A 72,089-nucleotide genomic window follows, 5' to 3' on the forward strand; every position below is an offset into this window, starting at 1 on the left:
CTCGACATTGGAGTCATCCTCTGGTACCATCGGGTTTAGGGATTTTCACCCAGGGACATCTATGGCGCCCGTATGCTAGAACCAAACATTTTCGGTATCCAACCCAGCCATCCACGATGTGTCTGTGGTGGCTATGGCCCTGATGTCGCTAGGGCATACAGTAACTACAATCACACAAATGCAAGTGCATGAGTCACACTATCAGTCATGCAATAATCCTGCGTGTACCATGAACTTATATGAGGCAACTCCGCCTATCAGGGAGCCCATAAGCAGTCCGCCCGAAGGCATATGATATGATCAGTCACTCCTCATATCAGGCATACATATGATGCGGATGATCATGAATCATGGATCTATACTAAACATGCATAAAGAGATGAGCTCTGTGTATAACAGAGATGGGCCTAGACGGCCTACTTACCACAAGTATGGGCCTATCAGTAGGCCTTAGGGAGAGTTATAATACGGACATTTAACCAACATTATCAATGTGGACGTCAAACCAGCATTGCTCCCAAGGCGTGGCCCATTATAAGTGTCAATACATATGCTATGGTGGAGTCACACTATAAGGGACATTATGTTCATCCTATTGGGCCTTGACCCGTGGGCCTCCAGTACATCAAATGGGCCTCATAATACGAGCCTAATACAAATCAAGGTAGGCCTTAACAAGGACCACTAATACATGAAGATGGGTCTCCACGATGGGCCTTAAATTATCTCCAACACAGTTGGACAGTTGGATGAAACACATACATCATGATGGAGCCCATACTAATAGAGGGTGTGATTTACAATACATACATAGGTGGGTCCTAAGTAGGACTCACCATAATGCTTACCCAGCCTAGGGCCCAATATAATGTTTACTTTCTACCAAACTTAGGGCCCATTATAATGTTTACTTTCCACCCAACTTAGGGCCCATTATAATGTTTATTTTCCAACCAACTGTTCATAGGGTCATGTGGACCAGGGTAGAGCCCACTGTAATATTTATTTATTATCCAATCTCTTCATAAGGTCACGTGGGCCTGGATAGGGCCCACTGTAATATTTATTTTCCATACAACCTGTTGATGGGGCCGTGTGGACCAAGGGCCCACTGAAATGTTTATCTTTCATACAACCTGTTCACAGGGCCACGTGGTGAAGGGGCCCACCGTAATGTTTATTTTTCATCTAATCTGTTGGGCCGGTCACGTGAGCAGGGAGCCCACTGTGACGTTTATTTTAACGTCCAACCTGTTTATAATGCCACCTGGATGGGGATGGATGTGGGGCCCATCGAAATGTGGTTCACGAATCCAGCCCATTCATTGTGTGAGTCCCACCTGACTGACCGTTCAGACCAAGTTTCAGCTTCATCCAAACTTCGGGTGGGCCCCACCAAGTGTTTTTATATGTTTAGATATGTTTTCACATAATTTTAGATGGTATGGCCACTTTGAGTTCTCGATTAAGCTTTTGGGGTGGGCTGTCCATGGGACCCTCCAAATACATGGTTTTGATGTCCGAAACGCATCACGTGGGGCCCATAGTCGGGCCGTGAGCCCCCGTCGCTCGTCCGTCACCCGGCGGCTGCTGCATGTCTTGGCGCAGCAGCTCGTAAGTGTTTTTTTTTTGAAAATCAATTTTTCCATGGTTTTTCCTGGGGTAGGGCCCTTATCAGATCGATCCGATCCCGCCACTGGTCCCTGTAGGTTGATTCAATCCCATAGAGTCCAATATTGGGATATTTTAGATATACAGGAGCATCAGGGAGGTATTTTAATGGTAATACCGCTATTTCCTTTGGTATGACCCGCTTGGTTATCAGATTAGTTCAAATTTTTGGTTCAACGGCTGAAATGAACTGGGTAACGGAATAGACGGCTTAGATTATATATATACGTCAAGGTGGGGCCTGCATGAATGGCCCACCATTTGGCTAGCTCGTTAGTACCTCCCATGCCATTTTACACTTCCCTGCTTGCCAACGTCCAGCGTTGCATGCATGAACACATTATCGTGGTGGGTCCCACGTGGACGTGGCCCACCATCATATATGTATATACATATACATAATATATATATATATATATATATATATATATATATATATACATAATATATATTATATAAAATAAAACATGTATATAAACAAAAAGAGATGCCTTGGGCCCATCCAAACAGTGGACGGTGTGGATCATCACCTGTAATAGAGCGGGCCACACCGTCTGATGTAGATGGACTGGGTAGATGTAACACATATTGGTGGGATCCACACCATTATAAAGAAAGAGAGAAAGAGAGAGATAGAGAGAGACATACGGTGAGATAGAGGAACCCCGCCACTATGGGCCCTCTTAATTAAATCACATACATCCAAATGGGTCCTACCAACAAGTGGGCCCTAAAATTTAAAATAATGACAAATCACCCACCTCGTTAGCCTCCTTCTTGATCCATTGGCTTCAAATGCACCTTGCCTATGCCTTGGATGGTGGATGATGGGAGATTAATGGTGTGGATGAGAGATGGGAGGGTGTAGATGGAAAATGGAAGGTGGGCCACACTTGAGAGGGAGAGGAAGCTTGGACGTTTGAGGCTTGGGGTTGCTTGGAGATTTTGAGAAATGAGGGAGAGAAAGAAGATATGGATGGGTGAGGTGAGGTGAGGAGTGATGGGTTGGGTTGAAAAATTGTAAAAGGTGTATGGTTGTTGTTGAAATTTGGAAAAGAGGAGTGGTGAGGTGGAAAGAAGGTGGACTTTTGAAAAAAAGAGGGAATGGGTTGATGTACTTGAGGTAAGGCTTAAATTAATGGTTGATTGATGGGACTAATTGTAGAGATTCCCTCGAAATCCGTAACGCGCGGTGTTTCTTCGGAATAAACGTAGATCGGCATTTTCTTGCCTGGGTATTGGTTCGGTGCGCAAGTCACGACGTTGGAACAGCGGCGACGACGCGGTCGCTATGATACAACTTTCGGATCAAGCTGACGTCGGTGTACGGGACCTGGCTTAGGATCGTGCGCAAACACCGAATACGGTGCGAAGGTTGCCGAAATTTGACCGGAAGAACCGCGGAAGCCAACGGAATAGTACGGACTAGGACACGGGTCTTACACATCGAGCTATGGATCAAAGAAAAATCATCATGATGGGGTCCATGGAGAATGACCCCATCATGGCTCATGCATGCTCAAAGATGGGCTGTGGGCCACACCCATGGAGTCAAGGAGGGCATCCACCATTGATTGGTGGGTCCTACAAGCTCCTAAGAATGAGAAACAAGATTACATGAAGGAAAAATTAGAAAACTAGTCCTAGGAGTACACCCACCTCTAAAATCTTCCTTCTTCTTCTAACCTTAGATTCTTTAGCTCCAATGGTGAAGTTTTAATGGTGGGAATGGGTTTTTGAGGGTTGGATTGGGGGAGATCTAGCTTGGAAGGGGCTGGAAGAATGAGTTCTTATGGACGTCCAAGGTCCCTCTCATGGTTTGCTAGAGGAGAGAAATGAGGGAAATGAGAGAGAAGGAAGGGAAGATGGAGTGTTGTAAGAGGGTAATGATAGCAATGTAAGGTAATCATGTCTTTTTAGGAAGAAAACTCATGATGGCTTGTAAGAGAGAATTGACTAAATGCTCTCATGGGAAATGATGAAACTAGGGTCATCTTAGAAAACGTGCACAAGGTGGGTCCTACATTATGATCAACGGTTCAAATGATGCGCAACCTACAACTTTTGATATACAACTCGGATCGACGCACGAGACGCGGCGTTGGAACCATGGCGACGATGCGGTCGCATTGGCATAGGTTTCGGGTCGAATCGGTTCAGGTTTACAGGATGAAACTTAGGGATGATCGCAAACGCTACCTACATGTCACGGGTCGCCGGAATTTGATCGGAAGGACCGCGGGACTTAATAGAATAGAACAGATACCAGGTTAAGGGTTTGACAGAGAGTGCTCATTGGAGGGTGAAAAAAGTTAGCTGAAAAGTTAAAATTTTTCTTGAATGGTTGTAGTGGATTCAAATAAAGGAGAGAAAACTAAGCCGAAGAGTCGTCGGAGAGTGTGTTGGTCCCACGTAAGTAGCTTCTAAGTGTCGAAAATAGTGGTCATCCCCATTCTGAAAAAAAAAATAAATGAAAATTGAAAAATGAGGTTCTCTCCTACAGCTTGGCCTTACAGAAGAGTACTCAAACAACTATTGTAGGGCCCATGCTAAATTGTGTGTGGAATTAGGTAGTCTATTTTATCGAGGTTTTCGTTTTAAGGCATGGGCTCAAGAATGAGGGAAATTAACAGTAAATGTGGACCACATAAGATGAAATAGAGAAAAATAAATGCCCACCATTATCGATATGTGTGAGTCGCAGCGAACTTGGATTCGACTGAAATCAATGCTTTATATGAGTCTAGAATTGAACAAACAAAATGAGTAAATTGGATTTTCCTAAAGTGGGTTTAATTATAGTTTCATGAGACCCATATCACCCACATATACGGGTCATCTTAACTTCTCCAGCACTCAAATATCCATCAAACTTGCAACATTGGTATTATCATTAATGTAAAATTTCAATAGTCATTGGAGGACAAAAAAAGACAAGGAGAAAAAAAAAAAAAAACAAAGAAATGGAAAGTGACGGCAAACACCAGCTTGGGCTAAACATCGGGCCATTTTGGTAAAAATCTCTTGCTGGATAGCCTCCATCTCGGCAGTGGAACAGTCCTCTCTCGTCGTCTTCGAAACGCAAACCCTAAAAACCCTTCCAAAAACCCTAGAAAGATGTCAGTCTCATCAGCTAAATCCAACCGTCCATGGGGAAATCTCCAACCCTCCTCTTCCTTTTCCTCCTCGCCATCTCTCTCCTCCTCATTTCCCTCGTTTCCAAAACTACCCCTCCTCGCCCCCCAAAAATTTCCCATTCCACCAACCTCCACAACCCCTTCCCTCCCCCACCCAAGATCGCCTACTTCATCTCCACGTCCGACGGCGACGGACCCAGGACTGTCCGTCTCCTCTCGGCCGTCTATCACCCCAGTTACCATTACCTACTCCACCTTGATCGCCGCGCGCCCCAGGCGAAGCGCGATGATCTCGCGGGTGTGGTCGGGGCCGTCGATGCTTTTACAGCTGCGGGGAATGTGAATGTCTTCGGGAAGGCGGATCCGTTGAATATCGAGGGCCCCACGGCGGTAGCGGCGGTGCTTCGTGGGGCCGCGGCTTTGATGAGGCGTTGGAAGGATTGGGACTGGTTTGATTACACAAGATGGTATCTTCTTCTTCTCCATGTACTAGATTTTAGGGGGAATACTCACATGCATTTGAAGGTAATGGTAATTGGCATCTGTTTGAACTGTGTGTAACCCACACACACAATGTGTATGTAGAATCGAAACTGTTCATCTGGTGAGTCTCCTCATAGGAACCATACATCCTAAGAATCATCACTAGAGAGAAATCAGGTGGGACACACCACGGGGAGCAATGTACTATCATGCCTGCAGATTGTGTATTCACTTGTGGGGCATCCCTTAAGTCTGGTGGGATGCACCTGATGACTTTGTTGGATGATGTATACACAACCCGGTGGATCCCATATTCCAGCTGGTATTTTCTATGGTGGACGTCACTCCCCAATCTTGCCATCTTTCCCTTTGGTGTGTCCCGCCTATGTTTCATGTTAGGATAGATTTTGGGATCTAAGTCTAACATTGGGGAGGGTACATCTAATGGACTAAGTTGGATGGCACACACATCATGGTGGGTCTCACACAGCTTGTACTTATGGTAATTCACTTGTATTCGCACTCATGTGATCACTCCCTAAACTTAGATGTGTTTTATTTAGAACCGAGTTCTCTATTAGCGTGGCGTATTGAGCATGTGGTGGAAGGGGGAGGAAGATATCACCGTCATCTTCCTCTAAAATAAACCTCGAATCCACAAGGTAAAAAGATCTCTAAAAGAGAAAATATTGTTGAGAAATATAAGTAAAGTTTGTTTTCAATGCCCTTCCATGTGACTTATATAAGCCCTAAGTTTAACTCTTTTGAAATAATGAACTTTCCTAAAATAGTGAACTTAGTCAAAATAGTAAACAACTTCTAAACTTAAACTCTTTCATTTGACTCAAGTAAGGATTTTAAGCATGACTGGACTTCTTCAAACCCTAAAACACCATCAAAATAACAAAAAATGTAACTTACTAAAATCGACAAATAGTTCAAAATTTAGCCCCTAAAATGACATTTTTTTTTAAAAACCATCGAGGGGCCAAATGCCTTTGGCATTGACCAAGACACAAAACTTGTTGATAGCTTTCGAATGACATATCATATGCATAAAATGGATAACTGGTCGTAAAGTTATGGCCGCTGGAATCTATAGTGCATGCTAGACCCTCATATCAAACTTTAAGCCCAATTTCTTTTGATCTTGATTGTGCAAGAAATTTCCCATGACTTTGTCCTACATCATACCCCTCCACTTGAAAAATTAAACTCACCCCAGAGTTTAGAATGGTAAGTCCATTGTTGTGATAAACCTTTGTAGTGCATTTTCTTTGACTTTGGCATCAACTAATGGTGAAGGCCTAGATCAGAATGTTATTCACTAGATGACACTCTATAAAACACCATCTCACCTTTCGTTTCTTTGCATTTTTCCGTGTCTGGTGCATTGATCTCCAACTCTTTTGCAACAAAGCATTTGCGATCATGGATTGCCATAACATTGACTATGGCTTCACTAGTCGCTCAATGTCCATTGACTACATTGTTATCATCTTCATAGTTGGACGTTGTTTGTTGTGGAGAAGTTATAAGGGTCCTGATCTTTGTAGTGCTTGATAGCCTGATCATGAAAGTGTCCATCTTCTTTGCCATATCAAGTCACCTGCATTCGTTGATTCATCGATCCCTTTGGTCGATCCATCTATTAACCAATGTTCCAATTTTCTACTTCATCTGTCAATCTATCAGTTGATCTGTTTGTGGATCCATCGACCAATCTGATGGTGGGTTCGTAAAGAGGCACTCCATCTACATAGGTCCACTATTCCTTCTTGGTGGATCCTCAAGTGGCACTTCTTGATCTGCATAGGTCTACTCTACTTCGTCAGTGGATCCTCAAGAGGCACTTCTTGATCTGCATAATCCACTCTACATCTGATTGGCTAAAAAGAATCTTATCATAAGCCGATTGATCACGAGTCCGTCGATGGTCGTGGGTCATCTGTTGCTGTGAATATATTTGTGCTTCATAGTCTCAGTCAATTGTTTAATCGATGCTATCATCTCCTGCATTGATTGTAAGTTTTTTTTTTTATATATATATATGTATGTATGTACGAAAACGCTCACCTGCGAACCAGTTAGTACGTACTACGTACGAACTTTTTTGAGAACCCATCATACGTGATGTGGATCGAAAATCTGAACCGTTCATGTGAAGCAGCACCTCCTGAAACCCCCCGGGCCCAAGTTTTACTTTGATCTAAAACTTTGATAGGCCATGAAAAATGAAAACAGTTTCCGCCCTTGATTTGCATTTCTCTTTGCTATGGCCCACTAGAATATTAGATCGGGGTGAAAATTTGTCACATGGGGTTTTATGGGATTTCGCATCACATGGACTGTTCAGATTAGACACCCATGGCACATGTGCAAAGGTGCGCACGTGCGTAGGTGCGCAGGGGAGCATGACTCACTCTCTCTCTCTCTCTCTCTCTCTCTCTATATATATATATATATATATATATATATATATAAGGAATAGAACATTGCATTAATCACTACCTAATTTGTTGGAGTAATATCCAAAGGATTTTTGCTGCCCAATTTGCTGTTGTCTGTTGTAAGCCATTGATCCAAGGAAAGACCTCGCTCTAATACCAATTGACATAGCATGTGTGTGGTGGAAGGGGGGAGGAAGAGATTGCCGTTTTCTTCATCTAAAATAAACCTTGAACGCATGAGGAACTTTGAATCCACAAGGTAAAATATCTTTAAAAGAGAAAATATTGTTGAAATATGAATAAAATCCATTTTCAAAGCCCTTTTGTTTGACTTATATAATCCCTAGTCCTAAATTTCAAAGCCCCTTTGCTTTGATACCAACCGACATAGTAGGCATGTGGTGGAAAGGGAGAGGAAGAGATCGCCATTTTCTTGATCTAAAATAAACCTTGAACCCATGAGGAACTTTGAATCCACAAGGTAAAAAATCTTTAAAAGAGAAAATATTATTGAAATATGAATAAAATCCATTTTCAAAGCCCTTTTGTTTGACTTATATAATCCCTAGCTCTAAATTTGTAACTTTTCCAAAATGGTAAACTTTTCTACAATACTAAACTTACTAAAAATAGTAAATGATTTCGAAACTGACTCAAAACTCTTTCTTATGACTTGAATAAGCACTTTAAGCATAAGTGGACTTCTTCAAACCCTAAAACACCTTTTAAAAAATAGCAAAAGCTGTAACTCACTAAAAATAGTAATTTTTGACTAAAAATTCAAAACCAACCCCTAAATTAACAATATTTTTAAAATCCGTTGGGGGCCAAATGCCTCTGCATTGGCTAAGACATTTAGGTCGTCGATAGCTTTCCAATGGCATCATATGCGTAAAATAGATAACCGGTGGTAAAGTCATGGTCGTCGAAAGCTATAGTGCACACTAGACCCTTGAATTGAACTTTCTAGCTTGATTTCATTTGATTGTGAATGGCCATGAGATTTCCCTTGATTGTACTACATTGTGATAGATGGCGAACTTCCTATTTCCCACATGTTCGTTCTCGTGAGGCCCGTGTTTGGGTTATCCAAGCCATTAGTTTAATGGCCTTCATCATGGATAGACCATGTCGGCTTGTCCCCAAAATGTCTCAATTGGAATCCTAGCCACCCAATGTTTGGCCTTTTTTCTAGTGAATGTGGATCGTTGGTGTGTATATATGCAATCATTAGAAGGTCCCTCCATGATGGAACCCAGAAGCTCAATGCTCTATGTCACAAAACCATGGCCCTGCCTTTTACAAACTCCAAGCATAGTAGGGAAGTTCCCTATTATTCATTAATAGAGAACTCGAGCTCTGTTTTTTATTTGTTGTCTTTAATTTACTTTTTTTGGGTCAAAGCGTTGCCATTGTGTTTGAGTGTGAGAACTAGAGTATGGTAGAGCTATCTCTTAGCAAAACCCATGGCAGGGTGATGTATCAATTGGGCCTGTCCATATACTAGGCTCAATGAAATCTATTAGATGAACTTATTGGCCATTGCCATTTATTTTTTGCATTTATTTATTATTTATATATATATATTTTTTAATAATTACCACTTTCCTTCAAATTTTCTAGTTGCACAATTGATTATTAACCAGTTTCATTATCTACTGTCATTTTAAGAGCCACCTATTGGATGGCTAGGGTCATGAAATCCATGTGTATTTCCTATAAAAATTCCATCCATGGAAGGTTAACTAGATGGACTGACCTGATTGATACACCATCTTGCCATGTCTGCTGGAGGAGGTTGTTTAGGTGCTATGATATCGTTTTCCATGTTTGGGTTGCCTCCAAAATCTAATTTGGGTAGACCTAATGCATTTCTAAATTAGAATTTGAGAAAAGAGGTTGTTCGGGGAGTGCATCCTTTTAGGGCTTGTTTGGTGGCCATTATTGATTTTTATTTTTTATTTTTTATTTTTTTAAATTATTTGAAGCAAAGTTCTATTTAAAGCAAAATTTGAAATTTTAGTTACAAAAATCTAATTTTATATTTAAAATTTCAAATGTTGTTTGGATGACGTTGTCCATTTTATGTTTTTTTTTTTTTTTAAATTTTTTTTTTTTAAATTAATTAATTTATTTACAATGTTGTTTGGATTTCATTGTTGGGAAAAATGATTTTATGAAATAATGCCATATAATGTATTATTAACATAAATTACAACATCATATCTCCGCTCTTTTCTCTTGATCATAAATATTAAAAATGACAATTAAATGTGAACTCACTTCATAGGCAATTTAAATCTATGACTTGGCATTTATTATAAATTTATAATCAATGTGTACATTTCATTTTTTTGCTATTGGTTGGTGCCAATATCACTCAATTAAGAGGGTGGAACAACCAAAGTTGGGCCTCACATGATGGACAATGTAGATGACTAATTTGGTTTCTATCATGATTAATATAGACCATTAATTTTCAAGTAATAATTAGAATGTTAGGATTTTCAGATCAAAGAAGCTTTCAAGAGGTATTGTTAATCAAAGGTGGGCTTCATATGATGGACAACTTGGATCATTAGTTTGACCTCTCTAATACAATGGATGTGGCTTTTCCATTTTCCTAGGCAATTGATATGATGGTTATGACCATAAGATGAAAGTGACTTCTGGAGGGATCGACAATCAAAAGTAGGGCCCACATGAGGGGCAATTCGGATCATTAATTGTACCTCCGTTCTAATCAATTCAGCCATCTATCATGTGGGTTGATCTTTGATGTGGTCTGTCCATCATGTGCAGCCTACCTTCGATGTGGATTGCCCATCATGGAGGGCCCACCTTCGAATTAGATTTTCCATGTGGGGCCCACCTTCATTATGGGCCGTCCATGATGTGGTGGTCATCCATCATGTGGGGCCTATTTTCAGTGTCCATTGCCTATCATGTGGGGCCCATTTTCAGTGTCCATTGCCTATCATGTGGGGCCCACCACCCACCTTCGATGTCCACTGTCTATCGTGTGTGGTCCACCTTGGATGTATACTGTCCATCATGTGTGGCCCACCTTGTATGTCAACCGTCCGTCATGCGGGGCCCAACTTAGATGTTTACAATCCATCATGCAAGGCCAAACTTTGATGTGGATCATCCATCATTTAGGGCCCAATTCAATTGGACTGTTTATCGTGTGTGCTTGCCTTAGATGTGGATCGTCCATCTTGTGAGGCCCACATGGACCACAACTTTGATTTGGGTCATCCATCATGCTGAGCCTACCTTCGATGTGGGTCATCCATCATGTGGGTGGCTCACCTTGATATTGACTATCCATCATGTAGGCCCAACTTTGATTTTTACCATCCCTCATATGGCTTCATTTTTTTTTTTCTTGATGAACAATCTTATCCTTTTTTCTTAATTGTATGTAAGGCTATTTTTAGGCTTTAAAAATGCATTCGGTAGAAAATTTTGATTTGCGAGAGCAATGCATTTGTGTAGAGTTGATTTTTAGGCATCTACGAAATAGGCGTTTGTTTTTTTTTTTTTTTAAGGGTTTCCTACCCAAAATATGTGGCATCTTGCTCAGTTGGAAAGCATTCATTTGGGATGTTGAAAGTGCAATTAGGGCTGTCGATACCTAAATGGGTCATGTTGGCCCAAAAGCCCGCCAAACATGGTGTGATGTGTCCCAAACTCCCAATTTAGGTTGTACATTAGGCATATGGGCCTACCTTGGGCTCTAAATTTAGGTCTATGTACAATATAGTTATAAAACTCGGTGATTTAATTGGAAACTTGGCCAGGTCAACTTGACTCGATGAGAAATGGAGCCGATTCACGAAGAAACTTGCTCATGAGCTTGACTCGGGTTCGTCTCAGCAAGATTCGTTGAGTTGTGTTGTTCATTTGGCTGACTCAAAATGAATTAGCATGACTCATACTGAGTCGCTAAGTGGTATGTTTTTCAAACCAAAAGGTGAATGTAGGTGGCATGATTCGAACACCTCAATTGCACAAAAGAGAGGCAACAACCTCCACCCGTAAGTCATGTGTCATTTTTTGTGACTCACTCAGGGCCTGTTTGGTAGATGCATATAAATGAGTTATAACAAAATGCGTTGCTCTTACGAACAAGCTATCGACATGGGCCATATTTAGTAGGCACTTTTCAATTGAAATGCGTTTTCCAAAGCTTAAAAATATCCTTAAATTCATTTGAGAAAAAAATATCATGAGGGTAATTTTTTAGGAAAAATTTCGAAAGCCTTATAATGGGCCATGGACATTAAATGTGGGCACTAAATGATGTATGGTGGACATCAGAGGTGGGCTTTGTATGGACTACCGCATGATGGACAACCAACATCAAGGTGGTTCCCACACGATGGACATTGGAATTGAAGTGGGCCCTGCATGATGGATAACCCATATCAAAGGTGTGGATTGCCTGATGGACGATCAACATCAAGGTGGGCCCCTCATGATGGAAGGTAGACATCAAAGTTAGGCCTTGCATGATGGACGACCCACATCAAAGCTGGGCCAATGTAGGCCTTGCATAACTGATCATCTAGATCGAACACTGTCCCACATGTTGGATGGTCCACAATTAAGGTGGGTCCCGCAAGATGGATGATCCAAATCCAAGATGGCCACACATGATAGATGGTCAACATTGAAGGTAAGTACCACATGATGGACGACCCACATTAAAGGTGAAACCATATGATGGACGGTTCACATTGAAGGTAGGCCTTGCATGATGGACGCCCTACATCAAATTTGGCCTCGCATGATGGACAATCCACATCCAAGAAGGGCACTACATGATGGATGATCTACATCGATGCCTGGCCCAGCATGATGGACGGTCAAGGTATTTAATAAGGGTAACAGTGGTCATTGCTTCGCATGATGGATGGTCCACATCTAAGGAGGGCTCCATGTGATGGATGATCTACATCGAAGGTGGTTCTAGCATGATGGACGGCCAGTGTATTCAATAATGGTAATGGTGGCCGTAATTGCCAATGTCATTACTGTTATGATATAGGCCATAAAGGCTGTTTAAAAAAGAATCGACCTGTAACGGGCCATTACGGCTCCATAATGTACAGCGGTGTCCATCATTATTGTTACGTAACAGCCTTGGCCATTATGTAACTATTTTTTGCACATCATGTGGAGAGTCCACATCTAAGGTGGGTCTTGTTGCTGCATGATGGGTGGTCCACTTCCAAGGTGAGCCCCAATCCTAGATGGTGGGCCTCTCATGATGGGCAATGTCGAAGGTGGGTCCCACATGGTCAGTGGACATCAAAGGTGGGTCCCACATGATGGATGACCCTCATCAAAGGTGGGCTTACATGATGGATGGTCCACAATAAAAGTGGGCCGGTGGATGATGGACATCAAATGGGGGCCCCATATGATGGATGGCTCACATAGAGGGTGGGCCTAATGGACGGTCCACATTAAAGGTGGACCACACACAATGGACTGTCCACATCGAAGGTGGGTCCTACATGATGCATGGCTGATATTGAATAGATTAAAGGAATGATTAGTGATCCGAACTGTCCATTTTGTGAGCCTGACTTCTGATTGCTAATCCCTCTAGAGATCACTTTGATTTGATGGTCATAACCATAGATTAATGCCTAAGAAAATGGATGTACTATATTTTATTACACTAGAGAGGTCTAGCTAATGATTTAGGTCGTCAATCATGCGGAGTCCATATTTGATTAATAAAACCTTTCGGAAGCCTCTTTGATCCAATGATCATAACATTCAAATCATTTATTGAAAATTGATGGTCCATGTTAATCATAAGAAGCTCGATTAGTGATCGAAATTGTCCATCATGTAGGCCCATATTTAGTTTTCCATCCCTCTTAATTGGATGATTTTACCAAGCCAATTAATGGTTAAAAAATGAATGATCCACATTGATTATAATAGTGGTCTAGTCATGATTTGGATAGTCTATGAAGTGGGTCCACCTTTGATTGCCATTTTTGAGACGAAGGGCCAAGAAGAAAGAGAGAATATTGTAAGAGTAATTTATGTGAATCAAGGTATTCTAAAACGGTTAGATAACGGCCGTAATGACCCCATAACGCATAAAGGTGACTACCGTTGTTGTTACGTAAATACCTTGATGTTAATAATGCATTATGTTGTATTATTTCATATAAGACTCTTTTTAATTTTTAATTTTTTAATTTTAAGTAAAGGGTCCACCTTTGATTGTCATTTTGGAGACGAGGGGTCAAGAGGAGAGATGTAATGTTGTAAGAGTAATTTATGTTAATAATGCATTATGTTGCATTATTTCATAAAATCATTTTTTTTGGTCCAATAATGACATCCAAACAACATTGTAAGCAAAATAATAAAATAGATGGTGTCATCTAAGCATTATTTGCATATAAAATTAGATTTCTGGAACTAAGTTCTTAAAATTTACTTTGCATGGAACTTTGCTTCAAATTTTCTTTTCAAAAGGTGGCTACCAAATAGGCCCTTAGCAAATTTGTTATTCATGACTCAATATCTATTATTAGGGACACGTTTTTCCTAGTTTAATATTTAAATATCGAGTTGAGTCGAATAAAGTTTCTGAGTCGATTTGATCGGCTAGATATTAGTTGAGTTGAGTTTTTGGGTTTTTAGATTATGATGTAGAATGTAGATAATTGGGCCTTGGTCTGAATTTGATACCTGTGGGCCGAGCTCAAGCATAATTTCGGTTCACTTAATAAGCAGGCCAGGATTAACTTATCTAGGTCCAGGGCATTGACAACTTTGTATGATAATGGATTTGAAGGAGGAGAGTGATTTGTTTCTCTTGAGATTTGGGTTTTATTGTTTCGGTAAAGAGAGATTTTTTGGGCCCACACATATGTGCAATAAAGGTCATGTACATGCCACACATGTTCCAGCATGGCATGATGAGTGATATGAGATCCAATCCACCCATCAGAATGGCACCACTATATTGATGTCCTAGTCCAACAATGAGGTTGATCTATTAGTCAAGTGGGGCTGGGCCATAGTTAGCAAATCAAATGTATAGTTTTGAAAAACGTGGTCGAAGTTTTCTATGTGCATGGTATGCTAGTACGTGTGGCATGTACATGAGCTTTATTGCAGGCCTGTGCGCTTAAAAAAGCTCTAGGAAAGAATTTCTCAAAAAAAAAAAAAAAAAACACTCAAGGAAAGAATAGGAACACTGTGCTTGTGAAACACACACATACACAAAATAATAATAAAAGTAAAAATAAATAGCCTTTAATTGTTTCATTCTCCACACATAAAAATGGCTGAAGATGATCTCATATATATATATATATATATATATATATATATATATATTGAATTTAGAAGATGTACTGAGTCAGTGATTTCTACAGATTTCATTTGAGAGAGGTCTTTTTCATCATTTTGAAAAGTTCATTGTGGTGTTTTGGAGCTCTCGAATTGGGTTGCAATTGCAAAAGATAAATTGAAAAGATCAAATGGTGAAGGGGCGTGGTATCAAAAAAACAGTACGTTATGGTTGTAATGGCTGTCACATAACGGTAATAGCGATGCCTGTTTTGCAATATGGGGCCGTAATGGGCCTTGATAAATGAGTTGAATCAATCGATGGAGTGTATGTTATTTTTCGTGATTCAACAAATGAGTTGAATAAATTGGAATGCAGATAACCTCAGACTTGATTATGCTGAATCAAATGAGTGCACTTGTTGGTTGATTACAAATCTAATTTCTTGCTAGGATGAGGTGCGAACCAATGTTTTAAATTTTGTGTGGTGCATGGCGTAGTGTTCACACTCTATAACATGTAGCGTAAGCTACATGATACTTTTAATTTTTAAAATAAATAATAGGAAAATATGATATATAGCAAAAATAAATATAAAAATAGCAAAAAGAAAAAAAAGGCCTTCATTTTTCAAGTAAAAGCATGTTCAAAACAAGTTTTCAAAAGCCAACCCACGTATGTACAAGCCAAATCAATCACATCAACAAGTTTCTAAGAAAATTTCCTTAGCTAGAATCACTCCTGCTTGTTAGATGAGCTGGTAGAGAGTGTAGTGTGTCAGTGAGCTAGGGTTCAATCCCTGGTGGTGTTACCTTTTAAAAACATAATGTCAAAATGAAAGTATCAAACACCAACAAAACAATAAAGACAGTCCCAAGTTCCCTAATTTGCCACCCACAAAAGAACAAAATTAAATAATACAATCTCACACGTACAAATCCCACAAGGCTATAAACCATGAAACCAAACTATAAATGAAAAATCTACTAGACTCTAGACTCTTAAACTCAAGAGGTCATCTTCCTCCCTTAATTGATCATCATCTTCATCCTCATCAAGCATTTCACCACCAAGCCTTTCATCGTCAGCATCTCCACCTGCATTCATTGACCTCATGTATAGTCATACTCGCATCTCTTTCCTTTCCTACAGGAGCAAGAATCATCCCGTAGGTGATATGACCACCTACACATTAAAGTACACGTAAAGCTTCTTGGAAGCAGAACTAAAAGTACTCATTTAAAGAAGTTGTAGCCTTTCTTTTACTAGAGGAAGAGGGAGGATTCAGAGGGTTAAGATTATAAGTTTATAACCATTAGTTGATGGTGTATTGCTACTAGCTGGATCATCAAACTTTGGAATTGTGGTAATGGAACTAATCTCAAATGCTATCTTGATCGTCGAGCCAAGATGTGTCACTAGGAAGAGCAGGTTCTTCTCCCTTAGCAATCCACTCATCATCAGAAGATATATGGTCAACCAATATAGGGTCCAATTTAGCTCTCCTCTTCATACTTCTCTCACTTAACTTCATATTGTATAGGAAATGAACTGGGGAATTTAACTTTTGTTGCTCCAGCGTATTCCTCATCTTCGTGTGGGTCCATATAATGATTCATGCAGAAATCTTGCTAATGTACTAACTTGCTAATATCAAAGTAGACAATATTACCTTTTAAAAAACAAACAAACAAAAAACAAAAGAAGAAAAGAAAAGAAAAGAAGGTGGAAAATACCTGCTCAAAAGTACTCCAGTTTCTCTCACAGTATGAAGCACTACATGTGGGACTTAAAACTCAGATCACGATCTCCTAAGCTATGATGTTCCGTCTCCAAAATGTTTCCACCAATCAGATACAAAAATTAATTAGAAATGAATCAAATGCTTTCATGTTATCAATCGTTAACTGCAAACCAAAATCATATCTTCTATATTCATATTCATCCAATTGGATATCGGCATCAAGTCGATCTTTCCTCGGAATCACCTTATCCATTTACTCCAATAACCTCCTTTTATCTTAGAGTGTGTAGAGAACTTGTTCGAATGCCGTAACTGAGTCTTTAAATACTACCAAATGCATGTAAAGGGTGATGAAACCATGGAGTCCATCTTTCATCTATCTTGTTCCAAATCGGAAAATATTTCTTTTTTACATGGTTGCAATCGAATGCAATCTTCTCCTTTGTAAAGTCCAATTCATAAATGAAGCCTATTGCAGGCCTCTCCAAATATGCTTCTCCTAAATCACTCAACCAGTGACATGGTACTCTTAACACACGGTAACTTGTGGTAAAAAAATCGACCAAATATTATGATGGCTCGTGCTTCCACTCTCTGCTTTTTAGCCCAAGCACAAGACAACCATTTTTCTGATACAAACATGGCTTAAAGAGGTTGTTTTTCTCCACCTCTTTTGAGAAATATTTTGAGTGATTCATGGTTTCTTTAGGAAAATACTTTTTTATGAGTAATGGATGACTTATAGATTAATCATGACCCTTTTTTTTTTTTTTGGAGGATTTTTCCATATGGCTGCCTACCTTTTGGGCTATGGACCGAAAACTTCCTGCTTTTAAATTATTTCTCAAAACCCACCCATAGTTTTCAATGATGGATGTTCAATACCCACGGTTTCCTACCTTGTGGCCCACTTGAGCTTTTGATCTGCCTCATTTTTAGGCATGTGCCTTAAAATGAGACGGCAAAATAGATGTACGAGGTGGATTCTGACAAAAATCATGGTGGCCCCCACCATATATGGGAAACTCTCACCATTATGGAGCTAAATATTTACCATCCTCTTTTAACCAACTTGCCACCCAAGACTCTAAGTTGATTGACATGTGACCTTAACCCCCAACCATAGGTGGGCCCACTTTGATTTTTGTGAGAAGTCTGCTCCGTCCTCTATTTTGCCTAGAGCTGGGCATCGAGTCGAGTCAAACTGAGTTAAGGCTGACCCAACTCGATCCGGTTTTGAAATAGGCTTGACCCGAACTCGAATCGACTTGGTACCGAGTCCAGCATGCCTAAACCGATCCAAATTTGGGTCTGGCCTGGACTAATCCGGACTGAGTCCGACATGGTAAAAAGTACCGAGTCGGTTCGAGTTGGCACCAATTCGGATTGAGAGATGAGGGAGGGAGTGGAGATGAGAGAGAGAGAGGAGGGTGGTGGGATTGGAAGAGGAGGGTGTGAGGGAGTGGAGAGGAGAGAGAGAGAGAGAGAGAGAGAGAGAGAGAGAGAGGAGGGTGCTGATGGAAGTGGGTGGTTGCCGGGATTGGAAGGGGAGGATGATGAGGGAGGAAGAGAGAGCTTGGGATCGGATCGGGGTTTTTTTATTATATATGTACTCGAAACTGAGTCGAGTCGGTTTCAGATCGAGTCGAGTATGACCGAATCGAGTTTCGGGTTGAGTTACTGGGTAACTCAAACTCAACTCGGTTTGAGTTCAGATTGGGAGAAACCTACTTGGTTCAGATCGATTCACCCATTCGGTTCGGGTCGAGTTAAGTCTGAACGAGTCGGACGAGCTGAATAGTCTCCTGCCCATGTCTAGTTTTGCTAGCCCATTTTAGGTCATGGCCTCATGGGCCCAAAAATGAGGCAAATTTGAAGCTCATATGGGTCAGACAATGGCCCCAAGATGTTTCAATAGTGGGCGTTCAACCCATTGTTTCTTGTCTTGTGGCCCACTTGAGCTTCTGATTTGCCTCATTTTTTGGTCCATGCCATAAAATGAATTGGAAAAACAGATGGATGGGGTAGATTTTTCATTGAACTTTTATGGCTCCACGAATGTTTTAATGGTGGACGTGCAATCCCCATTGTTTCCTATCGTCTAAACCACTTGAGCTTTGGAATATCCTCATTTTTTGGGCCCATGCCCTAAAATGAGATTACAAAATAGATGGATGCGGTAGATTTCTCACAAAACCCGTATGGCCCCATAAATGTTTCAATTGTGGGAGTTCAATCCCCACTGTTTCCTATCATGTGGCTCACTTGAACTTTGGATCTGCTTCATTTTTGGGCCTATGCCCTAAAATGAGACGACAAAATAGATGGACAAGGTAGATTTCTAACAAACATCATGGTGGGCCCTCACCATGTATGCACAACTTTCACCCCCGTAGAGTTAAATGTCTGCCAACCAAGGTATTTAAAATCGGTTATGTAGCAGTCGTTACGTAACGGTAATGGTTATAACCGTTACGCGTTACGAGGTCAAAACGGCCGTTATAGAAAAACGGGCCGTAACGGTCCAGGAATAGCTTTTTTCAAAAAATAAAAAATGGCCATAACGCCCGATATGGGGGTTGTAACGGCCGTTACGGCCCGTATCATAATGGTAATGGTGGTGGCCGTTACGGTCACCGTTACCGTTACGGAATACCTTGCTGCCAACCTCTCTGAACTGGTTTGCTACCCAAGACTTTCCATTTATTGACATTGATTGACGTAGGACCTCAATCCCCAATTGTAAGTGGGGCCTACTTCGATGTTTGTGAGAAATCCACACCGTCTATATGTTTTACCAGCTCATTTAGGGCATGTGTCCAAAAATGAGACAGATCTAAAGCTCAAGTGGGCCACACGATGGCCCCAAGATGTTTTAATGATGAGTGTTCAATCCCACTATTCCTGTTGTGTGGCCCACTCGAGCTTTGAATTTGCCTTATATTTGGCCTCATGCCATAAAAAGAGCTGGCAAAATAGATTGTGGATTTTTTACAAAACTCTTGTAGCTTCACGAATGTTTCATCGATGGGTGTTTAATGCAAACTATTTCCTATTTGTGTGACGCACTTGAGCTTTGTAATATTCTCATTTTTGGGCCCTTGCCCTAAAATGAGATGTCGAAACAAATTGATAGGGTGTATTTCTTGCAAAACCATTGTGGCTTCCTGAATGTTTCAACGGTGGGAGTTCAATCCCCATTGTTTCCTACCATCTGGCCCACTTGAGCTTTGAATTAGCCTCATTTTTTGCTAAATGCCCTAAATTGGGATGGCAAAAAAAGATGGACAGAGTGGAATTCTCACAAACATCATGGTGGGCCCCACCATATATGGCAGTCCCTGCCTCTGTGAAGTTAAACATCCACTAACCTCTTCGAACTATCTCGCTACCCAAGACTTGACATTGATTGGCTTTGATTGATGTGCAACCCAAACTCGACCGTTTGTGGGGCGCACCTTGATGTTTGTGAGAAATCTACCTTGTCCATATGTTTTGCTAGCTCATTTTAGGGCATGGGCCCAAAAATGGGGTAGATCTGAAGCTCATGTGGGCCTAACGATGGCCTTAGGATGTTTCAACGGTGGGTGTTCAACCCCTTTGTTTTCTCGTGGTGTGGTCCACTTGAGCTTTGGATCTACCTCATTTTTGGGCATATGCCATAAAATGAGTTGACAAAATAGAGACAAGGTGGATTTTTCATAAACATCAAGGTGGGCCCCACCTACGGTCGAGGGTTAGGGTTGAACGTTAATCAAGGTCAATCAATGTAAAGTCTTAGGTGGCGAGCATTTCAGAGAAGTTAATGGATATTTAACTCCGCATGGGCAAAGGTTGCCTATACATGGTGAGTCCCATCATGATTTTTTATGAGAAATGCACCCCGTCCATTTGTTTTCCATCTCATTTTAGGGCATGGGCCTAAAAATGAGGTAGATCTAAAGCTCAAGTGAGCCACACGATAGGAAATGGTAGGGCTGGAATGCCCTTCGTTGAAACAATGGTGGGGCCATGGGTTTTTTTGTAAGAAATCCACCCTATCCATCTATTTTGTCGTCTCATTTTAGGGCATGGGTCCAAAAATGAGGCATATCCAAAGCTCAAGTGGGCCACATGACAGGAAATGGAAGGGATCGAATGCCCTCCGTTGAAACAATCATGGGGCCATAGGTTTTTTGTAAGAAATCCACCATATCCATTTGTTTTGCCATCTCATTTTAGGGCATAAGCCAAAAAATGAAGATATTCCACGTCAGTCAAGGGTCGCACGTCAATCAATGTTAAGTCTTAGGTGGTGAGCTAGTTTTGAGAGGTTAGTGGATATTTAACTCCACATGGGCGAAAGTTGTCCATACATGGTGGGGCCTACCATGATGTTTGCGAGAAATTCACTGTCCATTTATTTTCCCATCTCATTTTAGGGCATGAGCCCAAAAATGAGGCAGATCCAAAGCTCAAGTGGGCCACATAGTGAGGAACACCCACCGTTGAAACATTCGTGGGGCCATAGGGGTTTTGTGACATGTTCATCTATTTTGCCATCTCATTTTAGGGCATGTGCCCAAAAATGAGAACATTCCAAAGCTCAAGTGAGGCACATAGTAGAAAACAATGGGGATTGAATGCCCATTATTAAACCATTTGTGGAGCGACAAGAGTTTTGTGAGAAATCCACCTCGTCTATTTATTTTGCCAACTCGTTTTAGGTAATGGGCCTAAACAATGAGGTAGATTTGAAGCTCAAGTGGGCGACATGACGAGAAATAGTGGGATTGAACGCCCACCATTGAAACATCTTGGGGCCATCGTCTGGCCCACTTGAGCTTTAGGTTTCTCATAACCTAACATGAGCTGGCAAAACAGATAGATAGGGTGGATTTCTCACAAACATCATGGTGGGTCCCACCTACGGACTACGGTTGGGGGTTGGGATTGTACATCAATTAATGAGAAGTTAATGCAGGGGTATTTTCACACCGGGCTCGAGTGGGGTAGCCTGTGGGATGTGGGGACACACTCGGGGTGGGTGGCCGTGTGAGGCGGGTGGCTCGTGAGAGGCGGGTCCCACCTATGTGATTCGGGTAGCTTGTGTGAGGCGGTATCCATTTGATTTAGGGCCCACGAGGGGGATTTGGCCGAGGTTGCAGCCCATGCAATGTGGGGCCTGGGCTATGAGGTAAATGGATTAATTCGCCATGATCTAACAGTTCGAGCTTTTAGAGCAAGTGGTTAATTGTCCTGCATTAGAAGTCTTGGGTGGCGAGCTAGTTTAGAGAAATTGGTGGATATTTAACTCCACGGAGGTGACGGGGTGGAATTCTCATAAACGTCGAAGTGAGCCCCACATACAGTCAGGGGTTAAAGTTGCGCGTTAATCAAGGTCAATAAATGGAAAGTCTTGGATGGTGAGCTAGTTTAGAGAGATTGGTGGATATTTAACTCCACGGGGTGAGGGTTGCCCATGCATGGTGGGGCCCACCATAATGTTTGTGAGAAATCCACCCCGTCCATCTCATTTTCGGGAATTGGCCCAAAAATGAGTAATATCCAAAGCTCAAGTGAGCCATACAACAAGAAACAATGGTGATTGAATGCCCATTGTTAAAACATTCATGGGGCTATCGTGGTTTTGTAACAAATCCACCATGCCCATTACATTTTAGGGCATGGGCCCAAAAATGAGCATATTCCAGAGCTCAAGTGAGCCACACAACGGGAAGCAATGAGGATTGAATGCCTATTGCTGATACCCTAATTGGGCCATAGGAGTTCTGTGAGAAATCCACCACCCCGTCCATATGTTTTGCGAGCTCGTTTTAAGGCACGGACCCAAAAAATGAGGTAGTTCTGAAGTTCAAATGGGAGACATGATAGGAAATAGTGGGATTGAATGCCCACTGTTGAAACATTCTTCGAGAATGGATTATGGCTCCTTTGACTCAATGCGGGGCATCTAGGGCTCAGAAGGCTATTCTCAAAGTAGCACATTCTTCAAAGAGGAAATATCCTTCATTCCTTGTGATGGACTGTACATCAGGGGCTCTGGGAGGATAGATGGTGTGGGGACAAGCCCGTAAGCTTAGCTTTACTGCAGTATACAGGTTGGTGAGGGAAAGAGATTCTCGTTTCTCAGTGCATTTCGACAGTGGGAGATCACAGTGTGGAATCTTACTTTCAGAAGGAATCCCTTTGATGCGGAGATCATAGAGTTTGTAAGTCTGATGGAGATGCTTGATAACCAAAGTTTGTCATTCAGATAGGATAGGTGTATTTGAAACCTACGCATATATGAGGATTTTACGGTGAAATATTTCTATTCATCACTTCAAGTTCCTCATATCCTGCACCACAAGGGTTCCATTTGCCACATTTGGAGATACCCAGGGCCTCCTTTGAGTGGCAACCTTCAGTTGGCTGGTGGGGGAAAACAAAATTCTGATGGTAAAAAACCTGAGGTAAAGGCAAATGATTCTAACCAGCGGATATATTTTGTGCTTGAAAGATGAAGGGATTATGGAGCATTTATTCATACGTTGCGACTTTACTTGGAAAATTTGGGGGAGGTGGGTCCTGCAATATCATGCTTCTTTTTGCCATGTGGCATTCTGCTTGATCCGAAAGGAAGAAAGACCATATGATGCTTGGTCATTGCTATCATTTGTGTGATCTGGCTAAGATTGTAATAGCCAAGGTATTCCATAACGGTAATAGTGGCTGTAATGGCTACCATTATGGGAGTTTTTCCCATAACAGTCGTACGGCCCCATAATGCATAGGTTACCACTCTTACCATTACATAACCATTTTTTATTACCTTATTATTATAGGACTTTTGATGACAAGGCATCTCATCAAGACCAGTTCTTCCACAAGGCAAAATGGTTAGTTCTGGAATGGGCTAGAACATATACTAATGTAGGGGCATTTTCACACCGGGCTCGAGTGGAGTAGCTTGTGGGATGCAGGGACACAATCGGGGTGGGTGGCCTATGTGAGGCGGGTGGCTTACGTGAGGCAGTACCCATGTGAAGTGAGGCCCACGAGGGGGGTTCGGCCGAGGTCCTAACCCATGGGATGTGGGGCTTGGGCTATAAGATAAAGGGATTAATTTGCCATTCTCTATCACTTCGAGCTTTTAGAGCAAGTGGCTAATTGTCCTGCATCATATAGTGTATTCGAGGGGAGCCCAGTGGAGGCTTTTCAGGTTAGCTAGGGGTTTTCTCAATGTTGTATTAATTGGATGGCCTCTCATCATCCTCTTCCACAGTTTTGCTTTGTCCTTTTTAATATAAGTTTTAGTAACCCTTTTAAAAAAGAGAAAGAAAGAAAGAAAGAAAGATGGCTTGATATTATCTGTCAACCTTATACAAGAATTTACTGAAGCTTAAAGTAAAACTTATAGAGGACAATCATGCATTAAGGATACTTTAATCCCATTCTCGTCATTTTTGGTTTCATGGTTGCCGAGTCATTGAGAGAATTAACATGAGGAAGTATATCTCATCTAAGTTGAAATCAGGTCTTGGGATGGATGAGTGACAGGACAAGGAAGGATAGAATTATAAATGAATGCATTCAAGGGAACTTAGGAGTTAGGAGTACTAACAGTTATAAGATGAGAGAAAGTAGACTTAGATGGTTTTGCCATATGCAATGGAGACCAAAACTGCACTGGTTAGGTGTGGGTTCAAGTTGAAGGCTCTAAATAGGCAAGGGAAAGGCCCAAAAGGGGACATGAGAGGAGTAAGAAAAGATTTGATGACCTATGGTTTAACTGAGGATATGGTCCTAAATAGAGTGGAATGGTAGGACATGATTCGTGTAGCTAACCCTTAGTTGCAGGTTACTTCTAAGCGCCACTCCCGCTGCTATAGATTCTTGCTCATGTTCTTGCATCCTATTTATACTTGTCTACGTTTTGAAAGAGACTCTTCCCTGCTCCTGCACTGAACTTATTGCCTCTTCCCTCTACGCTTCATGCAATTATTAGTTGACCCCATTTAATTGGTATAAGTCCTAGATTACGATGATATTGAAGGATATATCAGTTAGAGATTCTCTGTGGAGCCATACGTCCCCTTGGGTTCAACTATTATAGGTTAGTTTAAGGAGATTTAGGGAGTCCTTTGACAACCTCATGCCTTCCATCCTGCTCTAACCTTCAATACTTTATGCTTTTTGATATCATTTTAAATGATGACTGCTAATTCCAGATGTGTTATCTTCAAGCGCAAACACAAATGTGCAACACGTCCAAAAATGCACGTGTCTAGTCCAAGACATTCACATGGTGGTTCCTCATGGTGAATGTTCCTCAGGCCAAAAATTTGGCATGTCCATTTACAAGGTGGGTGACTTGCTAAGGGATAGGTGTTTTTTTTTTTTTTTTAAAAAATAAAATTTATTATTATTATTATTTTAATTGACAACCAATGGTGTACATTCAATGTGCATGTGTTGCTTAATGGATGGGTGGGACAATGTGTCACTTGGACACACAACACAGGTTGCCAAGTGTCGAAGTGTTTGACACAGCAAAGTCCAAAAATCTTGACATAGGGACACTTCCATACATGTATAAATAATTTAGAAAAAATAATAATTAAAACTTCCATGCATGAATAAATAAATATTTTTTAAAATAAATAACATAAAAATAGAATAAAAATAAAAATGAAAACATTAAAAATAATAGAAATTAGAAAATGATGTTCACATAGTTCCAATAAAATCCAATTATTTGTAGTATAAACTAATCAATAATTAACAAATAAAACATTGAAAATTGTGCATAATCATCTGAAGAAAGTTTTATTTTTTTGTGTGTAAGCATCTCTATAAAAATTTTTGAAACCGCCAACAAAAGAACAAAACTAACATCTTGTGGTTTTTTGTCATATATAAGGCTAGGGGGGGAGAAAGTCCTTCTGAGTAGTTTCTTCAACAGTTATGTTTGGACACCACATCATTTTTGGTCTAAGTCACTTCTCATTGCTCCAACACAACATTTTTAGACATAGTGGGATCCTGTGTTGTCACTTCTCTTTGGTCCAAGTCAGCATTGATGACATCAACTGATGTTAGTTGAGAAAATACAAAGAAAATAAAAAATGAAAATACATACATATTTCCAATAGGAAAATATATGTATTTCCTTTTTCATACACCAATTTTCTCTCTCTGCAACCGGTTTGTGACTGACTGTACAACACATCAACGAAAGTTTTTGATCCACAGCATCCATCGATTTTTCCAAATCAGTTTAGGCATTAACCCAAAAACAAGCAGATCCAAATCTCAAGTGAACCACATGATAGAGAGCAGTGGGAATTGAATGACTATCGTTGAAACCTTCCTAGGGCCCACCATGACATTTATTTGTCATCCAACCTGCTCATCAGGTCACACAGACCTAGATGCAGGGATTACACAAATATTAGCTCGATCCGAGCCTTTTGTGGCCTCAAGAAGTTTTCAATGGTAGGTGTCCAATTCCTATTATTTCCTATGGTGTGGTCCAATCGAGTTATGGATCTACCTCATTTTTTGGTACCATGCCCTAAAATGATCTTGCAAAATGGATGGACGGTGTGGATCTAACACATACATCATGGTAGGCCCCACAGAAGTTCCACCACGTCAAAACATGTTTGTGCTTTCATCCTTTGATACACAGTTGGTGCTCTCTCTCATACGCTTGCTAGAACTTAGGATGAGAAGCTAGGTGGGGCCCACCATGATGTTTGTGAGAAATCCAACCCGCCCATTCATTTTTCCAAATCAAGTTAGGACATGGGGCCCAAAAATGAAGTAGATCAAAAAGTCAAGTGGGCCACATGATAGGATGAGTGAGGATTGAACATCCACCGTTGAAACATTCTTGCGGACACCAGTTCTGTATTGGTAATATTTTGTGTTTTCAGTTCATCCCACACTTGGAATGACCTTATGAACAATATGGATGGCATATAAACATCACAGTGGAACCCAGGGAGGTTTCAATGGTAGGCATTTCCCTACACACTTTTTCCCTTCTTGATGCCCATTTGAGTGTTGGATCTACCTCACTTTTGGGCCTGTGTCCCCCACCTAGCTTCTCGTCGCAAGAAGTTCCTACAAAAGGCTCTCACAGGAACTTCTAGCAACGGCAAGCTAGGTGGGGCCCACCGTGATGTTTGTGAGAAATCCGCTCCATCCATTAGTTTTTCCAGATAATGTTAGGACCAGGGTCCAAAATGAGGCATATCCAAGACTCAAGTGGGCCGCACAATAGGAAATAGTGAGGATTGAATGTCCATCGTTGAAACATTCCTAAGGCCATAAAAGTTTTGGATTAGGTTAATCTTTTTTGTTTTCAGTTCATCCCAGTCAGAATGAATTTTTGAATAGAATGGATGGCATATAAACATCACGGTGGACCCCATGTAGGTTTCAATGGTAGGCTTTATCCTACCCACTTCTTCCTATCATGCTGCCCACTTGAGATTTGGATCTGCCTTATTTTTGGGCCCATGCCCTAACATGATATGGCAAAACTGATGAACATGGTAGATTATCACAAAGATCACAGTGGGCCCCACCTAGCTTCCCGTCACAAGTTCTTGTGAAAGGCTTTCACAAGCAATTTGCTTCCAGAGGGTTGGGGAGAGAGGACACTAATTGTGTATCAAAGGATGAAAGCACGGACATGTTTTGACATGGTGAAACTTTTGTGGGTCCCACCATGATGCATGTTAGATCCAGACCACCCATCCACTTTGCGAGATCATTTTACTCTATGTGGCTAAAAAATGAGGCAGATCGAAAGCTCAAGTGGACCCCACCACAGAAAACAACAGGAATTGGATGCCTACCATTGAAAACTTCTTAGGGCTACAGAAGGCTCGGATCAAATCGATATTCGTGTTTTCCCTTCATCCACGTCTGTGACCTGATGAACAGGTTGGATGATGAATAAATGTTATGGTGGGCCTCAGGAAAGTTTTGATGGTAGTCGTTCAATCCCCACTGCTTCCTGCATTATGGTTCACTTGAGCTTTGGATCTACCTTGTTTTTGGGTTAATGCCCTAAACTGATCTGGAAAAATGGATGGATGGTGTGGATCTAACACATACATCATGGAGTATGCATAAGATCCACACGTCAAAAACTTCTGTTGATGTGTTGTGCAGTCACGGAACGATTTTGGAGAGAGAAAATCTGTGCATGAAAAAGGAAATACATATATTTCCTTATTGGAAACATGTATATGTTTCCGTTTTTTATTTTCTTTATATTTTCTCAACTGATTTCAGCTGATGTCATCAGTGCTGACTTGGTCCATTGGGAAGCGATGGCACAGGAATCCCTGTGCCTTCAATGCAGATGATTTGCACTTCCTATTGGAAATATGTATATATTTCCCTTTTTCATTTTCTTTATATTTTCTCATCTGACTTCAGCTGATGTCATCAGCGCTGATTTGGGCCAGTGAGAAGCGATGGCACAGGAATCCCTGTGCCTTCAATGCAGATGATTTGCACTTCCTATTGGAAATATATACATTTTTCCCTTTTTCATTTTCTTTTTATTTTCTCATCTGACTTCAGCTGATGTCATCAGCGCTGATTTGGGCCAATGAGAAGCGACAACACAAGAATCCCCTGTGCCTTCAACACAAACAATCTGTACTCAGAATGACATCACTAGGATGCTTTGTTCGTACAGATTTCCAGGTGGGAGCCTGGTTTTTTTTACGATAGGACATGTACAGAGTGGAGCACCTACGAACATCCACGATCCTTCTCACATGTGCCAAGTTGCTGCATGTGATGCATTTTTATTTCGTGCTTAAAGATGGGCATCTGAAACTAGCATTCCTCTATATGCTGTGATGGGTTGCATAAGATGCTACTTCCAGCTACTTCTGAATCTCCTTTTGCATTATCATTCAGTTTGTGGTGTGACTTTTTGTTTTTTAAATTTTTTTGGAAAGGTAGCTTGTAGTGTGATGTTGCTCCTAACCTTCTACGATTTCAATTATTTGGTTCATAGAAATCTTGGAATGGCAAACAAACCCATCTCCTTTTTAAGCAAACCTCAGCTCAGTGTGTTTTACGGGTGAATAGTGTGATACCTTAATGTGGGCTAACTGCATTAGAACTGGCGTTATCACCTCATTTTTCATGCTCATCCATGTAGTTAGCATGTTTTTGTGTTGGTCGTTTCTTAATTAAGAGGAATTTGGGGTCTTGCTCATCAGCAAATGTATAGTATGCTGACAACTTGATTCCTACATGTGGCCCTTTGGTTGAATGATCCAAGTTGTGATATGGTGGTCCTCAGGATGGATGGGGGGATTCCCTGGAGATCTCCCTTGTGAAGATCCCCAAGACTTTGGTATTACGGCCTACCAATATGCTATTGACAGAAATAAGGATAGTTTTTTTTTTTTTTTAACACACTCCTAACACCCGACACACTCACCCACCCCACATGGGCACTCGATCCCATGATCTCAGTGTTGAAACAGAGTCTGTCTGCCATGGAGCTAGACCCACAGAAATAAGGGTGGATGATCGCCCACAATCAACAGAGAAATGACCAAATATTGAAGGTTATAATATTATATGTCAGTCCGGGAGATTTACTGGCCATCCCCATCCACGGTGAGGCCCATCATTCCAATGGTTTGGATCATGGAACCATGGGAGCCACATGCACAAAATTCAACTCATCAACTAACTATACATTAGCTGATGAGGACCTCTAATTCCTCAATAAAGCCATTCAGTGCATAATCTTTATCTTTTGGGCTATCCTTCAGTGTGCTTTACAATATTTAGTAATGGTGACTGCACATTTAGAGAACACCTGGCTTACATGTATGTCAATCCATACTGTACAAATTGCGGGTGCAACTGCTTATATGGAGCATGGCCTGAAAATCTCACTGATCAGATGATCCTAACAATCTGGAGATGCCCATTGATGTTTGATGTGTGACTATTTTCTTTTTAATAAATTGCTCGATCAATGTGTTTTTTGGGCTTTGCCCATCCACAATGAGGCCCATGATGTGGATGTTCTGGATTGATGTTCATAAATGCTATGTGTATGGTGAATGAGTGGCCACATCTGCACATGGTATTTTAGCCTTTATCATTATCATTACAAAGTCATTTTCATTTATTTTGTTTTCCAGTTTTTGTCATCACACTCTGACCATCATTTAAAAAATAAAAATAAAAATTCTTCAGGCTCACCGTTTGTGATCCTGAGCCGCAAGGTTGTTTAGTTCTCCATCTTGGGATGGGACCACCTCCCAAGAACACTCCTTTTGTACTTCTCCAACATGAGAGCATCCCCGCGTCATGCCTACTTCCACACTCTTGCCTGCGACTCTAGAGAAACCCTTTTGGGGGTCACAGAAGTTTTGGATGAATATGATATTTGTTTTTACTCTTCATCAAGGTCTGTGTGACCTTATGAATAAATTGGATGGAAAATAAACGTTATTGTGGGTCCTATGAATGTTTTAACGGCGAGAATCATTGTCCCCTTTGGTACTTGTGGTGTGGTACACTTAAGCTTTAGATATGAATCATTTCCTGGTCATGCTCTAAAATGATCTTGAAAAATGGATGAATGGATATAATAAATACATCATTTTGGGGTCCATGTACCTTTGATCTCCTTTGAACTGTTTGTACAGCTTGGAGCTCGAGGAGTGGCAGCGCTCGTCTTTGCACGACACGTACCCACACCAGCCAGATCGGTGGTGTGTGGCACACCAGTCAATCCGCTTCCCATAATCCTGGGCTCTCGGACCTCAACAAGATTATCGTGAGTGGGGCTGCATTCATTGGAAGCTTCCTTGCAATCCAGTCTTGGACAAGATCGACATGTCAATCTAACACCACGGCCAATGCAGGATATCACCAGGTGGATGGTGTGTTGGAAGAAGCAATAGAGGAAATGACCTGTGCCAGCTCTGGTGTGATGCTGATGTACTCAGGCCGGAGCTAAGAGGATGGAGAAGCTTCTGCCAAGGTTGACGATGAATGCGAATTTCCCATCGAAGCTGTGCACTTCCAAGTGAACACAGTGCAGTAGAGGTTGCAGAATTGAATGGAAGATACATATTCAACACATGCATGTACAAGAACTCATGTACATCCTCTGGGAAATGGACAGAATTACAGCTATGCCCTTCCCTGTGAAATGCTCTCTGTATTTTGGACAATGGATTGTATTATGTTCTGTTAGTTCAAAAGCATGGTTTTTCTGCTGAAGGAGATGAAAATATTCGTGTCTATGTGTATTTTGGTCTTTATCATTTTTGCTGGTACATGAATTAAGAGGGATGAAATGGAAAGGAGTCTGAGAAAATCTTGTCATAGTAACTGATATGGGTGCATTGGCCCCTCTTGAAAAAGCAGTCAAATGTACCGATCTCTAGGAATGCAAGGGGTCTGGTCTGTTTTGTTTTGTTTTTTTGTCCCCTTCTAAATCTCGCTCGTGTGGTGAAAGGTGAAAAATGATGGTGGGGGTCCTCTGATTGTAGTTTTTGAACTTGTGGGCCATCCAAGATTGTGGCCACTAGATCAACAGTCGCAATCCCTCGTCCCACTAGTCTGGTGGGGGGTGGGTTGCATGGAAGCTCAGCATTTTATCTTCTGTTTGCATGTGGGTGGTCCCATTGAACCACATGAAGTATACATGTCTGTTTGTTTTTTGTTCAGATGGTTGAACTAGCACGCTTCTCTTTTATTTGAATAGCAAACTGGATAATTCAAAATGGGGTTGGCTTTCATTTTCGTGTCATTGTAGTGTTCATTACATAAATGCCTTTAAGATAACATCACGGGGTCCACATATCCCAAGGTAGAGGTTGAGAAAATCCAGAAGGGAAAAAAAAGAAGAGGTTGTGAACTATATATACGGCTGTGGCTCCATTTGATTCTGGTTTTTCCCATCTATCTGAGGAGCCTTTTCCATGGATTGTTTTCTGGTTGGGCATCCCTTTTTTCCTCATGTAGTCATCAGCTCAAGGTAACCTTTCTTTGCAGATCATGTTTCCATGGAGGAATTTGGATGACCCTCAACCTAAGGACATGCTTAGTATCATAGGGTCATGGTTTTGTAGAAGTGGGCCCTTTTGATTGAGGATCTAAATATCTGCTCTGATCAACATCTCCATGGATAGACCATGCCCCAAAGATCAACCAGATTTGAGGATCCTAACCATTCGATCTTTGGTCTTTCTTCCATCAACTGTAGACTGTTGCAGTTTTTATCTTTTTCCCTTAACCGTCTATTTTTCCGGACAACCAAATGAAGGTTTAGGATCAACGATGATGGGACCCATCAGAAAACAATAGTCTATACAAGTGGAGTGGTAGCTTGGGGATGCATGGTGCATTGGCTTGGGTTGAGGATCATATACTTCCTCTTTCTCATGAATTCATGGTGTTTTTGTACTTGGAGCTTTCTTCCTGATTCTGTTCCTGTATCAGTTGCCACCGCTCCTTTGTGGCTTTACGTGGTCTTGGGCTGGACAGGAAGGGGTGGTTGAGTTTCACTTGTCGGGCAGCAGCCAGAGATGGATTTGAAGGTGGGAATTTGTTCAGTGGAGGTTCCTTCCAGGGAAGTGAAAATGGGTCTATTTTCAACGGCTTTGATGAGTCAGGTGCTGCATCTTTTGGGACGCTAAGTGCGGAAATAACCCCTGAAACAGTTGATTTCTTTGTTAGTGAGGCCGAGGGCGATCCTGATTGTCCTTCAGAGGGTTTCTCATCGATTGATCAGGCAATTGATGCATTACGCCAAGGAAAGGTGAGGATTGCATGTACAATGGCATATATTCCTTACTTTGGGTTATGTGGGTTTTCTTGATCAAATGCAAAGGTGTTTGATCCTGGCAACTAAAAGCATATAATTAATTGAATGGTTGATTATGCCATGTTTAACGATTTATGCACTTACGGCAAAGATTGTGTGGACAAAAATAAATAAATTTTGTGGACAATGTATGCTAAGAGAGGGAGTGGGGCCAATCCCTGCACATTTCGAAGTTGGACCTGGGAATCTGATTTTGAAATAAATGTTGGATTCCCACCCATCACCTTTGGATGGTGGGAGATAGGCATGCACCGATCTTCAGTTTAGACTGCCTATGCTAAAGCCAGTCGCTTCAACATATATTTCTAAGAACTTGAAAGCGCTACGAGTGTGTTTGGATGCAACATCAAATTGAATTGCAATTATTAGTTTAGTAAAAGAGAAATGACCAAATCACAATTTCCTGGGCATCCATATTGAGCGGGGTTTAAGATTGCAATTAAGTTACTTCCAAAAGAATTTCAATGTTTAAATCAAGAGTTCATAATGTAAGACTTATCTGTTCTTATCAATTGTTAGAATATAATTTTTCCTTTTTTTAGTGAATCAATCATGAATATTTCTAGGATAGTATAAATACAAACACAAATGCATTTTAAGGTTTACTTGTTATGAATGAATAATACTAGGAAATGCCATTAAACCTTGCGTTTTCTTCTTGATTAGACAGAATGTTTGTGAATGTGCTGGGATGACAGAAGGGCTGTAGATCAACGGAGATTGTCATTGTTTCCCATGCATTTACTGTAGTTAGTCCGATGAATTCATGATTATTCGTAGGCTAGCTTTGAAAAAAAAAAAATGAGTTTGATTCTCATAAAGCCTATCTATTGATACTATGTTCTGATTTTAAAACTTAGATGTTTAAGATCCAGTTTTGATGCAACTTCAAATTTCCATTTACGCATTAGAAGGCCCTTAGGAAAGGTACCATGTGGAAATTATAGCTTTTTCCCTCTAGCAGTGTGCTTGTTACTTGTTTTTTGTGGAAGCGAATGCTTTTTTGAATTTGAATGAAATAAAGGTCCTGCTTCCCACCTAAATGTAACTAAATGGCAATTTTGCCTACTACGCATTTAATGTCTAACAAAAGAAATGCTACATCCAAAGCTAGCCTAAGTTATTTCTTCTAGTTAATTGAATTTCGAGAACAGTAGCTCTCAAACTATAGTTAACCTGTCTTTTATTCTCTAGTTTGTGATTGCTGTAGATGATGAAAATGGTGATGAAGAAGGAGATCTTATCATGGCAGCATCTCTTGCAAGTTCTCAGGCTCTGGCTTTTATGATTAGGCATGGCTCTGGAATTGTATCTGTTGGGATGAAGGAAGAGGATCTGGAGAGGCTGAGCCTTCCTTTGATGTCAACTGGCAGTGAGAATGAGGATCCATCCGCCGCAGCTTACACAGTGACAGTGGTATGGAGTTCTCAATGCCTCTTGGGTCATTTCAGTTTTATCTTGTTCTGCTCATTGATGAGAGTAGTATTTAGCATGGGATCAGAAAGAACTAAAACCATGCGTACAATGTTCATCGAGAAACTGCTGGGCTCAACAAACCGTACATGTGGGGCCCACCGTTTGGTGGTGCAAACCATTATATGATAGGCCCAATGCAGACACATTGCAAAAAGATCATGTCCCTTGATTATCCATTTATAGTCCACTAACAATGGATGACTGGGAAGATATGGGAGCACAAATCAATCAATAGGGGGAGGTCCACCAGATGAATGACTTAGATTATCAAAAGGTGGGATGCTCGAATACCATTTCTGGGTTGAACAGAAACACGGTGTGTGTTGGTCTTCTAGCATCTTATGTCAATAATAAAAGAGTAAGAAGCTTCAATATAGACTTCCGGTTTATGCAGAATTTTCATTTTGCTGCCATTATCAGGATTTGAAAACCGGGGCATCTACTGGAGTGTCGGCCTCGTATAGGGCGAAGACTATTCTTGCTCTTTCGTCTCCAGATTCTAAGCCGCAAGATTTCAGAAGACCAGGCCATGTATTTCCACTCAAGTATAGAAATGGTGGTGTTCTAAGGAGAGCTGGTCACACCGAAGCTTCAGTGGATTTAGTTTCACTTGCTGGCTTGCGGCCTATATCTGTTCTTTCTGCAATTCTTGATGCTGAGGATGGCTCTATGGCCAGATTACCTGCTTTAAGAAAGATAGCCAAGGAGAACAGCATACCAATCATCTCAATCACGGATCTCATCCGGTGAGTTAGAAATAAGATATTGGGCTGAATTTTTCATGTGATTTTTACATTAAGACAAAGTGATGTTGTCCAAATTGGTTGGAATGAATGGTTGTTCTTATTTCACTCTCCATATGAGGTATTATATGATGCTCGGCTGAGCAAAAGCATGACTTTTATTTATTTATTATGTATGCCCTGGTAATGGTATAAGTGGAACTACCATTTGGTAACCTAAGCTGTTGATCTGGTGAGCTCTTGATCATAGGTTGAGCCATAGCTAGTATATTGCCCATCAGATGATCCTAGTCAATTGATGCAAATGGACAAAATATAACCGAAGGTCCATATTTAAGTGCGGCACAGTCGGTTTGGATCATCTGATGGGGAAGATCTTTGGAATATCTTGCATCTCTCTAGGCTTACCATATGATTGATTTTTTATCCCCTTTACACAGATCTGCATGTACAGTTTATTGAGCCAAGCAAGTTCTCCATTGAAGAGTGTACATTTCATCCCTTTGAAGTGGAAGAATCTCTCCATGGGTTGTGTGGATTGGTGGAATCCTCTGGAAAACTGTGGAAGTGAAATCAATTTCAACAAATTTGACATTTCAACTGTTCGTGAAACAAATGTATTTGAGGAAATCAATTTCCATTTCCCAATTTTCCTCGAAAAGCAGCAATTTCCATGGATACAAGAAAACTCTCACTTTTTTTACCATTGACCTTTCAACACTTCCATGGAAATCACGTGTGCTAAAAAAACAGGCTAACATGGATTCTTCATGTATTCCATAATGGTAACAGTGGTACTGTTACGATATGGGCTGTAACGGCCGTTATGGATGTTTTCTTTCTTTATTCTTTTCTTTTTTTGAAAAAAAAAACAAATTATTTTGGCTTGTAATGGACCGTCATGAGGCTGTTATGGCCATTACATGACCATTATGGGACCATTAAGAGTCAATTTTCTATAACAGCCATTATGACCCTATAACACGTAACAGTTACCACCATTATTGTTACATAATCATTTTGGAATACTTTGATTCTTTCCCACACATTTCCATTTCCTTTGATGTCATGTTTGGTTTTTCGTATTAATGTAATGGCTTCCACCAATCCAATAAGGAGCATAAAACTATCTGCATTTCCTCCCAAAATTGAGTTATTTTACTCATTCAATGAAAGGGTTTTTCTATTATCAACCATTTCAAATCTTCAAAATGGTTTTGCTATTATCAACCATTTCAAATCTTCAAAACCATGGAATTTGGGGCCTGTTTGGACATACTTCTACAAAGGGGATTTTTTGAAGAGGCATGTTTCACAACTGCTTTTTCTGTTAACTCGACAAAAGCCAACCCAATTGGTTTTCATTAAGTTAGCTTCTTATCACCTTTCTTGCCAAGCAAGGAGTGAGACAGGGTTACGAAAGTGAATCCAAATGCACAATGAAAATTGTGGTTTGACTGAAAACACCATTTCGGTGTCAAACGCCCCTTTTACAGGTGCATTCAAAATGGGCCCATAGCTAGCTTCCACTTCCAAGTCCCAATACAATTTCTACAATTCTTTTAGGAATACACTGAAATGTAGTAATTTTAAGGAATATGGTTTTTCGAGTCCTTTTCTTTTGGGATTATTTAGCAAACTTTCCATTCAAAAGCGTGGAACTCATCATCACTGTTATCATCATCATGATGTTGTTGAATCCTATTTCACGGATAAAAATAAAAATAAAATCTAAAGGCCCTATCTAGATTCAAAACAGGAACTCTCATAGTATCTAGAAATAGCTGTCATGACCATCTTGAGTTCTTTTACAGCGCACATTCGTATTCTCAAATTCGAGCTAAAGGCTAATCAACACAAAGTAGCCCTCTCATTTTATGGAATTTCAATGGCCCCCTTTTGATTCTTATCTTTTAATTTTCTCTCTTCATTCAATTTTCATTAACCTTCTCCATAAACAAAAGGGGGAAATCATGTAACTGACTTTTCACCCTGTTATGTTCTGCTTTTGCAGGTATAGGAGGAAGAGAGAGAGACTAGTTGAAAGAACTGCTGTTTCTGGTTTGCCTACTAAATGGGGAAAATTTCAAGCTTACTGTTACCTATCAAAGTTAGACGGAACAGAGCATGTGGCCATCGTGAAGGTAATCTGGTTCAAATTCTATATTTACTTCAATTACTAAAGGTTCATTTGGATGTACTGTCAAATCATGTTTGCCACAGCTTCCAAACCGACAAGTTAGACTTTGCATTTGAGGCAGCGGAAGAACCAGCTTCCTCCTTTTACACCCCAAATCACGAAAGGGAAAGTACAGGAAGTTCTTGAATATATCTCACTAGTGTTTTGGTGAGAGCATATCTTGTTGGCCTTATGCTTTAAAACTTCCTTAGGAACACAGAGAATTTAGAGTTCCATATCTTCATGCATTGGTTCTAAATGTTTAGTTCTTCATATGACTGCACTTTTGGATGTAAGAACTCCTCTAGAATTGATTTTGGTTCATTTTCTTCAAATGGTTTTTGGTAAATTTGATATGGTTGGGTCAGAAGCTCTGATACCTTGGCATGGATGCATGGAGCTGGAACAGCTACTATTTCCTGAAGTCTAGAACATGATATTGACATATATCTCATCAGATGCATTTCTCATAATAATCTTATCAGTTCTATTAGCAATTTGGTATTGGCTTTCAAATCATAGATCATCAATTGGACATTAGCCTTCCTCTACCCAGGCTCAGAACTGGTGATGATAGAGATCACCCATTAATGAATTAATACTATTTATAACATGAGCTAATAAAAAGGGAAGGTTAGTGATGCCTAGATCCAACAGATGATCAGGTGACATCTGTGCCAACCTTCGTCAGATTGCTTTTTCTTGTGATTCTTGAGTGTTAATGATAGAAACTGTAATTCTTAATCTTATATTCTAATTTCAAGTTGGACAGGGCGATATCAGGCATGGGCAAGATGTGCTAGTAAGAGTGCATTCGGAATGTCTGACTGGGGATATATTTGGATCTGCTCGGTGTGACTGTGGCAATCAGTTAGCATTGGCGATGCAGCTGATTGAAGAGGCTGGTAGAGGTGTTCTTGTTTACCTACGTGGCCATGAAGGAAGAGGGATCGGCTTGGGCCACAAACTCCGTGCTTACAATTTGCAGGATCTTGGGCATGACACTGTCGAGGCTAATCTGAAACTTGGATTAGCCGTGGATGCTCGCGAGTATGGGATTGGTGCTCAGGTAATTCAATCAGAACTATAACTGTTAACAATCATCTGCTCGATTAATTCCAATGCTTAATGTCACGCTTCATTCCTCTGCTTATCTGGTGTCCCCATCTGGAAATGGACGTGTGGCCCAACAGCCCATGATCTGTAATATGCATCAGGTGTCTCCCACTGTGAATGGAGTGCTTCCCGAAAACCATGTAGTGGATGATCCTACCCTTCCATTGGTGGATCTTTCTGCGTTCAACACAGAAACATAACCGGTTGGGTAGTTAAGATTCTCCTATCTGTATGATTTCTCTACAGTAGGGGGTTGACAGCAGACCTCACCTGATTAACAGCCTGGATCATGCACAATTTTGCTGAATCTCCTTTCTTTTCTTTTGTGGAAGACCACTGCAGTGAATAGATAACCTCATTATCATCCATAGTTCAAAAACTCAAAAACTCAACTCTACTCGATGTCTAGCCAGGTTGGGTCGAAGACTCCAACGAGTCTTTGCATGACTCAATTCAATACTTACATAACAAAAACTCGAAAACTCAACTCTACTCAGATGTCAGCGGAGTCGAGTTAGCCGAGTTTCAAGTAAACCCACTGAGTTTTAGAACTAAAATATCATCTAAGCATTTTTGGTGGAATTTGATTGTAAGTGGTTGCATCATAGGGAGCCAGGCATCCTATCATTTCCTCCCAGGCATCAAATCATTCTCCATTCTGTTTTAAATATTTCATTCTTCTCTATCAGTAGGTTTGTCTCTTACTCGCCAGGCCTGTTCATCTCATATTCGATAGAACTTTACTGTTCTTTATTGTGTAAATATTCGTGATTTAAAATTTCATTTTTCCAATTTTGAAGAAATGCTTCAGATGGGTTTACTACTGCATTGGATACAGTTTTTGGAAATCCAACTTCATTTAGTTCTATCACAGCCTGTTTTGTAGATCTTGATCTTATGTAGTAGTTTCATTTCTTCAAGAATCTACGAAGACTGGTCACAAGATTATGATCACAAATCCTACTCTCCCAACGTGTTCCAATGTGTTAGGTCTGTATGAGATGCAGCCAGTTCATCAGGTGGCCCAGCTGTGTGTGCACCTTTGATTACCTAGTCCAGTCATCAGGTGGGTGGTGTTTTAAATATCGACGATATCAACCGATATATCCCACGATATATCTTGTATCCCACTTGTGCAATTCGAAATGCTAAGGTAGTGCCGATATATCCCACCTATTCGATCCAGTGAGCATTTTTTATTTTCAATTCATGTTTTTGTTATAAATCACATTAAACTAGTGTCATATAGTTACAAATTTATGATTTTTCATATTTTCCATGAAAAATCATGGATTCAAAACTTCGATTTCGAGATTTAGGAGAGATGGGTCAAGTTGCAGAAAATTGAGAAAAATCAAAATTTCTCAATTTCTCATAAATTAGTTATAATCTTTGTATCCAAACACAAAATTAAATATGTATGTAATCTAATCTAGTGCTTCTTCTTTTGCTTTTGAATGTATTGCTTTTGTTTTCATACATATCTTCGTACGTTTATAAATTATATGAATAGACTTTGAATATACTTACATCAGTTCAGTTGGAAAACACATATATTAGGACCCCATACAAAGAAAATTCCTATTATGTGCATTTTTTTAATTTTTATTTTGGTAATGTTTTGGTTTATTGATGACTTTTTCAACCATCTCTAAGTTCCATTGAAAAATTCGACTAATTTCCCAATGTTACCATGTTTCCTAACAATAGTGATACATTACGCGATACAACCGATATATCCCATGCAATAACCGATATGTATCTGTATCCCAAGGGTGCGATACATTACGCAATAACGATATTTAAAACATTAGGTGGGCCACATGTGTATGTCAAATGTGAACTGTTGGTCAATCATTTTCAACTATCCCTTTCTATACAGTTTGTGCACCTAATGACCAACTGGCCTGATTTCAGATCACATGATATATAATGTGGGGCCCAGATGATTATCTCCAATGCTTGAGCAGCCTTTACTATTTTTCTCTCCATTCAATCATATTCATCTGATGTCGATCAAGATTGATACAATTCATTTTCTGGCTGTAGATTTTACGGGACATTGGCGTTCGAACAATGCGCCTAATGACGAATAATCCAGCCAAGTTCATTGGTTTGAAGGGCTATGGTTTGGCCGTTGTTGGCCGGGTTCCTGTCCTATCGCCCATCACGGAGGAGAATTGGAGATACTTAGAGACTAAACGTACCAAGATGGGCCACGTGTACGGCTCGGATTTGCCTGGATCCATCGCCGGGTTCGGTAAACCGATTGTAAATAATACAGACCAAGCAAAGGAAGGACAGACAGATTGAAGTTTGTACATCAGTGAGGCAACTTATATTCTTTATCACATAATTCAAATTTCAAATTCAGTCATTTGTTTATATTCCTAAGATTAATCGTGACCGTCTGTTATTAATGATTGAGATACAAATGCAGCATTGGCAAATTGGGACCCATGAACATGGCCATTGTACATGTCATCGTGGGTCATAACGCAAAACCATGATCCTAAGCGGTCCATTGGTAGATAATAGGCAGTTTAAACGAAAATAAAAATAAAAATCATGATCTAAATTTGAACTAGAGATATCTATTGATCAGAGGTCATGATTCGCTGATCAGTCTGATTCTTGGGTCATGACCCATCTACAGTAGGTACCACTTTTTGGACGGTTTGGATTTAGTTAAATATATGCCAAGGCTATGATGGTTCAGTGCATGTGTATGGATTCCATATTCCCTCAGTGTATCAAAATGATTCACTCTTCATTTTTTTTTAATGGAAATAAAATAAAACTTTAATCTAATTGAGTAGGGGTATTTCAGGAATAAATGGTAGAAATTATTAGTGGCATCTGCAAAGGTAGGACATTTTAAGAAGACCAATGAGCCAGTGGATTAAAGTGTGTGGAATCTTTCCATACACATAGTTGCCTTTGGACTCGTTGGCATCCACATCCAACTGATTTGGACCTTCCATTAGATACAGTTTACTCTTCATAAGCTGCCTTAGAAAAATCATACTGATTGAATTATCAAAATCATCCAGGCAGTTGCATGTAAAGATGGTGTTTAAGACGTTGGATTGTTGTGCTTTTTGAGCAGTTCTAGAAAATTGAGTTGATTGGACCTAATGCACGGTCTAAATAGGTGATGTGAATGCCAATGAGTCTGAATGTAACTATGGTCCATGGAAGGTTTCCGTTAGATTATTGTCAATAAAAAATTAACAAAAATTTTTTTTTTTAAGGAAAGTGATCCGAACCATCCATCTTCTGCTCTTGAAAGTATTGTCTAAGTGCTTCTAGAATGTTGGACACAAAAATTTACACCTGCCTTGAACAGATGTCTAAGAGTGGATACTTAGGGCCTGTTTGATTTTCTAAATTCTTGGGCCCATTGTAATATATATGACGTATATGTGCCATCCATCCTCTTTATTATAACATTTTCAGGCATGAGTTGAAAATTGAGGTATATCCAACACTCAAATGGTCCACACCAAAGGAAACAGCGGCCTCAGGAAGTTTTTAATGGTAGGTATTCAGTTCCCTTTTCATGTGGGGTGGTCTACTTCAGCTTTGGATCTACGTTATGTTTTTTGTTCATGCTCTGAATTCAGCTGTCATAATGGATGGACGGTGTGGATAGGTCACATACATCACAATAGACCCCACATATATTTTGCACCTCCTCCTTTTTAGTGTTAAAAAAGTAAGCTTGTCCAACCAAGCATTTGAACCATGCATTAATTACTAAAGAAAATAATCATTACCCATTTACAAAATATTTGTAAGCGACTTGGAAAATCAAACAGGCCCTTACATGCCTAAGTAATAAAAACATTCTCAAGGTACAATTAAAGAGGGTAGCAATGTTATGGATAGCTTGATGCAGCAATTGCCTTATTTATCTGAATGTGTAAAGCTTGAATGGACATGACATCCTTCCTAGAGAGACAAATATCCACACACTAGTTTATATGCAGTACTTATATTCTCCATGAATGGACATGTTCTTTTGTGTGGTAGTCATTTTTATTATAGTTAAACAACAACAACAAAATGTTCCAATTATCCCAATTGCTATTTCATATATGACATGTGGCACTAATGCTTGCAATCATGTGTAGTTATACTCAACTAAAACTATGACTAGAACTTTAGCTCATGCAGATATTAGATTTCTGTAACAAAAACCTTTCCTCTTATCACAAATACATATGAATATTTTAAAGAACATTTCCATATAGAATATATTTATTTACTTTCTAAACTTTAATATTTTATTTTTAAAATTTATTTTTTCACTTAAAAAAAGATGTCAGGGGGAGGGCGGCTTTGAAGAGAAAATCTATGAAGTCTTTACCAACTTTGGCATAGAAGATTGTTGGCTGGCTTAGGTGTCTATGAAAAGCTCATCTCTCAGTGTCATGATTGATTTTTGTGTTGGGAAATCATAGGCCATTTCCTTTTGTATGCAAATCAATGAGATTAATGGTACGATAAGATTGATGGATGATCAGACATATAGGATGCAAGAGACATTGGAATTTTTTACATGAAAACCCTTGGACGTAAAGAGAAGAACCACAAAAATTAGTTTCACAAACTCGCCTATAATAGAAATAATAGAAGTGCAATTATCAAGAGACCAATATTTTAGATATCCAAATATGTCATCCAAATGTATATTACAAGCAATGGTGAAAGAAAGAATTCTATAACCAATTAAGAATTATACAAAACTCCTAACACAATCTTTAAAGAACACAATCAAAGAAACTGATGTTGTAAATTGAGCCTCATGAACCTAAATGTGAAGATTTCGGTTATAAAAGATTCTTGATCTTCTTCTACAGAATCCTTTTTCTCCTTATCTTTTCTTTTCTTTTCATTTCTTTTTCATAAACAAATATAGATAGGCTAAAAGACAAAATACCCCCACACACGTGGTAAAAAAGACTACTTAAGCCCACATGTGCAGGTCTTACCTCCACATGAGAAAGTACCCCAATATTTTAGAGCCTTTTCTTTGATACTATCATACTTGAAGTTGCATCATACATCCAAATGGTTCATCTTTATAAAGGAGAAGTGACCACGTATAACTAACTTGTTGTCCAACCAAAAGCCTTCTCGCCAACATGCAACTTGTGTAGGGCATGCAAATGGCGGGTCCCACCGTGAAAATCACATGGCACAAAAACCAGGCCGGTCTTATCGTCATCAGGAGGGGCACACCATTGGAACAAATGGATGGGTGATGGGGTGACCCAACAGACAGTTGTGGCCCACCTGATTGGCTTATTGGCATTTGTGTCAGGTGATCTTCATGGTGGGACCCACTGTTTGCAGGAAGGTTTAGTGGGACAACAAGTTTGCATACTTGGGACTATATGTGATTAGTTCTCATTGCAGGAGTTATAGGGTTTGTACCAAAATACGGCAGACCAGATCAATGGCATGGATCACTCCACGTGGCGTTAACAGTGTATCTAGCATGCACGCCAAATATCTAAAAAGGATATAATATCTTTGGGATGTCACATCATCCAGGAAATCTCCGAATAAGGATGAATAGCAGTTATAAACACGTCAGTGCTGAAGCACAACCGACAAAAGCGCGCAACTGACAAAAGCATACTATGATCCAGAAGAGAGTACTGCTCTTTTCCAGCTGATTATATGCGAAGGCGCCACGTGTGTAATTAGTTATCCTCAACCTTCATAAGGAAACACCATAAATAGCAAGGGCAAATACGAAGTAAAGATCCTTAAATCTACGAACAACCCTATACCAGTGCAATGTTGTTTTTTATTTTACCATAGTGTTGGCTTAGTCTCTCCACTGCTTGTCAGCCGTGGACCCTTAGGTTAGAAGTAGCATCAGTTCGGCCTTGTGAACACGCCAAACCGACTCGTAGTTATATACAATAGATGTAATCCTCTTCCATCTATGCCTGCTGTCGGATATGAAGGGAGACCTTTTAGTTTTAGGACTCGACCGCCTATGCTCATATACTGCGCCAACCTTAGTTGTTGTAAGTTTTCAGCATTGCCATCACCTTGCTCACCAACATGCTACTTTAGAGAAGCATCTTGTTTGTTTCAGTCAGGATAACGATCTCGCCATAGTGGTAAGAAATTAGTTACATTTGAAATCCACATCCATCTCTTTGCATCTGCCCGTTCAATCACACAACTGTTGCAGCTTTACAAGTCCTTGATTGTCAAGTCAAAAAGAGCTCATTGGAGGGAGAGCCTTAACCTCCGTAAATCACCTAGTCAAAACGAGCGCAAGATTGTTGGATGAATAGATAGTGGTCGATCGACCTAACACCGCTCTATCTCCATGCCAGGGGTCAATGATGATCACAATTTGGACCAAACCCACATTGGTCTTAGCACGACCACACACAACAAGACAACATACGCGTGGATAGAAACCACACCAACACCGTTTATGGCACCCCCGGTGGGATAGGTGTGCAATTGTTGATTGAATATTATGATAATATGAGTAGGTGATCTACTCAAGGTAGTGGAAACATTGAAGAACATATCCTTAAATCCATGAACAACCCTATACCAATGCAATGCTCTTGTTTATCCTAACGTAGTGTTAGCTTAGTTTCTTTACCGCTGTCAGCCACAAACCCTTAGGTTAGGAGTAGCATCAGTCCATCCCTTTGACCATGCCAAATTAACTTGTAGTTATATCCAGTAGCTGTAATACTCTTTTATCTGCGCCTGCGTGCTAGATCTGAAGGGAGACCTTTAGTTTTAGGACTCGTCCGCTTATACTCATACGCTATGCCGACCTTAGTTGTTGTAAGTTCTCAGCATTGCCATCGCCTCACTCACTATCACGCTACTTTAGAGAAATATCCTACCACTCTCAGTTAGGCCATCGATCCCACCGTAGTGGTAAAAAATTAGTTTCATTTGAAATCCATATCCATCTCTTTGCATCCACCCATTCAATCATACAACTATTGCACCTTCGCAAGTCCTTGATTGTCAAGGCAAAAAGAGCCCATTGGAGGGAGAGCCTTAACCTCCAAAAATCGCATGGTTAAAATGAGCACAAGATTGTTGGCTGAATACACAGTGGTTGATCGACCTAGAACCACTCTATCTCCACATCAGGGGTCAACATGGATCACGGTTTGGACCAGACCTATACCGGTCATGGCATGTTCGCATATAACAAGACAACACAGATGACTGAAAACCATACCAACACCATTTGTGGCACGCCAGGTGGGGAAAAGACTAATCAAAGCACAAACATCCATGATGGTCAAACTCATCGAACCACATGAGTTGGTCGTGTGACTCCAAAAATAGTTGCAGTGATAAGAAGAGAAGGATTGAGATCCATATTACAAACAGATAGATGAATACAATCAGATATGCCAAGTTGATCCGAATAATCTTTATATCCACACTTGACTCGCTTACACCAATTTACCCATTTTTTTCGTGATACGCCGGCCACAACCTAGGGGTTTTATCAAGTTCCCAATAGGTCCAATCAAGAGATTCCCAACTAGTCAGGAAGGCTTCTCCCTTATCGACAGAAAAATAGGGTAGAACATTCTCAAGATTGGGGGTACATGCAGGAGTAAAAGTAGGCCCTAAATAGAAGATAGAACTAGAAGATTCAGACTTAGATTCAAAAATTACGTTCGAGCAGGTAGATTCATAGAGCGGCTCCAACAGTGGAAGAAGAGGAGAGTGTGGAACCGTTGAAGTGTTGGAATATTTCGACTTCTTTAGAGTCATGGCAAGTATCAAAAAAAGAAGTTAGGGCTTAGGGAGAATATATTCAGGAGAAGAAAAGGAAGAAATGTAAGGTAAATTAGCTTATAGAAGCAAGGCCGCATGCGTCACATTAATTGCCACATGATGACTTACGTAAATTCCAATACAAAAGCTGCTACAAAGATACAACAATATTTTCTCCATGAAAATGTGTGGCAGCGTACTATAAAAGAACGAGGGGGGCAAAGATGTCGTTTAAAGATATAACGGATGGGGCATGTAACACATTAACAACAATTTAATGTGATATCATGTTTCTCGCCATTTTTTGCCGAATGATAAGAAATGTGAGGAGGCAATATTTGTACTAAAATTTGATAGACTAGATCAATGGTGCGAATCACTCCATGTGGTGAGCACGGTGTAACCAATGTGCACGCCAAATATCTAAAAAGTAAATAATATCTTTGGAATGCCATGTCATATATGCAATCTCCAAATAAGGACGAATAGCCGTCATGGACACGTTAGTGTAGAAGCACGATTGATAAAAGCATACACGATCAAGAAGTCAATAACTGCTCTTTCCTCGCCAATTACATGTGATGGCACCCACATGTGCAACCTGTTATCCTCAACCTTCATCACAAGGCTTATAAATAGTGAGATCAAATACGAAGAACAAATCTTCAAATCCAAGAACAACCCTATACTAGCACAATGTTGTTGTTTATCTTAGCGCAGCGTTAGCTTAGTCTCTCCACTGCTCGTCAGTCATGGACCTTAGGTCAGGAGTAGCATCAGTCCATCCTTGTGACTATGCCAGACCGACTCATAGTTATATCCAGTAGTTGTAATCTTCTTCCATTTATGCCTGCTTTGCAGATCTAAAGGGAGACCTTTTAGTTTTATGTTTCATTCGCTTATGCTCATATGCTGGGCAGACCTTAGCTATTGTAAGTTCTCAGTATTGCCATCGCCTTACTTACTAGCACGCTGCTTGAGAGAAGTACCTTGCTGCTCCCAATCGGGTCGCTAATCCCTCAGTAGTGATGAGAAATTAGTTACATTTGAGATCCACATTCATATCTTTGCATTCGTCCGTTCAATTATACAATTGCTACACATTCGTTGATTGTCAAGGCAAAAATTGCTCTTTGGAGGGGAGAGCCCTAACCTCTTTGCAAATCACTTAGTTAAAATGAGAGCAAGATTGTGAATAGGCGTTGGTCGATCGACCTAACACTGCTCTATCTCCACACTAGGGGTCAATGGTGATCGCCGGACCCATATAAGTCGTGGTATGCTTATCCACATCAAGACAACAAATGCATGGCCGGAGACCACATCAACACAGTTGAGATGAAAGTTAAGCACGGCAAAGTCAGATGCGGTCCGATCATCAGTTGCGCCGCAAGTGAATTTGGAGGCTTAACCTTTGCATTATGTGGACCACACCATACAATAATGGAATGCTTTAAAATTCAGGCCTATACAATTATTAAGTGGGCCTTACCATAAAAAACAATAGACAACCATCCATAAATCTCCAAATTAATAGGGGTAGAGAAAGTTACAGGCCTACAGGATTCATGTGATCCTGGGTTCAAGGAAGTGTGTCCGAAATCTATATTAGTGAGGCCATCTATGTTAGGGCCAGCTAGAAGTCTTGAAAAATGAATGATCAATGTTGAATGCACCGGAGAAGGTTCTATCATTGATTTTGAGTGCAATTTTGACTGCCCATCCCTCTCAAATGCACCTTGATAAGAAGATTCTACACATTTGATTAACTTTTAGAAAAAGATGGATGTCCATATTGATTATTTTAAAACATGTGTGACAAGCAATCTAGACTGTCCATCGTATGAGGCCCACTTTTGATAGTTCATCCTTTAAAAAATCACCTTGATCAGATAATGCAACCATCCATCAATAGCTACAAGAATGATGGTCGATATTGATTATACTTTGAAAGTTCAAACAATGATCTAGGCTTTCATCATGTTGGGCCCACCTTCAATTACTCATCCTCTCCATATGGACCACCCATTTCATTGGTTGACTAAGATCAACCGATAGAAGTAACTTTTAAGAGGGATGAGCAATCAGAGGTGCGCCTCACATGATTGATGGTCGATGGTCTGAATAAATGATGGACCTTATATATCATAATCAATATGGACCATCCATTCACAGCTATTGATCCGTTGGGTTAGGGACATCCAGCTGAAACGAGTCGAGGGATTGGCAATCAAAGGCATGCCTAACATGATTAACGGTCTAGATAAACGATCGGGCCTGATATATTAGAATCATTATTGACCATCCATTTTTATAGCTATTGATCCATTTGAACATCCGGCTGAAAATGGCAATAAAAAGGCGGGCCTAGAAGTTGGACATGGACCAGGTCTGATACTCTGGCGGTGCATGATGCTTGATACGCACGCACTCAGAAATTGAGAACTTGGCATAAATTACTCAAATTAAACCGTCTAAATTGCGGAACTCATTGTAACTAAACTACCGTCCCAAAATCATATTGCCTGATGAATCCTAACCTAACATCTCGGGACACTGCTTGGCTGAAATGGACCGCTGGATATTTCTCATATCAGCCCACCAATAAATACATACAATCCACTAGGCATATAATTAATAGGGATGTTTATAAAACGCCACCTACTTTTTGGGCTTAAATACATGGAATTAGTCGAAAAAATTTCTCGGTACTTGTCGGCTTGTGGATACCTGCTGCACCCGACTCGACTTGGTGCCGACTTGACCCAACTCGGTACTTGTGACTGGGTCGGACTCGGTCCGGATTAGTCCATGCCAAACTTTGACTCGGATCGGGTCAGGCATGCTGTACTTGGTATCAAGTCGGTTCGAGTTCGGGTAGCCCTATTTTAAAACCAAATCAAGTCAGATAAGCCCTAACTCAGCCCGACTCGACTCGATACCCAACTCTAACCACACCACACCTTAGGTGAGTCAGCTTAAGAATAAAAGCCAACCGAGAAAGCTTATACAATAAACACCTAACTAGTGAATGAGTAATTCTTATTTTCTCATTAATTGGTGAGCAATTTTTCTCGAGTAATTTTGACTCACCTCCTATGAGACACGCTACACAGATTGTAACCGATGGTGGTCCATGTCTTCATTTTAAAACCAGCCAAGGTGATCTTGGAGCCTATCATGAAATTATTGGAAAGTTCTGAAAGCTTCAAGGTCGCTTTTGACAAATTGGCTCATTGATCATGGAATCCAGTAGAAAATGTGTCACAATAAATCAAGTAAGATAAGATGCAATTATCAAACTTAGACCATACTATGATTGCTGATCACAATCGTACTAGATTTATCTTGCCATTGTGATAAAGCATTGGAAGAGCTTTCAAATGGTTTATAGATCATGGGAAATGGGCCCAAGGTTTGTAAGATCCATGGACTGCAATAACTAATAGTTATTCAGAGGGCTCTAGGATTTTTTGAGCCAATTCAAGAGAATTCTAAGCTTAATCCAAGATCTCCTTTAACATGTGGGATTAATGAATAAAACGTCTTCTTAACCCCCTTTTACTATATTAATAAATTATTGAATCTCTCTAAAAATGCTTATGGAAATTAAACAAATACTTAATTTAGCAAGTTTTAAATAGATTCCTTGTTAACTACTTATCCAAAATAAGCAAAAACCATCTTCTCCAATAGATGAGAATAATCCTCTCTATTTAGAACTATTCCTTTTTAAATACCTCTCATCTTCTTCAATTTTGTAGGATCGCCACTCGAGAGCTTTGTGAATAAGAGAACCATCTAAAACTGAGAAGTCTTTTGGCATTTGAATTTCTTAAGCTCTCATGTTCTGAGAACCCAAGAAAAGAGAGAGAAGAATAGATCAAGAAGTGAGGAAGAAGAGCTGAAATTTGAGTGTAAGGGAGATCTTGAAAAGTATTACTATGGCTCGATTTCTCCCTTTCATAAGTCGAATTTCGACGATTGAAAGCCGCTTATTGATCAACAAGGAGTTCAAGACCATCAAAGGTTTCCCCTTTTTGTTTTTTTATTCTTTCATTTGCTCACTATTTTATGCATTATATTCGAATCCTATTAAATGCACTAAAATTTGTTGAATTCTCTTTCCGTAGTGTATGTTTCTTGGTGCAGGTAAAAAAAGGTGTCTAACCCTTTCTTCTCTTGTAATTGGATTCCTTACTCAAATACCTAGTTAGGTCACCTGATCTTGGAGTCAAAATATTCTACTTATTATGTAGTTCTAGCTCTTTACATGCGCTAAACTACAAGATCTAGTGGTGACTTGAGCCTTAATACACCTTGATATTGAATGTAGACCCCGACACCTTACACACATGTATATCATATCAATACAAGGATAAATCCAAATAATTTCCATGATCTTAAAATGGTTCAGATTGCTGTCCACCTATTTTTAAATGGTGTAAATTACTCATCACAATCTTTGGATGGTCCAGATTGTTGTCAATGTACTTTTGAACGGTCTAGATAGCTGTTCATATACTTTAGAAGGGACCAAATCACTAACCACCTAGTGTTGAATTGTCTAAATAACTGTCCATTGTCTGATTGCTATCTGCTCACTTTTTAAATGGTTCATATTGATGTCCATAGTTATTGATTCATGATCTAATGGCATTTTCATCGTAAATAATCTAATGCCTGTCACATCAACTTGTGTGGAGAATAGTAAAATAAATAGAACCTTCAAAATGTGGGTGGTGAGATGCAAAGAAAAATACTTTAGGGGGTTTTTGTTTAATTAAGAAAAAACAGCCGGTATTTTATAAAAACCCTTAATTAATAAACTCTAATTTTCGGTTTATTATGAATGTAAGGGTCGGGTAATGTGGTCACTTCAATATGAGAAGCGCGGATTGCGTACTACCCCCGCCCGTCCCTAGCTCCGAACGGGCAGTTCTGTGGGTGGGCCCACCGTGATATATCTGTACATCCAAACTGTCTATCCCTTTTCTCAGATTATTTTAAGGCATAAACACAAAAATGAGGCAGATCCAACCGTCAAATGGACCAAAACAAATAATAAGCTTGGTTGTATTAAATGCACAAAGCATTAAATGTCAGTTGCATTAAATGCAAGGGTCATCTGTGGTGTGGTCCATTTGATCGTTGTATCTGCCTCATTTTTGTGTGGATGCCTTAAAAGAATATGAGATAACGGATAGACGGTTTGGATGTACAGATAAATCACGGTGGGCCCGCCCACAGAACTGCCCGTTAGGAGCTAGGGACGGGCGGGGGTAGTACGCAATCCGCGTCCTGGGTGCCTGCGTGTGATCCATTCACTCCGCCAGAGTACCAGAGCCTTCCTCGTCTCGTCGCCCTAGCTGTGCGAGAGAAAAACAAACGCTTCTCTGTCGGAGAAAGAGGCTGACAAAAACCGAGATAGGAGTTTGAATCCAAGCCCGCAAGAAGAAAGAAGAAAGAAAGGGGAAGAAGAAAGAGAGGAAATCAAAAGACATGACGAAGACCTCATACCATGAGCTGAGAGGTGGCAAGCACTTCCGCCAACGCCTCCTCCTCTCCACCCTCTCTTCCACGCCTATCCTCATCCACGACATCCGATCCGAAGACACGTGGCCCGGCCTCCGTCCTCATGAGATCAATCTCCTCCGTTTGATCGAGACTATCAGCGACGATTGCCAAGTCAAGATCTACGAAACTGGTACGCTCACATACCCCATCCCTGGTTAGGCCGCGTTTGGATGCACCATCCAATTGAATTGCAATGATAGTGACGTAGGATAACTAACCACTTGCTCTAAAAGCTCGAACTAATAGAGCATGGCGAATCAATCCCTTTATCTCATAGCCCATGCCCCACATCTCATAGGTTAGATCCTCAGCCGAATCCCCCTCATGGGACCCACATCACAGGGGTTCCCCCTCACACGTGCCGCCCACCCTGATTGTGCCCCTGTGTCCCACAGGCTACCCCACTCGAGCCCGGTGTGAAAATGCCCCTGCATTAGATAGTGATCAGTTCTTTTTCTTTTTCTTTTTTCTCTATTCTGGTATTCCGAATTTCAATTAGGTTTCCTTTCGAATTGCATTGATAGTGATTCAGTTTTCATCCAAACATGGCCTAGATACCTCGAAAAGAGTAAATCTCACGCCTTACTCTTTGCTCAATCGCCTCTCCTAAGGTTTCATAGTATGGCTCATAAGTTTAATCCCATGAATATGATAATTAGTGCAGTTTTGTATGTCTCTTTTATTCTTATAAATAAGTACCAGAGTACTTTTCCTCCATTTGTTTGGCATTTTCTTTAATCTTACAATCTTGTTGAATAACTTAGTCAACCAAAATTACCCAGTATCTCCCATACACTTCCAAACCTCTGTATACCATCTTGCTCGAGGGCCTTTCTTGTTTTTATCTTTCTCAAAGCTTCTTTAACTTTAGATATCATAATCCTATGAAAGTATTTCTGGTCTCCAATGTCGTTTGAGTGTATCTTCAGGATCTCCATCCTGACTGGTTGTCATTTAACTAGTTTTGAACATTGCTTCTCCACCAACGTTTACAGTATCGGCATCGATGCCATGTATCGCACCCTTGGGATACAAAAACATATTGGCATCTCAAAGCAAAATATCACATGCATCGGGGAATGCATTGCTGTTTGAGGGAAACATTGGGTTAATGATAGAATTTTGAATGAAACTTCAGGAGATGTTAAAAGGGACATGATTGTACAGTTAGAACTCAAAACATCACAAAAATGAGTATGCATTAGAAGTTTCTTTTGTAAGGGGTCCTAAAGTATGCGCTGTCTAATAGAAGTGATGTAGTTATATCCAAAATGATTTCATACTATTCATAAACCATAAAATAGAAATATGTGAACACAACCAATGCATCTAAAGTTAAAAAAAGGGAAGCGAAAATACATATGTGCACCACTGCCCATTACACCTTTGCTTACACTCATTAACTTCTTATATAGATCAGCCTATAATAGATAAGTCAGTATATATTTCTTTAAAGTTAAATTTTAAATTATTTTTGGTATCTTTAATTAAAAAATATTTTCTTCCAAAATTTATGGAAATTGTCGCCATTCCGTAGTTTGACTTACAAATTACAATTAGAATGTTGTGATTTTTTTACATCTGTTTTAATTTAGATGGGCGAAAATTGGAGATTTGGAGATTTTTTTTTCCAATTTCTTTGAGTTTTTCCAAATTTGAAAATTGGAGCTCAAAATCTATGATTTTGCATCCAAATCATGCATAATCATTGATTACAAACATGTTTTAACAAGTTATGAGCAATTATTTTAGCAAAAAATGAAGAAAAATACTATTTCTTACTGAATGGGTTTCCGGCCCTTTTCCCTGTTCAATCTCGATTTGCTGCCCAATTATGTGATCTTTTCCACAACAATCGAAATGGGTTGCCTAAATAGACTCTAGAACCGATCACAACAAAGAAATTGGTGAAAAAGTTGGTATTTTTTGTGTCGTCCATGTATTGTTGATACATGCGACATGGAATATAGATACTGCGAAGGGCAAATGCAGCATGGTATATCTTCTATAAAATCTTTGATCTGGGGATTTTACAACTCCTTGGGTATATCATATCGGTCACTGTCGATACCGATAATATCGACCTGTATTATTGATATTGAACACTGTTCCTTAGAACTCCCTAGGTATATCGTATCAGTCATTGCTGATACCGATAATGTCGGTAAATATTATTGATATTGTGAACATTTTTCTCCACCTTTCGTTGATCTCATTGCCTTTACTGGTGGTATCTTCTGCTTATCGCTCTTAATATATCTAACATGATCTAGGTTCCTACCCTTCTTGTCTTTCATTTTTGTAAGTTTGAAGACATCTTTCTTACCCTCTTTCATCCCTGATCTTCAAAAGATAGCCTCATGTTTAGCCTCATTGACTACTTCCTTGGCAAATTTTTTTTTTTTGCCGTTTAAATAAAAAAAAAAAATTTACTCACTTTCTTCCATCCATTAATGTAAACATCTATCACCAGTAACCTATGTTGCGTAGTTAAACTCACTCCTGGTATAACCTTGCAATCCTTACATATTAATCATTTAGTTTTCCCAAATAGAAAGAAATATATTTGGCTTGTATATGATCCAGTTTTTAAAGCTCGGGAGATGCTTTCGCAATGTGAATAAGACTTGGGAATAGATCATTATGAGGGTTAAGGGTATGGTGTCGGATTGGGCATTGTATGTTTAGGGTCCGCTGTTTGGACTCTCTTCCTTTTTTGGTGCAGTTTTTGCTGGTCGTTTTGTCTCGTTTCATGCGAGTTCTAATAAAATTTCATCACCTTTCAAAAATAAAAAAAAATAAAAATGATCCACTTTTGAAAGTTATTGAATTCTCACCTCTCTTTTTTAAGTTTGTAATTGGTAGAGCTAGATTGTAGGCTATAGCGAAATCAAGGATAGCATCCCTTATCTGATTTATTCTCCAAAAATCCCCATGTATGCTCTCATATCCTCTACTTTCTTTTCCTATATGACCATTAAGTCTCCTCTTACAAATATGTTCTCTTCATTTGGCATTACTTGCATTAGTCCATTCATATCCTCCTAGAGTTGTGTCTATCCTTATCCAATCAGATACAGACTTCCCTAAATTAGTACAACTATACGAGACGTACTACCATAAAAAAGGAAAAAAAAAAAAAAAAACTATATGAGATATACTCTCCCTCAGGACATAATTTTGATGTTGCTTAGGGTTTTATAATAAAATGTTAGTGTGTGAGAGACTTGGCCATTCTCAATACAACCCTCTTCTCTCTCAAAATTTTCCTCTTCTTCTTCACCACCATGTCAATTATTACATAGTATTAGAGCAGGATATTTCGTTCTAAAACTTAAAAGAGAAGTGACTCCTCCCTTCTCCCCCTCTTCCCTATTTTCTCTTCCCCTTCCCCTTCACCTTTTTACTTTTTTTCCATCTCTTCCTTCCCCTTCCTTTCGGCGGCCCCAACTGAATCCACTGAAGCAAATCTTCTACATTCCTTTAATCAAATCTTACAGATCTTGTATAAAGTACCTACAAATTCTTTCTTTAAAAAAAATAAAATAAAATAAAAAAATCCAACAAATTTGTTAGACGCCAGTTTCTTTTCCTTGTTTGTGGGGCTCAAATTAGTATGCTCCATTTGATCATTAGGTGGGTTCTGCTGTGTTGCTCCATTGTCCCCATATCACTAGGAATGGATAATTCTACCTGTTCATTTCTGGATCACCATTCGGATGATTAAAAACTGTCCAGTCAGTGGGATTTTTTAGCACAATGGATCCGTGGAGCAATGCATGTAGTGCAGCACAATGGATCCACAAAATGATGCATCTGTAGCACAATGGATCCACAGAATGATGCATCTGTCGCACAATGGATCCACAAAATGATGCATCTGTAGCACAATGGACCCAAGGGAGTGGAGATCTTACCAACTGCGTCTGGATAATCAATGGTGGAAGCTTACTGATTCATTACAGTTGCCTGGGACTCTGACAAATGATCCAACACCCCTCCTTGGATCATTAACAAAATGTATTCCCATCCTTAGTTGTACAATCCTTCTAATTAGGTGCTGCTCCCACTTTGAATCGTGCTCCCTAACTTGCTTCCTCCCTGTTTATACTTGAAATATTTTGAAACGGACCTTCTATGCTCTTGCACCTGAATCTGTTGTCACTTTGCTTCACGCTTTGTGCAACTATATTCCTGTCATTTAGAGATATTTTTTCATCAGATTATGAGAGAGACCACTTCTTTGCTGATTCATTGGCTAAGGAAGGGTTTCTTGCTGCCATCTATCTACTGGTAAGCCATTGCTTTGATGGATCCTTGCAGTGTTTTACCCAATGGGTTTTTTAATAAATTTTCTGTTGTCGGTAAAAAAAAACAAATCTAATATGTGGTCTGGATGACCAATTTCTATGTGAGCTCACAATGAGCACCAGTGCTCACTGAATGGATAACTTTTCTTGATGTGAATTATTCTTCATATTCGTACTCACTGACTGATAAATTCTTCGTCTTCGTACTAACTGACTGATAAATGCACCAGCCCTTCCTACTATTCATGATACGGTATTGCCAAAAGTAGAAAGGACATATACCAGCCTGAGTGGGTTTAGGTGGTGGCTCCCTTCTTATATTTATTCAACTTTTTTTTTACAGGAACAAAACTGAAGTATAAACCTGGAGTCTTGACGGGTGGGAAGTGTGAGCATGACTGTGGTGTTAGCCGTTCGATAGGTTATTTCCTTGAACCATTGATTGTGCTCGGATTGTTCGGGAAGAAGCCTCTCTCTATAAGGCTTAAAGGTCTGGATTCTTTGAATTTATATTATCTATTTTGTATAAAGGGAGAAATGCATGTCATTTTCATACTATGACTAATTTAATGAATTTGCAGTCAACTTGGTCCAGCTTTTATCATGTATATTTAGCCCCTGTTTGGTAGACTGTAGACACCTAGAAATGAGTTGATCTCGTTGTAGTTAACAGTAATTATGAAGTAGAGATCTTCTCCAACGGATAATTACTGTTAACAAAATGAGATCAACTCATTTTTAGGCATCTGCTAAACAGAACCTTAAGTGTTTATGAAAAAGATTATGAAGGCAAAGCTCCAATTGACATAGGATTCGAACTTATCATGTGGTCTATCTGCAACTGGGTGGTGTGGCTACAATAACATAGTTAGAATGTCTCACTTGGATGCTTATGTGAAAGCATGGTTTGACGGCTCGTTGAAGTCTGATGTGACTCAAATGCATCAACTTGTACTAGATCGGGGCCAATCAAGTTTGGATGTCTTATACCATGGGGCTGACTTGGGCAGTCAACCTCTATCTATCCCAAATCACTATGAATTTGACCCTGAACCAAAAGCAGTAGTGCCCTCCTAGATAGCTTTATGGCAAACCAGAAACCGATGCATGAGCGTCAGGATATGATTAGTATACTTCCGAGTGTGCAATCTGGAAATTAGGCAATTTCATGTAAGAAACAGATGGAAAAATGACATCTGCATCCTACACGAAAATCCAGAAATCCAAATTCCATTTATTGTGACCCCTTAAACCCAACTTTGACAAAATTGACCTAGGCTACCCAATTGGACCCCAATCTCATAGTTTTCTACAAAGATACAACTAATCCCTTGGTTTGTAGATTTTGCTATATTTTCTTAACCGTCATTTATAGGCCACTCATTCCAGGGTTAGGATCTTCCAATCTGGGTGAATTGTTGGGCATCTGCCATCTGCGGCAGGTTCCATTAAAACAAAGTTCTGGATCATAAACTATGGACCCTACCTGGATCGAATGGTGCAGCGAGACCCTATTCTCATCCTGATGCATTAGGATTTAGGATTTAATAATTCCTCTTGGGAAAGATATGGTTCTCTTGGCTCTTCTTTTGTAGTGATAATTGCATGCAGTTAGCTTGAACCAGTGATTTAAATATCAATAGTATCGGCTGATATATCGACTGATACTATTTATATTGCTTGTGGCTGATACAATATGTAAGAGGAGTTCTTAGCTTCCTCTGTGTCGTACAAAATATCTCAACGTATCGCTGATATATCCCGACATATCAATACATTGTGATATTTTGCCAAAAACCCTACATAAAATTCCCCTGTATCGTTGATACATGCAATATGTATCAGCCACACATTGCAATACATTCCCCTACTGGAATTTCGGGAAAAAATCGCAAAAAACCCCACGAAAATCCAAATTCTCATAATTTTTGGGGGAATATGTTTTTATACTTTTATTTTATGATTTATGAATTATATGAACTCATTTTGAGTATAATTGCCTTACGTTTGTCAAACAACACAGTTTAGCTCTGTGTAGACTTGGTTCTTTTTTTTCTTTTTCTTTTTTTTTAAAAATTTCTAAGTGTGTACTCATGTCTCTTTCGGTATATCCTGAAGTTTTATTGAAAAGTTCCATCATTCCCAATGTTTTCCTCAAACAACAATATATTCCCCTATACATGTGATATTTTCCATGCGATATCAATATGTTTCCTTTCCATGTCCCAAGCGTGCAATACGTGCATCAATACTGATATTTAAATCACTGGCTTGAACATAATGTTGTGCACAGGGATTTCAAACGATTCAAAAGATCCATCTATTGATACTTTTCGAACAACTACGCTGCATATTCTCAAGCGCTTTGGAGTTCCTTCAGAAGGATTGGAATTGAAAATTGAAAGTCGTGGAGCCCCTCCTCATGGCGGTGGAGAAGTACTTCTGAAAGTTCCAATGATACATAATAGCTTATCAGTGAGTCTTCCTAGTATTATGTGATTGCATTTTCATGTTGCTTCATTCTCCTATTATTTCTCACTTCAATATAGTTATTTCCTGCAGGCAGTCACTTGGGAAGATGTAGGAATGGTTAAGTCCATTAGAGGAGTAACATTCTCTACCAGAGTGTCTCCTCAATTTGAAAACTCCATGATACATTCCGCCCGTGGAATCTTCAACCTCTTAATTCCCGATGTTCACATATTTAGCGACCATAAATCTGGTGCACAAGCAGGAAAGTATGTTTCTTTTTCATGTCAAACAGCCATTTAACTTCAAATAGCTAATGCAATTTTAGAATCCATATGAGGGTCTAATCCATTTCTATGGCCCATACCAGTTTTTCAAGCTTAGTGCATGGAAAGCAACTTCATGATAATATATGGATATTCCAATAATTGGGATTGGTTCCATTTTTCCGGTGGAGTAATCCACCACGTGTTTGGGACAGCTTTGGAAATGAATGCTTCAATAGGGGGTTCCCCTTTTCCTGGTTTGTCCACCCTAAACAAAATGTGAAATCATATCAATTTGCTTTATGCATGGACAGACAACTGATTAGATTTTTAACAAGATGTTTGCTGATTGATTCATTCTATAGGTTAATTTTAGTAAAGAAAGATTTGTGTGTGTGTGTGTTCTGGCATATTAAGAACATGTCTCGCTCTAAAAAGGGGTGGGGACACCCTATCGTCGGAAAAAAAATTAAAAAAAAAAATTTAAGAACATGTTTCATTTGCTTGTCTTTAGATTTTGAGTGGTGGTGACTCTTGAACTGTACTGTGGCATACATTTACGGCATTTAAGACCCATCCAAATTGCCAGCCCTGCTGATGGAGCATTGTCCAAGACCCACACTGATCACACGATCTTGCCCATTTGATTTTGCTTGCTGAATTTGGACCATCAGCCAACTGGATGTGAGGATCATTCAGTTGGTGTATGTTTTTCAGGATTTGTTCCATGCACAAGCGGCCCCATGATTTGGATGGTCTTGACTGATGTACAATGTCAATGAGTCTGCACAATCTAAAAAATGGTGGCAAATGGAATATGTAATAGGGGTGCAACTCGAGCTTGGTGGGTTTGGTCAGGTTGAGGGTCGGCCTCAACATTCCACCCGATCCAACCCAAATTCCAACCCGAGGTGCCCAACCTGAACCCAACCCAAATTCCTCTATGCTGAGCCCTAAGCCTACCCAATCCCAGTATGACCCAACCCAACCTGACCCAAATACATGTGATTGTGTCCAACCTGACCTAACCTGGCCCGAATTTGCTCAACCCGAACCCAACCCAATTTCAAATGGGGTTGGAGTTTTCCAACCCTAAACAGACCCAAGGCCCTGACAACCTGACCCAACCTGCTGAAGCTTTGCTTTGTTCAGTCCTATTCTGTAATGTTGTTCCTGTAGACATGTTTCTGTCAAGTGCATGTATTTTGTTGTTCATGAGAGGTTCAATTTTATAATTTCCCCTTCAATTTGAATTGAAGATATATTCATCGGAAGATTTAATGAGTTTCTATATTTAACCTCAAATTCCAAATCTATTCATCTGTTTCTATATTTAACCTCAAATTCCAAATCTATTCATCTGTCTTTATACATTATCGGGCTCACAAAGAGATCCATCTTATGGCAGCTCACCTGGCTATGGCATATCTTTAGTTGCCGAGACTACCTCTGGCTGCTTGATCTCCGCCGATACCGCCGTCTGTTATGCACGAGGAGCTGATAAAGACAGTTTTGAAGATTCTGAAAAGAAGCCGGAGCTGATGTCTCCAGATGACCTTGGTGTCCAAGCTGCTTCAATGCTACTTGTAGAGGTTGAGCAAGGGGGAGTTGTGGATTCAACGCATCAGGTTGTCTTTTGTTCCCATATGCCATGCACCTTTTTTTTCCTTATATGTTTGAGATGTTTTCGGGTTTTGATGCATCACGGCATGAATAGTATCCTTAATGCCGCTGTTCTGTGCAAGTGTAACCTGTGGTTGTTGGTCCAATGAACTGATGGGCTCCACTGTGAACGGGATGCCATAATGCTCCGGGTTGGAGAATCGTAACCGTATGATCTCTGGCCTGCCATTAGATGGTTAAGGGGAAAGTTAAAGAAAAACAGTAATGACTAGGCCCATCAGATTAATCGCTAACCATGGGTTCAGCCCCATTTTTATGGAAACTTCAAATGAATTCATGTTCTGGTGCATCTTGTATGGTAACCTCCTCTCTATGTAAATACATCTATGAACATAGCTAATGCTTTTATATGAAGAGAAGGTTTTTTTTTTTTTTTTTTTTCTGGAGTTGTTAGACATTCTGATGAATCTGTTGTAACCATGTTGATTGATTGATTTTATCTTGGTTTGGAATTGGTTCACAGGGCTTGTTATTCCTCCTTTGTGCTCTGTGCCCACAAGACGTTTCCAAGGTTCGTGTGGGAAAGCTCACACAATATGCTATAGAAACACTTCGACACATAAGAGATTTCCTTGGTGTCAAGTTTGTTATTACGCCAGAACCAGCAACAAATACTGTCATACTCAAATGCGTGGGATGTGGGTTGAAGAATTTCTCTAGAAAGCATTCATGAAGAGACAAAAAGCTATTGCGAACTGGATTTCATCCTTCTTGGGATATTATGAAAATAACCTTGTTGGCAGTTTAATCAGGTATGGTTAAGGAATTAACCATCAAAATTTTGGAAATGGTTGTAATTTTTATAAAATTCTTATCAATGAGTAGGATTAGTGGGTTTTTGAAGGAATAGATTTTCTGTTTTGGAAATTTTTGTAATTTTATAAATATTCAGTAATGAGTGAGGATTAGAGGGGTGTTAAGATTTGTGAAATCTCGGCCTATTTATAAAATTAATGGATCATCTTAGTAGCAGAAGCTCATATGGAAAATGAAAGTTGATTTTTAAGGAAACTCTCTCATGTGTAAAGTTCCAATTGATTGAGATTTTATCTTCAATTGCTGCATTGTTTGGTCTACAATCACACCAAATGGATGTCAAAATAACATTTTTGCATGGTGATGTAAATGAAGAACTGTAAATGTAACAAGCATATCGCATATCGGTTTGTAATTAAAAAGGTCTTGGAAGCAAAGATGATATGAGCCTGTGAATTCCCAAGGGAGTGAAGTCATTTTCTAGTTGGTTTATGAAATTTCATTAAGGTATTATCATGATGTGTTTTCTATCTCAAATGAAAGAGGCCAATGTCTAAAAGTTAAGAATAATGGGAGTGGTTATGTATTTTCCATAGTTTAAAAGCTTGAAAAATCAACTCGACTTGATAGCAAGCTGGGATGGGTTGAGTCGAAAACTCGATTGGACTCGACTTGATATTTAATAATTAAATTAACAGAAACTTAAAATGGTAGAAAACAAAAATATGCAGCTTATAAAATAGAAGTCCAAGGTTAGTTGGTAAATGCTGTTTACTAGCTTGGTGCAGCTCTGGGTTGAATCATGCCACTTGCACAATTTAAAAAAAAAATTAAAAAAAAAATAGAAGTAGCTTGACTCAATTGAGTGAGTTGGTTTGAGTCACGTTGAGTTGACTGAGTAGGCTAGCTGACTTGACGAGTCAAGCTGAGTTGGAACTAAGTCTGATTAGTGAGTTTCACAGAGGCTCAGCTCGGTTTCTGGCTGAGTTGAATTGACTTGGCTGAGAGAGAGAGACAGACTCTGAAGTCTAACCGGTTGGAGGTCTAGCCAACTTGAAAAGGAATTGATTAATTTTGCTAGTGACCCCAGCACCAGCCAGCTACCTGGTGTCAAAGCTCTGTGAGCCCCACCATGATGTGTGTTTTATCCGTGCTGTTCATTTTTCAACTCATTTTAGGCATGAGCCCAAAAATGAGGTAGATCGAAATCTTAGGTGGACCACATCACAGGAAACGGTGGGGATTGAACGCTTACCATTGAAAACTTTTTGGGGGCCGTAGAAGTTTTGGATGAAGCTAATATTTGTGTTTCCCTGGATCAAATAAATATTACAGTGGGTCCTAGGAAGTTTTTATTGGTGGACTCTCAATCAACATTGTTTTCTGTGGTGTGGTCCACCTGAGATTTGCATTTACCTCATTTTTGGGCTCATTCTCTAAAATAAGCTAGAAAAATGGATGGACGGTGTGGATAAAACACATACATCATGGTGGGGGCCAATAGCCAAACCAGGTCCGTTGGGAATGGGTCTCCCATGCGTGGACCGTTCAATTTTCAGGCTGGTCCACGGCCCGTCCTGACCCGACATCCATACATGTACATGTATCAGATCCTACAAATATATGCCAATTCCCCGATCCTCGGATAGGCAACACCATCCATCTTGAATGTAGACCGTTGGTTTCGTTCTCCTGATCAGATTTAGTAACATTCAAGTAGAAAATATGGATTTAACCACGTTTTCAGGGCTGTTCCCATTTCCCACTGGCTCTTGTTTTGTTTTGTGATATTTGAATGGATGGTATGAAGTGCGGATGCAGTTCGGTATTCGGTCATCTGACTTGGAAAAAGCTGGCGTGGAAGGCATTGTCGACGCAAGTGCTGGAAAAGTCTGTCGTATGTGACGCCAGACATGGAAAAGCTGTTTCTGTCCAAGAGAAGCAGTGATGTCATCTTCTTCCCACCGCCCAACTAAAAATACTGCTCTCTCTCTCTCTCTCTCTCTCTCTCTCTCTCATGTGAATAAGATTCATTAGAAAGAGAAAATGTAGCTTCTCTTTTGCATGCATTCATGACCTTTTTTCTTAGGATTTTATGTATATATTTTAGTAACAACAAAGGCTCTTTTTTTTTTTTTCATACTTCTTATGATTTATTTGCCTTCTTCCTCAACCCCGGATCCTTATACAAACGTGTGTCAAATAAAAATAAATAAATAAATAAATATATATATATATATATATAATTTTGGTTTTGAAAAATCAAAATATTTGAAACTATCATTTTTCTACCCAAATGGCATTGGAATTTCAAATAAAAAATGCGGTTTTCTTTAGTCCCATATCGTAAAGGAGGAAAGATATTTTGTGATTTATATGTGAATGTGTGTATAGTATTCTTTCTTGGATATTTGGAGGTTGAGAAGGTCGGGTTGTGTGTACGCACTGGAACGCATGTGGGCTTGGGCACTAGATGGCTCACTTTGCACTTTGCGATGCAAGGGGTGAAAAATAAGCCTGAGTTTTATAAGCTACTGAGAACGGTTGAATTTATGGTTCCAAAACCGTCGGCCGTTTTGAGAACTACTGGCAGCCTTAAAAGCCACAACGGTCTGAAAACGAATAGGCTTTGATGATCCAACAGTTAGATTGTTTGATCCAACGATTTGAAATGCTCCAAATTAAATATCAATGTTTAGAAATATTTTTCTAATGTTTTAAACCATTGATGACCACCTACCAACAATACACTTCCCCGGTGCTTATATAAACTGGACCATTCCGGTCCAAAACCAATCAACACTAACTGATCTCATCCAAACCATCAAATCTCACCAAAAACCTTTTCCTTCTAAGAATATTGCTAGACAACCACTAATCCAATCTGTCAGACGATTAGCTGTGTTGAAAAAGTTCCTAAGTAGATCCCTACGTGATTGCTGCATGCAAGATCTAAATAGAAGGCTTGTCTTATCCTGGGAGAAATTCGCCTGTAACCCATCAGCAATCCCTTAAGGGGCGAATCAAGCTTTAATGACATCATATTTATACATGATTAAGCCTGGTGTTAAAAATAAATAATTTTATTTTCCAATTTTTCAACATATTATCCAACACTTATTAACCTTCGTTTAGGCCCATATCTTACCTTTTAACTTATGTTAAGTAATTAAGTTACATTTTTTCACTAAATTTAGGTTGATAATCATGATTGTAAATTAAAAGTAACTTATCTATAAAAGCTACTTATTAAACTAAGGTTTTTTTTTTTTTTTTTTTTAAATTTTAAAGCTTTTTAACTTATGACTTTACTACTCTCTCTCATAGTCCATGCCAAAGGAAACTCTCTCTCATGTTCCATATCATAGGAGGCCCCAAATGGTGGACTGTAGACATTGAAGGTGTGGCTCACAATTTGGACGGTCCACGTAAAAGTCATTGGAGCGGTACCACCATTTATCTCATATGCATAAGAATTATTTCAGTCCACTCATCAAGTAGGCCACAGTTTATGAAACAAATATATGGGTATATATAAAGAGAGAGGAATGCTCACTTGCGTGCGCAGCCATGGTAATCCTATTACACCATATGTGAATTTTCAATTGATATCAGAGCGGATAGCTCTTAAAGGGCTTAACTATCTTAAGTTGATCCAATGGGCTTAAGAATGATGTTTATACAAGAGGGATGTGCTATCACATGACCACCATATTTTGATTGGTCTGACTATACCTATTAGAAAGTTAAGATAAAGGTCTTTCTAAGATCCATTAACCCTATGGTTTAGGCTATTATCGAACAAAGATAGACAATGTCCATGGAATAAGTCATGGTTAATAGTAAGGGATTTTTTAAGATCCATTGACCATATGGTTTAAGATATTGTCGAACACAGATGGACAATTCCCATGGAATAAGTTGTTGTTGATGGTAAAATCATTAGCACTCCCAAAGATAGATCCAAATGGAGTGCTGATAATATAGCACGGTATACCTATAATGTTAAAACTCCCAACACTATTTACTATATGGTTTCCTCCAATGCATTTAAATGTATTTGCACATGTGAAACAGGGGAGGAAGCGTAGAACATATTGGAAATCTTCCACGAGGGAACTAGTACAACAAAGATATTAAAGCTTTAATTCTTAATGACACACTTTGAAAAAATTAAAATAGAATAGCTTGCAACTTTTATGAAATTTTAAATGTAGGCCTTTGGACTAGGACTGGGGTTATTGATTAGCCTAAGGAAAACTAACTATATTCTCTTGCAGGGAGCTTTCGACGAGAGTTTACATCAGTAGGTTCTTGTGTAAAAAAAAGGTTCATGGCGAGCCTATGGAAATCAGAAAAGCCTTTTGCGGGAATCAGTCCTTGTGTAAGATTGTAAAGGTTAGAGGTCAATCTAATTTAAAACCTCCGATAATGAAATTCAGTACGCACATGAGTTGAGTGCATCTGATGGGAGTAGAGTAGGAAAACCGAACCATTATACATGCTTGTGTTTGAGATTGTATTTGAGAACTTATTTAATTATATGGTGAATGTTTAATTATATGCATGCATGATTAGATGAATGATAGGAGTTGATAATTAACACATCACACACACACACACACAGGTACACTATCATGTCTATAATCTATATGCTTAATTGTAATATCATTTGTAGCTATGTGATTGGACCCTTTTTGGCTTGGAAGCGTTAGAGTTAATTGCCTTACGTAGCTAAATTACATGTTAGTTTAAGTAGGCAATTGAGTATTAAAAGATGGAGTTTTTAATTAGTCCTAATCACCCCCTCTAGGACATAGCCTTCACTCCGTAACCTTACATATATTCCACACACGTAGCCATGGTAATCTCATTACACCACAGGTGAATTTTCATAAGCGTGGGATATTAAAAGTCACCCTCGAGGCATGTTTTATACATGTTTGTGTTGCAAGGTGAGTTTGAGAGCTTGGATTGAAAAAAATGCTAAAAGTATAAATTTAATGCTCAAGAATCACCAAGGCATAAAATGGATCTTAGGAGACTAAGAATAAAGAGTTCACATGTTAAAGATCCAAGGAAACCAAGTACAAAAGCTGAAGAAAGGATTCGAAAGATCGCAAAATCTGTAGCAGAAAACAGACAAGTTTGGTTCGACCGAAGTCACACATAACGATCCAACAACCAAAGATAAAATCTAGAGCTAATTTGGTTCGGTCGATAGTTAATTTGGTCCGACCAAAACCCAGTTCGGTCTTTCCTAAGGGAGGATTCAGTGTGATCGAAAGTTCACAAAAAGCTCTATCGAAGAACGATGAATTTTGGAGTTAATTCAGTTCAACCAAGAACTAATTCAGTCCGACTGACAGCTTAAATTTGGTCCGACCGAACCCGTCTCGGTCCAACCAAAATCGGGCGACTGCTGAAACAGAATCCTTTCCAAATCTGAACTCGACTTCGAATTCGACTTCGGTCCGACCGATGTGTATCGCGGCTGTGTAAATTGAGGCGGTTTCGCGATCGAATTGCGAAAATTTCAAGTCAGTGCATAAGATGGAGCTTCATAACTATAAATAGGAGTCCCTAGGACGTTCCTAGGTATCTTTTAGGGTTTAAGGAGTGGAGCACAAGGGTGGAGAGTCGCCGCTAAGAGTTCTTCTTCTTCTTCCTTAATTGTTTTTATGCTTTCTTTAAGAGTTCTTAGTTCAATCATGTCTATAGTTGGCTAAACCTCTTAGCTATGACTAAGAGGTGAAGCTTGTAGAGTGATTGAGATATTTACTTTGCTTTAATTCATGTTTATGTTGAACATTCAATGATTTCTGGTTGATTTTAAGGAATATTTTCAATTTTCAATGGTTTGTTATGACTCAAATTACAATAGACGTTGCGATAGCTTTGAATATCTTCTTTTCTTATTTAAGATTGTAGAATTGGTAAATCATGTTGTTTGTCATAGTCTCCTGGGCATAGTTGGGTGATAGAATCTCTTCCAATCTTCACAAATCTTCCTTCATTAAGGCTAGATCAATGAGAAGTTCAGAAATTTGACCATCCCTTTCCCTAATTGGATAAGATATGACTCTGATTCCAGTTGGGTCTCTTGAATCAAGTAAGGTAGCATCTAAATAGGTACAAGTGAATCCTTGGCACCCTAGTTCCTACCTTTAAATTCACAAGTTTCAATTTACAATATCACAATTACTCCAATTATTCCAGATTTCCAATTCAGATCTTCTTCTAATTCTAATTCTAGCTATTTTTAGAATACATATGAGTTTAGTCCTTGTGGATTCTTAATACATCGCCACCCTACACTTGGGGTTGTGAATAGTTCACTCCCAAGATAATCTCAATAAAAGAGTGTAGGAATATAGATGTAATTAATGTAAAAGAACTCTTAGGTTCCCTACAAACTTATAAACTAAACTATAAGGTCCCCTTTAAAGTTTTTTTTTTTTTTTTAAAAGCTTTCCTTAAAACATGTCATAGGCATAGAATTATTGAATCCAAAAGTAATAGTGATGATAAGGATGGGGATGATTATTTCGAAGAAAAAAAAAATTCTCAAATTGAATAAAGGGAAGAACTCTGACAAGATGTATAAAATGATTGAGAATCGTAAAGGAAATTTTGTTAAACAACCTAAGAAAGTTCAATGTTACAACTGTGAGGGTTATGAGCATATTGCCACTGATTGCCCCAGTAAAGTAAAATCCAAGGGCAAGGCTATGGCAGCAACATGTGATGATATAGAGGAGTTTGAATCCAATTTAGGAGACTACTCTAGTATTGAAGACCTTAGCCACTTATGTGTCTTAAGGCTTCCACCACTGGTTCCCTCCTTAAAAAATTGAGAGACTATAACACCTTAAATAGGTAACCCTAGAATTTCCCTATGGGCTGAATTATTGTATCAGAGGATTAAGCCTTATTCTGTGCTTAATTGATATATTTGAGGATTTTAACCCCATTCATTTTTTATAATTTAGTCTTTATAGTTGCTTAATTTTGGTATTATATGCTTTAGCTTAGATGATCATTGGTCGTTCCCACTTTGATTGATATATCTTTTGAATGACCATAATATACATGCTCCTTATTTTTAATGTTTATATACACCCTATTCCCTAGTTAGTATGTGCTTATTGATATATTTCTAACTTATAGAGTTTCTCCATATTTCTATTTTTATTGCTATATTAATGAACTTAACTCTTTGTTAAATACTGATAGAAAGAGAGAGAAAGATCAAGTTCCGCCAAAACAAATATATTCTATTTTGTAAAGTTTATTTGTTGTTGTAGGGAATTAATGAAAATAGGGGGAGCAAGGATTGGGGAGCATTGCAGCTTACATGTCTTATTTTTATCAAGTTGTAAATCATAAGTATTTGGACATACCATATTTTTGTTGTTTTGGTTTGTCATTGGTATGGAGCTTGATATTGTCTATCTTAGGTTTTTTGTCACATAATTGACAAATGAAGAGATTGTTAGTTCACTACTTTATGCACCTTATTTATTAATCACGTAAGTATGTATGTCATGTAATCAATTAAGCCCTTGAAAGCTGATGACTGAAGACATAAGAGGACGTGGAGCATCAAGGAGTAAAGAACGGGTATATGAGATACCTTAGTAACCCTAACCTTGACCCACAACAATCCTTCAACCTCTAGATGATCCTAACCCTATAGGTAAACCTTGTTGATCATCCCTTAGCCTTAGAACTAAAATTAGAATATAATAAGTAAGGCTAGAAAATGTGAAAGCTACTATGAATCATATGCCAAAAACAGTAACTTTTTAATGGTCCTTGATCTCATCGACAGCCTGTTGATGGGACTAGATGGAATTGAATCACCACTCGATCCAATTGAAGAATCAGTCTAGCAACCCAAAAGATAAATTCCTGAATTTTCTCAATGGGATCAATGGACTGTTTAATCCCATCGTAAGGACCTTCGATACCATCGAAGAGCCTTTCGATTGGATTAATAAAGTTGTTAATTAGCCGTTTTATAGCCATTGTAAATTAGTTTATTATAAAAGAGCATTCAGTTCTGGAGTAAAACGATTGATTTTTTATATAATAAAAGCTTAAGAGTTTCCGTAGTCATATCCCACATCCCTAGCCTCTAAATTCATAAAATTTAAGCCATATTTCTTGTAATTCATCATTTGAAAGAGGATTTCATCCTTAATGAAGAAGATGAGCTTGATCTTCACCTTGTCCTAGATATTAGACTTAAGCTCATAGTGTTGTAGGATCATTGTCTAAATCCTTTAGAATACTGATCTAAGTGAATCCTCTGGGAATTACAACATCTCCATGAGTTGTAAGAGATTCACCCAACTTCCCATCACTTTGGTCACCTCCATAAATCATCACATGCAATGTGTTTAGTCTTGAAGCTGACGCATTGGCAAAGCATCAACATCAATGATTGGAGCAGTAATTGAGCCGCGAGTTTAAGCACATGAGAACTTTGAATAAGCGACCCAAGCACGACACATTAAAGGGGCTCATTCGACAAAGTGTCATTTAGTGAGTCCATACTATCTTTCCTTGTGTTGGATTGATGGTAAGAGTTTGTAACCCAAAGTCGATAGGTTTTTATGTATGACCTAAGCTTTCGTGCAGGGTGGAATTCACCGGACACATGTGTGTACGTATTAGTTTCGGTGGGAGCCTTCGATAGGAGTAAACATAGGTCCTTAAAGTAAGACCGACATTGTTGGTTAGCCGATAGAAAACCAACTAAAATCTCTTATGGAGCCTCCAACGAGAGTGTATGTTAGATATGTTCTTATGTAGGACCACGATCCTTATGTAAGGCTATAAAGGCTAGAGGTGAACTGAATTTAAAATCTCTGATAGTGAAATTTGGTACACTCAGGGAGAGTGTATTCGCCGAGAGTGGAGTAAGGAAACCGAATCACGATACATGATTATTTTTTGGATTACTATAAACGCCTCCTCTCGCACGCGCACAGCGATGCTCTCACTTCCTTGGCTTTAGTATTGATTAGTTAATGTAGCCAAAGTACGTTATTAACTTAACTATAAAAATGCATTTGATATGGAGTCACCACTAGATAAATGAAGCTTAAAATTTACTGCTGGCTAGAAACTGTAAAATCGCTTAAGGGTCAGAAAATCTTATAATTCTCTAACTTAAGTGACTCCCACAGTTAGTCTGCGACCGTAAATTCTGAGTAAGGGCCTTAATGACGAAAAAGGAAGGGTTGAGCACCATTTTTTGTTCGCACAATGTATAGTGTTTATTTCACAAAATTTTACAGTTTTTAGGGATTCAATAGAATTTCAGCATTTTTATATTTAGGCGTGCTTCACATAACCCATAAGAGTAGGGCAAATGAAATTATATATATATATATATATATATATATATATATATATATATATATATATATATATATATATATATATATATATATATAAACACTATCTAGCCTTAAATCCAGAACCAAGTGATTCCGAATAGGCAAATAAAGTAAAAGAGTAAAATGAAATGCTAACTAGCCTTGCTTCGCAGGATTTAAGATCCTAGGCAGGCAAATAAAATAAGAGAAAATAAAAAAATTAAGATAATACAAAATGGGATAGAAGGAAATATAAATATAGTTGATGCACCTGGAATGTGTGGAGTGTAATATGAATTAATGGATATAGATAAACTCTTAGCTTCAGTGACTTCTTTAATGACCATTTTTTGTGTCTTATGTTGGGCAGCATATTGGCATGTTAAAAATCTTTAAGGTATCTTGGGCAGCTCCTCTGAGTGAATTCTAACCATCAGACCGTCTCTGTATTTTTCTATCTCTCTTTTTGCTCTCTATTTTTCTCTCCCACTCTCTATCTCTTTCTCTTTCATTTTCTCCCTCTATGTTTCACTTTCCTTTCATTCTTCTCTATATTCTTTTTTTCTTCCTTCCTTGTTTAGCAACAGGTCCTTATATAAGCGTTGGCAACCGCAATCTGCTGCTAACAGTCATAACTCATTGTGTTGTGGGCACACGACATTTGAAACATAAATTAATTAATTATATATATATATATATATATATATATATATATATATCTTTCGTACGATACAATATATTATATATAAAGGTAATGATGATTTTATATATTTATTTTATAATAAATATTTATATATTTGAAAAGTAATGATTAGTTTTTATCCTTTTTTATAAATTGTTTAAATATTTGTATCTTGTTCATTATTTGTCCGTTTTCGGTAATCTTAGTTTTGTTGGAAAGATAATCACATGAGTTTCTTAACAAGACTAGAATATCTTTGATCGGACCCCGTTTGACCTGCCGAAAGTAAACTGTTCGGTATATGAAATTAGTTGTCTGCAATTTGACTGATTGTCTATTTTCGATGATCTTAGGCTTATTGAAAATGTCACCTGATAAGCTTTTCATTGGAACCAGAATCATTTCAATAGGATGTTATTTGATTAGTCTAAAGTGCGCTACAATTCTTACGGCTTTGACTGCTCAATAATGCATGGTTTTGGTAAATGGGTTAAATCTTCCTCATTATAATCTGTATTGGAAACAACTTAAATTCATTAGGAAGATCATTTGACCACCTTTCCAATGAAGCATAAATCATCTTGATCAGTTATAATTTACTCTCAATAATACCATGATCATTTTGTGTATAAAGACAACCGTATTATAAAGACGACCATACTTTCTTCAATCTTGACGATATGATCTCTCACACCTTAACACAACATCATTCGAGATGACTAAGTAGTACACAGAGTAATCCTTGGGTAGAGAGAGTTAATTTTATGTTTTTTTGCACATCAATTGCTTTGTACAAAAAGTTTTCAAGGTTTTGGAGTTCGGATGTATAGTTGTGACCGAATCGCTACTAGATTTGGCGCTAGCTGATCGGGTCCATTAGTTGTCTCCGGTACATACTGAGTATGCTCCCAATTTGACCTGTTTGGATTTTTAATGATTTCT

At 39.3% G+C, this 72,089-nt stretch overlaps 3 protein-coding genes across 7 annotated transcripts; all 3 read left to right on the forward strand.

Annotated features, from left to right (window-relative positions):
- The first annotated feature begins 4,618 nt into the window (after positions 1-4,618).
- On the forward strand, positions 4,619-31,286 carry LOC131253018 (beta-glucuronosyltransferase GlcAT14B-like). Of its 5 annotated transcripts, none has more exons than XR_009174792.1 (3): positions 4,619-5,275; positions 28,424-28,536; positions 30,061-30,197. XR_009174792.1 is itself a non-coding variant. In XM_058253842.1 (2 exons), exons 1-2 carry the CDS (start codon positions 4,821-4,823, stop codon positions 30,856-30,858), a joined length of 579 nt encoding a protein of 192 aa, XP_058109825.1. In that variant the 5' UTR covers positions 4,619-4,820; the 3' UTR covers positions 30,859-31,286. The 5 variants fall into 5 exon arrangements, 3 of the variants coding, with proteins under 3 accessions (XP_058109825.1, XP_058109824.1, XP_058109826.1); XR_009174791.1 differs by lacking the exon at positions 28,424-28,536 and adding an exon at positions 5,855-5,953 and having other exon boundaries at positions 4,619-5,333; positions 30,061-30,186; XM_058253842.1 differs by lacking the exons at positions 28,424-28,536; positions 30,061-30,197 and adding an exon at positions 30,735-31,286.
- A 408-nt stretch (positions 31,287-31,694) lies between these two features.
- LOC131253016 (monofunctional riboflavin biosynthesis protein RIBA 3, chloroplastic-like) lies at positions 31,695-40,591 on the forward strand. Its single transcript, XM_058253839.1, has 7 exons — positions 31,695-31,855; positions 32,320-32,638; positions 33,899-34,120; positions 34,601-34,926; positions 36,938-37,067; positions 37,875-38,171; positions 40,268-40,591. Exons 1-7 carry the CDS (start codon positions 31,800-31,802, stop codon positions 40,529-40,531), a joined length of 1,614 nt encoding a protein of 537 aa, XP_058109822.1. The 5' UTR covers positions 31,695-31,799; the 3' UTR covers positions 40,532-40,591.
- Positions 40,592-51,359: 10,768 nt separating this feature from the next.
- On the forward strand, positions 51,360-61,331 carry LOC131253017 (probable RNA 3'-terminal phosphate cyclase-like protein). Its single transcript, XM_058253840.1, has 6 exons — positions 51,360-51,722; positions 56,246-56,392; positions 58,196-58,377; positions 58,465-58,640; positions 60,046-60,265; positions 60,784-61,331. The coding sequence occupies exons 1-6, from the start codon at positions 51,518-51,520 to the stop codon at positions 60,991-60,993; spliced, it is 1,140 nt and encodes a 379-aa protein (XP_058109823.1). The 5' UTR covers positions 51,360-51,517; the 3' UTR covers positions 60,994-61,331.
- Positions 61,332-72,089: the final 10,758 nt, after the last annotated feature.

This window comes from Magnolia sinica, chromosome 8, assembly GCF_029962835.1.
Source record: "Magnolia sinica isolate HGM2019 chromosome 8, MsV1, whole genome shotgun sequence".
Taxonomy (NCBI): domain Eukaryota; kingdom Viridiplantae; phylum Streptophyta; class Magnoliopsida; order Magnoliales; family Magnoliaceae; genus Magnolia; species Magnolia sinica.

Excerpts from the sequence above, each read along its gene's own strand:
- LOC131253018 (XM_058253841.1), top strand. The coding sequence starts at position 4,821 with ATGGGGAAATCTCCAACCCTCCTCTTCCTTTTCCTCCTCGCCATCTCT. Across the intron at positions 5,276-30,060 it reads TGGTTTGATTACACAAGATG|GCTCACCGTTTGTGATCCTG; the intron begins GTATCTTCTTCT and ends AAAATTCTTCAG.
- LOC131253016 (XM_058253839.1), top strand. The coding sequence starts at position 31,800 with ATGGATTGTTTTCTGGTTGGGCATCCCTTTTTTCCTCATGTAGTCATC. Across the intron at positions 34,121-34,600 it reads CAGCTTACACAGTGACAGTG|GATTTGAAAACCGGGGCATC; the intron begins GTATGGAGTTCT and ends TGCCATTATCAG. Across the intron at positions 37,068-37,874 it reads AGCATGTGGCCATCGTGAAG|GGCGATATCAGGCATGGGCA; the intron begins GTAATCTGGTTC and ends CAAGTTGGACAG.
- LOC131253017 (XM_058253840.1), top strand. The coding sequence starts at position 51,518 with ATGACGAAGACCTCATACCATGAGCTGAGAGGTGGCAAGCACTTCCGC. Across the intron at positions 51,723-56,245 it reads AGTCAAGATCTACGAAACTG|GAACAAAACTGAAGTATAAA; the intron begins GTACGCTCACAT and ends TTTTTTTTACAG. Across the intron at positions 58,641-60,045 it reads TCTGGTGCACAAGCAGGAAA|CTCACCTGGCTATGGCATAT; the intron begins GTATGTTTCTTT and ends ATCTTATGGCAG.